Source organism: Dipteris shenzhenensis, chromosome 21 (genome assembly GCF_047967505.1).
Source record: "Dipteris shenzhenensis isolate YYH24624 ecotype China chromosome 21, Dip_SZ_1.0, whole genome shotgun sequence".
NCBI lineage: Eukaryota > Viridiplantae > Streptophyta > Polypodiopsida > Gleicheniales > Dipteridaceae > Dipteris > Dipteris shenzhenensis.
In genome coordinates this window covers 1,468,088-1,540,176 of record NC_141616.1, presented here as the reverse complement: position 1 = coordinate 1,540,176, position 72,089 = coordinate 1,468,088, and positions in this window count along the sequence as shown.

The following is a 72,089-nucleotide window of genomic DNA, read 5'->3' as shown; positions in this document are numbered from 1 at the left end:
GGTAGAGGGAGGCATCAGGATAAGCAGTGGACCCAGAAGCAGAGAGTTTAGCGTTGGGATCCATGGGAGAGGTGATGGGCCGACAGTTAGCCATGTGGAAAGTTTCGAGGAGCTCTTGAACATAGCGTTGCTGAGAGACAAAATACCCCCTCTTAGTCTGCCAAATCTCAAGACCCAAGAAAAAATGGAGAAGGCCCATATCCGTCATCTCAAATTCAGTTTGAAGAGCAACTTTAATGGCAAGGATATGATTGGTATGACTCCCGGTGAGGATTAAATCATCCACATAAAGAATGATGAAGGTATGAAGCTGTCCTTCATGAAAAAGATAAAGATTGGGATCAGCCAGAGAGCGAAGAAGTCCTTGGCGGCAGAAGAAGGTATCAATACGCTGATTCCAGGCCCGAGGAGCTTGCTTGAGACCGTAGAGAGCCTTGCGAAGGCGACAGACCATGAAAGGAGAACGAGAACGAGAATTAATGAAGCCGGGCGGCTGATCCACATATACCTCTTCATGAAGATCACCATTCAAAAATGCAGATTTGACGTCCATTTGAAAGATGGGCCACTGATGGTGGGCGGCAAGAGCGAGGATCGTGCGGATGGTGCTCATCCGGGCGGTAGGTGCAAAGGTCTCTCCATAGTCGATGCCGGGTCGTTGGGCATAGCCTTTAGCCACCAGCCGAGCTTTATACTTGTCGACAGAACCATCAGAGGCGTATTTTGTTTTGAAAATCCACCGGACACCAATGACGGAACGATGTGAGGGACGAGGGACAAGGTCCCAGGTGTGGTTCCGAAGAAGAGCATGAATTTCCGCTTCCATAGCCTGTTTCCAATGAGGCTGGGCCAAAGCCTGAGGAACGGTAGTGGGCTCACGAGTGGCGAGGATGCGAGACATAAGGGCATAATTGACATGAAGGGGATCAGAAGAGGATGGTGGGAGATGGCGATGAGAGCGACGAGGTCCATCATCAGGGGGTGGTTCGGAGTAGGGATCCTCAAGACCGGAGGAGCGGAGAGTATCAATGAGCCATCGCGGAACACGTACCGAGCGGGGTTCCAAAGGAGAAGCAGACGAGGGTGGAGCCGGAGAAGGAGGCGGAGGAGAGAGAATAGGAGGTGATGTACCGGGGGACGAGGCAGGTGGAGGGAGAGAGGGCTCCGGGGCATCGGACGGATCTCCAAGAACAGGAGGAGAGTCGGAGGATGTCGGAAGGACCTGCTCGTCGAAAAGAACATCCCTGCTCACGGAGATAATGCGGCGGCGAGGATCATAGAGGCGATAGCCATTAGAGACGGAGTTGTAGCCTACGAACAAGAGCTTGTGGGACTTAGGATCAAGCTTTCCACGATCAGATTTAGGAATATGAACATAAGCATCACAGCCAAATACCCGAAAATGGGAAACATCGGGCTTAGATCCATAGTAAGCCTGATAAGGGGTCATGCCTGGGACTGCTGATGTCGGAGAGCGGTTAAGAGTATGGATGGTGGTCATCATGGCCTCGGCCCAAAGAGACTGAGGGAGTTGACTGTGAGTGAGCATGGTCCGAGCCATTTCAACACCGGTACGATGTTTACGTTCAACCACACCATTATCAGAAGGGGTACCTGTGTTGGCAAATTCCCGTTTGACACCATGACTACTCAAGAACCGATCAAACTCGAGAGCACCACCTTTATCAGCACGAAGAATTTTGAGGGAGTGATTGGATTCTTTTTCCACCATGGCTAGCCAGGTCTGGAAACGACTGAAAGCCAGATCCTTGTGGGAAAGAAAATAGATCCAAGAGTAGCGACTGAAATCATCAACAAGGAGCATGTAGTACGAGGCTCCCCCAAGGGACATAATCTGCATAGGGCCACATAGGTCGAGGTGAACAAGACCAAGCGGAACAGTGGCACGGCGAGAGGCATGATGAGCGAACGGCTCGCGATGTTGTTTGCCCAATATGCAAGAGGGACAGAGACCTTGGCGAGTGCCGACGTTAGGGAGGCCGAGGACAAGCTGATCACGGAAAGCACGATGAAGAGCATCAATGTGTAAATGACCAAACCGATAATGCCAAAGGTCGCCAAGAGAGGTTCCTGTAAGGGAGGGAAGGGCAACAAGCTTGTAGATACCATTAGTAGAATGGCCGGTCCAAACCGGCTGTCCGGTGGCACGATCGCGGATGGTGACAGAGGCTGCCTCAAACTCAACTTTCATATTGTTTTGACAAATCTGATGAACCGAAAGGAGATGAAAGCCGAGAGACGGAACATAAAGAACACGAGAAGAGTGTTTACCCCCTTTGCCATCAGGAATAATATCAAGAGAGCCCTCTGAATGAACAGGAATAGAGTGCTTATCGCCGATGCAGACACGACCAGAATGAGGAGTGAGATCCTGGAGCAGTGAGGAGGAGGGGGTCATATGCCGAGAGGCCCCACTATCAACAATCCATTCACGAGCATCGGAGCTATGGAGAGCCAATGACTCTGCTGCAGGAAGGGGGACCGAATTCAAGAGCTCAAGGTGAACAAATGCAGGAGTAGGGGTAAGGGAAGCATCAGCCGCAGCGGCCAGAGGTGCGTCAGCTCGTTTGTGTTTGCGGTAGGGACAATTGCGCCAATAATGGCCAGGAGTGCCACAGTGATTGCAATTACCTTTGGGAGCAGGACGGTCACTGGAGGGATCTGAAGGAGATGAGTTATTGGCAGAGGACGGAGCATTCTTGGATCGTGATTTGGGACGATGGGCCACAAGAGCCTCAGAAGAACCATCAGAGGTTTTAGTGAACTGTTCCTCCTGATCCATCATCATGGGGACAAGTTCCTCCCAAGTGATGGTGCTGAGGCGGCCAGAGGTAATAAGAGAAGAATAGAATGCTGCATATCGACTGTTAGTAATAACATGAGATAAGAGAGTAATAGCCATATCTTCGGAGGAGATAGCCTTGCCTGCATGGAGGATGTCCTCATGCATGCTCTGCATTTTGTTGATGTGGTCCCGTATGGAAGGAGAAGTAGTTGGATCGAGGCGACGAAGCTGAACTTCCAAGGAAATACGTTTCATGGGAGTGACGCGAAGATACATGCCATCAAGAAATTCCCAAATAGCACGTGCAGAAGTAAGATGCTTGATATGATTGAGAACCCCTGGTTGACAATTGAGAAAGATGAACGAGCGTACACGAGCATTCAATTTATCCCAGATAAGAGAAGCATGTGGCTCCTCCTCAGGAGGGATCCCGGGATCAACAAACTCAGCAAGATCATAAGATTCCAATACAGACGCCATCTGAGTTTTCCAAAGAGAATAATTGGTCCCATCTAATTGCCGAGCATCTGGAAATGTAGGAAGAGTGGGAATACGTACAGGCTTATCAGACTCTTGAAAGAAACTGGACATAGGGGATACGCGAAGATCCGGAGTAGAATCCTTTGTTTCATCAGCCATAACTGAAAACAGGGAATGGACAGCAACAAGGGGCTGAAGAGAACGGGGCTGATGAAAAGATCAAGGTCTAGAACAGGGCCAATCGCAACAATCGAACCCAAAGATCAAGAGCCAATAAGTTCAGCTAGAAACCCCTGAATAAAGTCGTACGGGTGAAGATGGGAGCCGACCCGATGCGCGATGAAGGAAGGGGGGGAGAGGCTCTTGATGAAGCAGTAGGCTGCTATTGATAGCCCGGGGTACCGGGAAGAAAATATATATAGGTACCGGGAAGAAAATATATATAGGGAGGGGAGAAGAGAGCTCTGTAGTCAGTGGGAAGGAGAGTTGCTGACGAGGACAAACTTCTTCAACTTCATCAATATAGAAGTTCCCAGATCAGAGAGTAACCTGGTGCTCTGATACCATATTAAAATGGCAGCGGAAGATGCAAACAAACTGAAATTATAGAGCCACACAGAGAACACTAGAGATAACAAAATGTACCACCACTGATCTGCTGTAAATCAGCCCTTAAACCAGGGCAGCAACTGAGATACAAGATATCTTGAATAAGATAGAAAACAGGAGCTGCAGGAGAGGCTGAACTGAAGCAGAGAAGCCTGAAACGAAGAGGCAGGGGCCTGGAGTGAAGAGGCTAGAGGAGCCTGAACTGAGGAGGCAAGAGCCTAGAGAAGAGGAGGCTGAAGGAGCCTGGGTGAAGAGGCAGGAACCTTGGAACAAGGGAACTGTAGAGGCCTGGAGCGGGGAGGCAAGAGCCCTGAAGAGGCAAGATCTGCTGCGGGAGTGTGGGCAGCCAACTGAGCAGCTGAGAGGGGGCTCTGAGGGGATGGTCAGGAGCAGGCTGTATGCTGGAGCCTTGAGGAGCTGCAAGAAGTGATGGAGGAAATGAAGGGAAGGAGGCCCTTTTATAGGGCAGGCCAAGGGGGGAAGTCGGCCAGTTTGGCTGGACCGACCAGCCTGGTCGGTCAGGCCAACTGGGCCGACCAGCTGGTCGGCCAGCCTACCCCCTCTGGCCCCCCTTGCTGCATGGGGGCTGGTCGGCTGGCCACGCCTGGAGATGCTGAATCTCAACAGCAACTCTGGAAGTATGTATGCTGGCATAAATGTGGTTTCAACAAAGATACGTGAAACACATTGTGGATCTTGTAGGTTCAATGAAGCATAACGATTTTTGTGGAGACCTAAATGCACATAATCCCTTCCTTGAAAAGCAAGTATCTCCTACGTTCATTTACATACTTTTGCTTGGCTTTGGCATCTTGCATATTATTTTTAAGCCTCCATCCTCTCCACATCATCTCATCCTTGATGGTTTTTCACAACCGTGTCTCCAATTGAGGAAGTTAGACAGACTCATCTTGATAGAGAGATGCTTAGTGCTATTGTGGCAAATTTCACTTGAGTGCAACTCACATATCCCATGACCTTTGGGCGCCATGATACAAATGCCTAAGGTATTTCTCTACCCATTTGTTCGCCCTTTCAAACTGACCATCAGTTTCACGTGATATATGCAATACTAGGGGTGAGTAAGTACCCAATACTCTAAATAATTCCTGCTAGAAGCGACCCATAAATTTTGCATCCCTATCATTGACAATTTTGTGAGGGAATCCACGATGCTTAAACACGTGATTGATGAGCTACCAAGCAACCTGTGATTCTGAATATTGGGTCTTAGAGGTATGAAATGGGCTTGTTTGTCAACCAATCCATCACTATATAGATGATGTCCTATCAGATTGCAATTCCGTGATGAGATCATCGCGCTCTATGTCCATTGGAAGCTTGGAATGGCTAATGGCTGCAACAAACCAGCTGGTAGTTTGCTATCTACTTTGTTTTGCTAGCATGGCAAACATTTAGCAACATGTTTGACTACATCTCTCCATGGACTCGGGGGGGTCACTATATATAAACCCTCTATATCACGTGCGTTCAAGGCCTATATTTAAAATCCCTTATCTATAGATTTTTTCATTAATAAAATGTACCCCTTTTCTATACAAATCTGTAAATTTTTTCCAAAACTATTTTAAATAGTCCCTTATGTATATTTATTTCTGTAAATTTTAGGAATAAAAAATATCCTTCTGTTGAACTCACGTGATAAGGTTACATATGATGAGTGACCCCCCCGAGTCCATGGACCTTTCAAGAAAAAACTTTGCCTTATGACAAAAGATGAAGAGGGAGAGGAGAAGAGTGGAGATGAGGAGAGAGAACACAGCTAGAGAGCACACCACAAATGACTAACTGTACACTAGATTTAGTTGAAAAAATAGAATATATACAAACCCATTTAGGGTTAGGGTTAGGGGATCTAACCCTTTCCTTTATAGCACTCTATAAGGTTAGTGCTATGCACATATGATCACATGATGGTGCTATGCACATGTGATCACCTGATGTTGAGCATGAACTCTCAACACCTTCCCTCAAGATCAACATCATGAAGTAGGCCTTCCCTCAAGATGATGATTCTGGGGAATCGAAGAAACACTGAGCATTACATTCCATCACACCCCTTTAATGGGAATGTCCTTCCTCTGCGTCAAACCAAGAGCTAGTTGGTGTTTCTCAAATAGCTCTTTACCGAGTGGTTTGGTAAAGATGTCTGCAACATTCTCTTTGCTATCACAATGTTGCAGTGTGATGTCACCAAGTAACACTCTTTCTCTAATGAAGTGCTCTCTGACATCAATGTGCTTTATCCTAGAGTGATATACTAGATTCTTGGCCAATGCTTGAGCCGATTGATTATCACAGTATATTGTTGTTGGCTTTAACTCATCAAAGTAGTCTATTTTTGACAATAGTCTTCTAAGCCATATATTGGCTGTTTGTTTGACAACCATGATATAGCACCTTGACCAAGGAAAAATGCATATCCCTATGTCGATCTCCTGGTCTCATGATCTCCGGCATAGTCACTGTCACAGTATCCATGCAACCGTGGATGACTTCCTTTGTATTCTATCCCAAACTGTCTCGTACCTCTGATGTATCTCAAGACTCTTTTGGCTGCATTCCAATGAGACTATTTTGGACTTGCCATAAACTGTGCTAGTGAGCTTACTGAATAACAAATATCTGGCCGTGTGATTGTCATATATATAAGAGATTCGATGAGCTGCCTATAGTACCTGTCATTGGACTATAGGCTTTTCTGAATCTTTAGTAAGTTTCAACCTCTGTTCCATGGGAGTGGTTGCAATCTTGCAATCTACCATATGAAACTTCTTTAGGAGACTGTCAACATACTTGAGCTGACTCATGAATGTGCTATCTAAGTCTCTCCAGAACTCAATTCCAAGACTCTTAATAGTGCATAAGTCCAAGATCTTTCATGTCGAACTCTGCAGATAAGTCTTGTTTTAGTTTTCTGATGAAGCTATCCTTGCTTCCTGTCACAATCAGATCATCTACGTACAAAAGTGCAATAATAATGTCTTCTCCTGGAACTTTGTAGTAGAGAGTATGATCTGCATTGGATTTCATGTATCCCAGATTAGCAAAATACTTATCAATTCTATTGTACCAACTTCTGGGTGCTTGCTTTAAGCCATAGAGACTTTTCTTGAGATGGCAAACCTTATTCTCCTTTCCTGGTTCAACATAACCTGCTGGTTGTTGCATGTAGACTTCCTCGTCTAGGTAACCACTGAGAAATGCATTCTTGACATCGAGCTAGTACACATTCCATCTGCTGAGTGTCGCTAGTGACAATAAGAACCTTATGGAATCCATCTTTGCTACTGGAGCATAAGTCTCATCATAATCTTGACCATATTGCTGTGCAAATCCTTCTGCAACTAATCTGGCTTTGTATCTTTGAATACTTCCATCAGGATTGTACTTCACTTTGTATACCCATTTGTTTGCTATGGCCTTCTTTCCTGGTGGAAGGTCGCATAAATTCCAAGTATTATTCTTATACAAAGCATTTATTTCTTCATTCATAGCAGTTTGCCATTCTGGCTTGTCTATTGCATCTTCGAAGTACACTAGCTCTTCTGTAGCCATGATGGTAGTCATAAGAGCATAATTGGTGGTTTCCACATGAATTGCTTCACCTTTTTGAACATATGTCAATCTGGCTGGAGGTCTGCTTTCCCTAGTGGACCATATGAGCTGATGTGGCTCTGCTTGGGGTGTTGCTGGCAATTCTTGCTCTTCTTCATCAACCTGTTCTATAGATGACTGTGAAGTCGATGCTTCTATCTCTTGTGTAGGTGAGGTTTTCCATTTCGATTCCTCATTAAAGATTACATCTCTGGAGATAATGACCTTGTGGTTGATGGGATCATACAATTTGTATGCTTTGCTTTCTTCACTGTAGCCAACCATGATGCATTTGCATGACTTCGCATCTAATTTCCTGCGATGATCATCATGTATGTGGGCATATGCTATGCAACCAAATATGCGGAGATGCCCAATGTGTGGCTTGTGTCTAGTGAATGCTTCATAAGGAGTCATACCTTGTATGGGTTCGGTAGGAATCCGATTAAGCAAGTAGTTTGCTGTAGCTATTGCTTCTGCCCAATTCTCATTCGGAAGATGCTTCTCACTAAGCATTGCTCTAGCATTGTCTACTAAAGTCCCATTCTTTCTTTCAGCTCTTGCATTCTGTTGAGGAGTATCTGCACATGTGAATTGTCTTTGAATGCCATGACTTCTGCACATGTGAATTGTCTTTGAATGCCATGACTTCTGCAAAAGTTTATGAATGCTTAAGACATGTATTCACCTCCTCTATCTGATCTCATGACCTTGATCTTTCTGCCTCTCTGGTTTTCTACCATGGCTTTGAATTCTCGAAAACTAGAAAACACTTCAGATTTCTCTTTCAAAAAGTAGACCCAACAATATCTGCTGTAGTCGTTGATGAAAGTCAAGTAGTAAAGTGAACCATTGATGCTACGGGTCTGGGCATAAGCCCATACATCTGTATGTATCAAATCAAGAATACCTCGTGCACGAGAGGTACTTCTGCCAATGTTGGTTCGCTTTTGTTTACCGAAGCAGCATGCTTCACAAACTTTTCTAAGAAACCATAGCTTTGGAATCCCAATTGCCATATTCTGATTCCTGAGATCTAACAAGTACTTGAAGTTGACATGACCATATCTCTTGTGCCATTTTGCAAATAGTGGCATTTGTTGCGGTTGAGCTGACATGGCATGCTTATCTGGTACTGTAGCTAGCATTCTGTATAAGCATTATTCCTTGACACCTTTTGCTACTAGTTGACATCTTTTGGATTTTTGTCTCTGATAGTGCATTCATCACCGTCGAAGATGACTCTATAATTGTGTTCCGTCATTTGACCTATTGGACAAGAGGTTCTTGCTGAGCTTCGGAACATAGAGCACATCTTTCACCAATCCTTTCGTACCGGTGAAATTATTCATAGGGATAACACCTGTCCCTTGAATTGGATTCGGTGTATTGTCTGTTGTGTAGATGACATTTTTCTGACCTTCTAATGGCTTCATTTCTGTGAACCATTCCTGATGATTTGTCATGTGAGATGATGCACCGTTGTCGATATACCAAGGATCCTATTCCACTTGGTCGACTTGATAGGCAGAAATTCTCTTTGGGATTGAAATCAGTGTCTGAGTATAGTGCATCAGTCTGATACATTTCCTCGCTTGCAAGAAACATATTTCCATGTTCATTTGCAAAGTGATTGTGACTAGAATGTCCACCACGATGATTTCCTCTGCCTCAAAAATTCCCTCGATTACTGCTGGATTGACCACCTTGGTCGTCTTGCTTCTTGCGGCAATCTCTTTCATAGTGTCCAAACTTGTGACCGTAGTTGCACTGAATGTTTGACACATTGGTGTATGCATTCCCTTGTCCTTGAAATCTTCCTCGATTGGAATGATTTCCTCTTTGCTAATTCTGATGCTACTGAGGATGATGCTGATGCTGATTTTGTTGATGACTTTGTTTGCTTATGATGACCACTTTTATGATATGATCTGCCTCTGCCTCTACTTCTGTCTGAAGCTATGAATGCCTGATCATTAGAATGACCTTTACGTGCTTGGATGGCTTGAGTCCTGAGTTCTTCACCAAGTAGGTTCTTCTAGTGTGAGAATTTGCCGTTGGACGGCAATACTCTCGACTAAATTCTCGTATCCCTCTCCTAGTCCATTCATACTGACTTGAACCATTTCTGCAGGGTTCATAGTCTCTCCTGCTGCTGCAAGTTGATTGTTGTAGCCTTTTATGCGGAGTACATAAGCATGATCGGTTTTGCTGCTGTTGCGGAAACTCTAGTTGATCTGGTTTCTCAAGGTGAGAATCTTGGATATGTTCTTGGACTCGTAGAGAGTTGCAAACATATCCCATGCTTCTTTTGATGTCTTGATTGTGTTGAGTTGTCCTAGCATGACATCTTGCACATTCTGCCTAATCAGATGATAGGCATACTTGTCTTTCTTATCCCATTCTGCCTGAGCTCGAGCAATGGCAGGATCTGCTATTGGTGCAAAAACTGTTTATGTAGTTGTAGATCCCGTTGTAGATCCCATTGCTGGTGCTGTGACAATAGGTGGAGTAGAGCTACTGGTGGCTGGATCGTCCAATGGTCTAGGTGTAGACCCATCAACATACTCCCATTTGTCCTAAAGTACAAGAATGGTCTCCATTTGGTATTTCCATGTACTGTAATTGGAGTTGTCTAACTTAGCAGATGCCTCTAGATTGAGGTTGCTAGTTGTAGACATGGTGCAAGAAATGTACTCAAAAGTGTCGTGAAAGTCTTTGTATGAATCAACTGCAAATACATTGACTATGCCGAGTGAAATCTCTGAACTGTCGGTGAAGATAGAACTACAATATATAAAATCCGATCTGTATTACAAGGCTTGTGGCAATGATGTCGGGAATAGCCAAGAGGCTTTACAAGGCTGAAACGATGTGCACGATGCCGTGAGATAGCCGATTAGGCTTTACAATGGTGGCATCTGCAGAGAGTAAGGTACTTGGAGGGACCAACATGGCTATGACATGGAGCTAGTTATCAGGAGTAGATGGTGATGTATTCAGAAGCAAGATCTGGCTTGGAAGAGGATGATCTGACACAACAGACATGGCATGGTATTCCAAAGGAAAGTTGCCTACAAGGAGGGGTCTTGGGCGAGGTATATGAGCAGGTTAAAGGGCTTGCAAGATGGCCTGGTAGCAGCATAGGTGTTGCAGGGAAGGGAGGGGCTGTAGTGGGCAATACCCTGCCCTTATTGTAACATGCAATAGCCACATATCACTTCGGGCTCAGGTAAACCTTCCACAATAGTGAAGGTGTCCTACCACCAATCATGCGTCCGTACATGCTCACGAAACCACTGAATCCTGAGGATCATGTCGCACCCCATCAAAAGAGTCAAAATAAAATCCCGCGTAAACATGGCCTTGTGAACTGAAAAATTGAAATGGATGGCCTTATATGTGATGTGTGTGCGCAAGCCGGGCGTGAACCCATCCACTGCAAGCTCGTGAGGCACCAAGGTGCACCCCATTATCTTAGCAAGCTGAGGGGAGATGGCATCTTCTGAACTCCCCATATCGAATAGGACAATAAACTGATGCCCGTTAGCTATGCCGTACGATCCAATGAGCACCTTCTTTTGATCTGAGAAATCGCCCTCCTTCTTACCTTGAAAGACCACCGTGGGAATGGCATTCAAAGTAGGGACAGACAACATTCGTTAGCTGAGGATGGAGGCAAGGCTAGAAGTGCCAATACATTGGTGCCACATGAAGTAGGCGCTTTCGCAACATTCTCGGCAAGCCACTTCGAACAATCCTTCTTGCCATGCCCAGCAATGCGGTGGTAATGAAAGCAGCGATGTTCTTGGTGGGACCACTTCTACTCGTTGGGCTGTAGATAGCCTCCCATAATGCCTGCTTTAGCTTTCTCATCCGAAGTCATCTTGGACTTGGACTCCTTTTAACCAGAAGCCTGGTCGTCTTTCTTTTGGAACTAGTTGTCTTTCTTCTGATCCTTCATGCCATGCCCAATGATGTGGTGGCAATGAAAGCAGTGATGTTCTTGGTGGTACCGCTTTTGCTCGTCGAGCTGTAGATAGTAGCCTCCTGTAATGCCGCTTTAACCTTCTCATCCAGAGTCATCTTGGACTTGGACTCCTTCTTTTGACCAGAAGCCTAGCCGTCTTTCTTTTGGAAATGGTTGTCCTTTTGATGATCCTCATCTACTATGTTGTTTGACTGCTGTGGGGCTTTTGATTCTTTCTGGACCTGCTTGGGCTGTCTCCCATTCAGCATCATCTCCTGATTCTGTGCGAGAGTCAGCACCCGCTCGTAATCAGGCAGGTTGAAGTTTTGAATGGTATAACGGATGTTGGTGTCCAATCCTCGAATGAATTACTTATCTTGGCACTCTCTGTCACGCCCAACTGCTACACTAGCGTGATGACCTACTGTATGTCAACACAGGCAAACCATTCTGGGAGAGACGATAGAACTCATCCTCCGGGCTAGGCATATATCGGGGTGGGAGAAAATGGGCTTTGAGGTCGGCCACAAACGTTGCCCAAATGAAATTCGTCTTCAATGTTGTTGGGTTAGTATGCTTACTAGCCCAATGTTGCCACCAAGGTCACCGCCTCACCAGTAAGATGAGGGGCTATGAGGTGGACTTTATCTTGCTCATCTTGAATCCACGCTAACGGAAAATGAGCTACAAACTAATGAATAAATTGCAAAATTGCGGAATGGTCACACTTACCATCATACTTAACAAAACTGGGAGTGAACCGAGTGAGTGGTGTTACCTTTGTTGATGACGAAGCTGTGGCAGTGATGGTTGCTACACTCAAACTTGCCTGCATATAGCGGCTAACATCTGTTTGTGCTAGAGAAGCATCGCCTCTCGGTCTAGCTTTTTTTTTCCTCTCTGCCTGGGCGAGCTCTACGCGTCATAGTGCCTCCTCATTTTTTTGTTCCTCACGCATCAACAAGAGAAGTTTTTCAAAATCTGTGGTTCCTCTTTCTTCTAGTGGCTGTTCTGCTTCTTTTTCCTCCATACATTTTTTTGTCTGGTACAGCTGTCTTCTGCTTTCTTCTAGCTGGGATGAATATTCTTCGAGTTGTTATAGGACTCGAAGGTTCGCCATCACTTCTTGATCATTTGGTAGAAGCATATCTTGTTGGTAGTCTTTCTCCTCTTCAAATTCTTCAAGGTTGACTCCTTTCCCTGACCCTTCCATGGTGCTTGATTGTGTGTCCTTTCTAGATCTCAACACAACCATACACTCACAGTAGTCAATGGACCGAAGCTCTGATACCAATGTAACATGCAACAGTAATCTGATTGTGTAATTCACAGGAAGACCTTCTTTAAACCTTTAGGAGGAATTAGCATTGTACACCATAGAGAGAGACAGGAGATGACGGTAGAGAGAGAGTAGAGTTAACAACCGATTGGGCCCTTGTACCCACTGATGGCCCCCTCCCCCAATCAGGGAAGAATTTGCTTTATACTTGGAGAACTGAAAAATACAAAGAACACTCTCCGAGAGAGCACGAAAACACGCTTCTAAAAAGCTCATTGTGCACACAAAAACACGCTTCTAAAAAGCTCACTGTGCACACGAAAATGTGCTTCTAAAAAGCTCACTGTGCACACGTATTGGTAGACCTGAGAGGCAACGTCGACCAATACCAAGACCTTGATGTTGTCCACACTGACGATGTAGGACACTTCTACAAGACAAGGGAGAGGCTTGTACTATCCACCAGAATGCAGGGTTATTGTGTGAGTGAGAGAGTGAAAGCTAGGAGTGATAGATCCTATAAGAGAGTTGAGAGATGACTAAATAAAGAGCTGAGAATGAGCTATGTAAAACTGTAAAAGATAATTGAAAAGAGCTATTGAAACAGACCCCAAACCTGACTTTGTTCTCTATCCTGACTCCCCATCTGATGTGCTGCATGAATACCTTCCCAGAGGGCTAAACTAATGCCAAAGGCTGAGGCTGGTCAAAGGGCCACTGGGGTGAGTGTCAGGCTATTCAGAGGGGGCTGAGGAGGAGCTGTAGGAGGCTGAAGTGCTAGGAGAGCTGAATGAGGAAAGAGGGCCTGGAGGCCCCCTATTTATAGGGCTTTTGGGGCTAGTGGTCTGCCCCATAAAGGTAGCCCTAGGTCCCATAAATGGTAGCCCTAGGCCCCATAAATGCAACCCTAGGCCCCATAAAGGCAGCACTAGGCCCCATAAAATAGCACTAGGGAGGGGTGAAGGGTAGCCTATAAAGGCAGCCCTTCCCCTGCCATTCTCCTCACTTGTTCTAGCCCTGAGGGGGCCCAGAAGGGCTCCTATCCTAGCTAGGTTGAACCTAAACCTAAGACAGAAACACTACCCTACAGTTCTCCAGTGGGTACTAGTGAACAAGGACTGATCTTCCGACTTGACCTAAGGCTAAGAGACCGACTTACATAGCTTGTGCCTGATTGTCCTTGGACAAGGGTTCACAAAGGGGTCACACTATATGACAAAATATCCTATTAGGGAACTATTACACACTTGTCCATGTAGCCAGTGTGTCACTTTGCACCCAAGTGCAAGGGTGCATGTGACACTTATATAGGGCCAGGAAGTTGGTCAGCCACATAGACTAGCCCATAGCCCCATGCATAGAGGGGAGTGGGAGGAGGCTGGCACACAAAGCAAGGGGGCTGGGCCCCCACTTAAAGGCAGGGGGCACACAGCCCAAGACAAGCTACCCATAGTGCCAAATAAAGGGCATGTGGGGCCGATTTTAGGGGCAGATGGAGTCAGCCACTTCATGGGGCCCTTTGGGCCAATAAGAGGAGGCACTTGGGCCTAACATTATCCAACAATTCAACAAAAGCAAGAGCAGACAGGAGCAGCTAGAAGCCACCCGCAGCTCTAATACCATCTACGTCCTCATAGGATCTAACCCTATCGAAACCATGGTCAACAACACTAGAATCATGTGCAAGCAACTTGCCACCCAACCACATTAATTCGGACTTGATCAGATCCATTGAGCCTAGACTAGAGAGCCTCGTGGAAATTGCTAGCCCCGCAAGCTGCACTGGTAGCTCCTAGCTCTACTCCCTTCCTGCAACTATGGCCCTGGCACTCCTTTTATAGCCTTAGGGAAGAGTATTCACGAAGAAAAGCAAAGGAAAGCACACACGCACCAAGAAAAGCAAGAGAGCAATCTTGTTGAACCCTACAGATAGCACTCTAGCCTGTTATCTGCCTGGCTGTCCACATGACACGTGCTCACAGTGCTAATCAGTCACTTTTGCAGCCATATGCCCAAATTTTTGGGGGTAAATTTGTGCATTTGGCTCATTGGTAAGCAGCCAATTTAGCGTTCACACTTACAACACATTGTTGCCAATTTTACCTGACATTTGTAGATTTGCAATCAAATTTTTGGACAACAAGCTCATTGCAATGATAGCCTTTGCAGAGCACTTGTCTTTTTGGGGATTTTTGCAATGGCAAGCAATGATTTGGTTAGAATGCCTTCAATTAGAGGACAAGGCACCAACCATCCCATGTAGTCATACATGGTGCACCACTTGTTGGCTGCCAACAATTTTTGGGGTATTGTTGAAGGAACAAAGGCCTGACCTACCTCTCAGATACAAGCATTAGTTGCCACCACCACCACTTCTAGTGGTGCTGATACTGCTTCTAGTTCATCTACATTGCTGCTATAGCCCCTTCCATGCATGATGGAATTGGAGGGATGAACAAGCACATGCCTTGATTGCCTTGTCATGCAAGAGGTTCATATATCCCCATATTCGGTCCTACAAGACACCAAAGACTGCATAAGATACATTCATCAATCTTTATCAGATGTGAAAGGAGGCCAATGCTGCTTTTTTGCACAGATAGTTGGACAATCTTAAGATGGAAGGAGGGGACAACATGGATGCATTCCACAAAAATCAAGGGCTTTAGAGAGAAGTTCATCAATGTTGATGAGGTTGTACCATGCCCTCAGGTGGTTTCCACAACATTGGGTGGAGTACATGATTCTTGTCAAGGCTTTGCTACAATGTTGAGGTTAGTAACCCTAACCACTACACGATCAACTTGATTCCTTACTCTTGTAGGAAGTGATAGGGTTGTCTCCATTAATTACTTTGCCATGGATCATTAAGGCAAGGAAAGGAAAGCAAGAATTTTAGCAAGCCTAAACCTACTTTGCATACCTCATCTTCTTCTAGCCCAACTGATGGGAAGAATAAAAACATTGCAAGTATTGTAGGAAGTCTTAGACATGACATCTCACAAGCATTCGTTTGGGCTCCCAACTCAGCCCTAGCCTATCCAAGCCTCTCCCTAAAACACTATATTAGAGAATTTGGGAAAATCCCAATTCCCACGAAATAAAATATAGTCACTTCAAAAGTAAAATTTGATGTTTTTTATTGAAACATTAGCTCCATTAAGGACCCAAGTTTCAATTATGTTGGGGGAGACTAGACCATGCACAATACTTTCCCAATTCCTAGAACCCAAGCAAAAAGCTTTCGTATGTTGCTATGGCAAAAGGCCTTAACAGATGTGAACATGGCTCCATGGCCAAAACATTTGTTGATTTGCTAGTGAAAGAAAGATGTTTGTTGTTCCATATGCATCAAAACCACAAACAAAAGCCAATTTATAGATGTTGCATTAGGAAGATTCATTGGAGTAAATTAAATTGCAGTATTGATATATGCAATAGGATTGTTATAGATCTTTGACATCCATCATATAAATGTGGTCTTCAAAAACAAAATTAAACTTGCAACAACTGTGAATTTTTATTTGGTATATTAGATGTATCAAATTAATGTCAAATGCATATGTTTCTATGTTGATAAATTGTAGTATTGACATATGCAATAGGATTATGGTAGACCTTTGACATCCATAATATAAATGTAGTGTTCAAAAACACCATTTCATCACAATAGAGCTCATGAAACTCAGAGACATGGTCTTGATAAAAACCTTTTTTTAAATTGCTTTCTTGTACTAAATATAATCAAAACCATTGACACATAGCCAATTTTGCACCACATCGTTTAACATAATCATTAACAATTCCATACTAGTATTCATACTCACAAAGTAGTTTATCCCCGAAGGAGATATCCTTTATGGTTTGCACAGTAATGTAGCCATGGGCACTCAAATTTCCTTGTGACTTTTGAGCCCAAGGTGGTAGTTTAGGGATGTATACAAATATAACATTTGTTCTTTCTTTATAATACATTGAGCTATTTATATATCCAGCAATGTTTCCATACAATACATCTCGCACAATACATTTCACATCTATCAATGGCTCAATGAATGGATCTTCTCCTTGCGAAAATCTTGAGGAGAGATCTCCAAGTATCATAATCATACTTTGACCATTATATGCCATCAAATCTTGTTTCTTCTACTAGACTAAAAGGAATTGGAAAACTTCAACAAAGATGTTTCAGCTTACCATCTCCATCCAAGTCGGTATTCTTCCTTCTCCCTGGTTTTGCAAGATCAGGATTCCCTATATTTTCCTTTTGTTACCAACATCTTTTGTTGCTCCTCGAGATTTTTACGCTTCTCCTCGGTCATGTGTCCAGAGGATCCAGAATCAGATTTACATTGATCTTTCGAATGCCTTATCAACAAACCCATGGAGCCAGTCAATCACAAAAAACTAGTTTAGAACAAGAGGCACATAAATAACCAACATGAAAAGTATACCTCTCTAGCATTAATGCCTCCTCCTGCACACACTTTCCACTACTCATCCCTATCCACCATGGACAATGCTTTCTCTCCCACTCTGAAAGCCTTATAGTTCCTTTTGCAGTCATGTCCTCATGAAAGACTTTATGTGTGTACATGCAATATGTGGGAGGATTGAGCACTGTCCATGCCTTGCAAATAGATGGAATGGTCTGCATCTTTTTTGTTTCCAGCAAATGAAGAATAAACCTATTCAAAACCCAGGCAATTGAAAGAATAAGAAAACTATGAAATAGAAATTCAAGAATTAGGCAATGAAAGATGAATGCTTACCTAAAAACAACTCTTCTACTTGCATTCACAAGGTCAACCTGTTTTGTAGGCACGGTAGCCATAGACATGAAGGATGCAAAAGGCTCATACAAATCACTCCAATGTCTTGCCACAATATCCTCAAAATATTCGCATAGTGTAGGATGCTCTGGCAACTCCAAAGGAGAAACACCAACAAAGGAAGCCTGATCCTGTGACAACAATCTATGACACTCTTCAAGAACCTGGTCCATAAAAACTTCCTTTGCAAGCCACCCAATGAAGGCATGGTCACTTGTTGGCATTCCATAACTATTTTTCATATTCAAATCAGACCCAAGTAAAGATAATAATGAAAGCTGCCTAGCCTTGCTGCAAGAAGCAATGGCCACTTGATACAACTTGTCTCGTGTAATTTTAGCGGTTGTGTCTTCATATGGCAAGGACCATAATTTGTGAAACCAATCTTTGCCATGTGCAAGATTTATTATTGACAAAATCTGTGAAAACCACACAAAAGAAATTTAGCGTGACATTTGAAAGCAGTGCATAGTAATACTAGACAAAGGGAAAAGCACAAACTCACCATGTGCACCTTTCTCCTGTATGTTTGAGTGACTGTTCTTTTAATCCCAGCTTTTTTATACATTCTAGGAGGCAGCTTCTTTATCCATTCCAGGAGGCAGCTTCTTTATCCATTCCAGGAGGCAGCTTCTTACAAGCTGCTTCATCTTTATCCATTCCAGGAGGCAGCTTCTTACAAGCTGATTTAAAATCAGATTTCTAGTCATCTTTATCCATTCCAGGAGGCAGCTTCTTACAAGCTGCTTCAAAATCAGATTTCCACTTGCCCTACAAAATCAAGTATGCAGCAAAGCTATAATTCAAATATATAGAGGAAGTGATGAAGTAAAAGCAGAAGGAAAGAAAGCATGAGGTAGAAAGTATAAGAACTCAGAGCATAAACCATGCGACCAAGAATAGCCTGTGTGAGGGGATACCAAACCCTTCTTCCTTGACCAATCTCCTTTTGCCATACAACCTTAATATTTTTCTTTTCTTCTTCTGTGAAATCCTCTAGTAATACTTGTGCATCACAACTAACAAGTGTACTTGTATGATACAAGTAATCTTTAAGATTTGTTGTGACAATTGCCTCCTCATTCAATCTGGACAATGGACTCTATTTTAGCATTAAAGTTGAAAATAGAAATATGTTCTTGAAACAACTAGTGGAAGAAAGAAAGATGATACTCACAAGTTAAACCTTTGTAAAGCTGCAATCAACCTCAACTCATTGTCAAGCTCTGGAGATATAATATGTGCATGAATCCTAATATGCCTTGCCTTGTTATTAACAAAGACCTCCCCAATGCTCTCCATCCATGAGGCAGTTCGATGGTTTCCCTCCCACACATATAACATCTTGCAGGACAGGAATTCCCATGCAGGAGTCTGTTGAAGCTCACGCTCAAACTCATCATTCACATCATGCCAATGCTAATCCCATGAAGCTCTTATCTCATCATCCACCTCTTTGGTTGTCCCATCAGACATCCCAACTGAAATAATAAAGGACCCCTTTGTGGGGACATATCCCTCCATCTCAAATGCTCTCATGAGAATGGAGAGGTCATTCCTAAGTTGTCTCACCTTAGGGTTGATAAGTAATCTGCACAAAGGGATACGGGGAGGTACCATTCCTCTATTGATAGTTATGTACTCAAGAAAATCACTTCCAACATTACTATCCATTGATTCAGGGACAAATTCATCACCTTCCGTATCATCCTTAGCCTTTCCACTATCCTTCTTGCTAACATACTCTTTCTCCACCGACATCTCTTCAACCTCCTCTGCATTTGGAGATTTGGCTTATGTGTCAGCAGATGTGGGGGATGGTGTTGTTGGTGCTTGCTTTTTCTTTTTGCAATCTTTTTCTTCTTACCACCAGCCTGTCCACCTATTGGAGATTTTCTCTTTCCTGACTTAGTCATGACTTCTAGGATACACAAAAGAAAATTGGATATTAGATCTCAGCCACCATTCATTTTTTATTGTACTTTGAGGAAAAGCAAGCCATTGCAAGAACAATGAATCAAAGAATGCAACTGACCAAAAGAGAAATACCTGGTGATCTTGGACCTTGGGCTGATACCACAAACAATTCAGTTTCCAATATTCCAACCAACACTCTGCAAAGAGAGATCCAAGAAAGTCAAGAACATGTATTGACATAGGAGCATAAGAACATGAAAGAGTAACCATATTGTGAGAAAAAACTAATGCACAATCCCCCTATTCCACCCAAATTGAAATTACAAAAGGAGAAATTCCTAAGGAGCTAGGACCTCTGTCCCATTCCCCCCAAAAATTTGAATGTTCAATATCATATCCAAAATGACAACTTGTATATAGTGATTGAAGTAAAGTAAGGAGTAACTATTGACATAGCAACTAGAGAATTATGAAAGTAAAGAGTTTACAGTTGGAGCATTTGAAGCAATTGGAAGTTACAACAGTCTACATCTAGTTGCAGATGTCTACAAAAGAATATACTTGCACATATCCATGTGGCTGATACACCAAGAATGATATACCAAGAATGACCATTCAAGTGATCTTCAACATGCTTGGATGTTAGAGATACAAGGTCTCTCCCATATCATAATGAAGTCTTTCCCCCTATTTCACTAGCGGAATAGGGTGGGAAGGGCATCAAGGATGCATAGTGTTTGCATATCAAAGTGCTATGCAGGAAGCAAGAACACTAAAATGGTGTTCCTTTCCCCTCTTCTACTAGCAAAATAGGGAAAGGAGACCATCAACTTGAAGCCCGATCGGACATTATCAGTTGCACTAGCCAGATGTGATGTAGCCTCCAAGTGATATAGTTTGCCTCTCCCCCTATTCCGCCAGCGGAATATGGTAGGGAGGCCATAAACTTGCAGCTTCCAGTGACACCTCTGACCAACAACTGACTAAGCACCTCCATCGATAACTACCCACTGACAAGCAAGACGTCCTTCAACGTCCTTGAAGGAGGCAAGTGGCACTAATGCAAATCCCCTATTCCGCTAGCAGAATAGGGGGAGAGAGAGACTCACAAGGTCAACTTTCTTTTATTTTTTGTCCACTAAAAGCAGAACCCCGCAGAGGCCATGGGATCTCTATAGAGAAAGGTGATTATACAGAGGGGAATAGACGACAGATAGAGGAACCAAACCAACAAAAGTAGAAGCTTCTTCACCTTTCTAAACTTTTGATGTAGCCTGCAAATGATCGAACGACTTCTCTGATGTCTTTAGGGGTGAACTCTACGAACTACAATGCATGGGCTATGATCAATCCTTGTGACTTTTGTGTCTCCACACTTTCAAGAAACCTTATCCAGAGCCAAGTTTTGAAAAGCTAGCAAAGATAATTAGTCAAGCTTGTGGAGCACTTCCCCTTTCATTAGAGGTGCTTGGTCATCATCTTCGGAGGGCAAAGAGAAAGGAAATGTGGGAAGAAGCAATCACTAACCTAAGGAGCAATGTCCTCTTAATGTCTCTCTCCCCCTATTCCGCCAGTGGAATAGGGGGGATAGAAGCTTGAAAGAAGCCAAGAGGCATCCTTAGCGAGCTGCCTTCTTCTAGATCGAGGAGGCAAGAGGCATCCCTAGCGAGTCACCTTCTTCTAGATCGAGGAGTTTTCTATGAGAGAGTTTTCGAATCCATCAACCTCCTCCAATTGATTGAGAGTAGCAGAAGGATTTTAACTATGTCTACCAAGCTTCTCTACTAGTCCACAGACGCTGTGATCTCTCCTGCATTTTGGACTTTGCTGAACATTACCGACGTTCAATTCACAAGTATTCCTCTCACCAAGGGCCTTCCTACTATTGATAGCCCTACTCCCGTTCTTCTCACGGTCTGTCGGTCTTAAGCCCCTCATCTATGAGCCTGCATACCTTCAGGCCTTTGTCATCGTGCATAACTATATCTGCCTCGGTCTTAGCTACTAATTGTATAAAAAAAGGATGGGTCCCAAACTAGGAATGAATTTCAAAGCAACCAACAAAAATAATGATAGTGCCTTGAAAGTCACACTTTATGGTCAAAGCTAGACAAAATGGACAACATAGCCAAGTTGGATTTGGCCATTAAAAGAATGGGATGTCAAAGTTTGGCCTTTTTTGGGAGATCTAAACTTTTTCTTTGGATTTTTTAGAATGCCATGGTCACCTAATCTTTTACCCCAAACCCAAATTTTGGCCTTTAAAGTTTTCCTTTTGAAAAAAATATTACAATAATCTAGCAACAAATCATAAAGAAATGAAGATATTTGATTATGCAAATTATGTAATGATGCATCGGTTTAGCAAATTTGCAATTCTAAAGAATCACATCACAAAATGGTTTGGTCCTTGCAAAGGATCTTGGAATCTGGTGTAGACTTGTTTTGATACTGAAGATAATTTATAGCCAATAAAAACAAAATATGTTGATCTTTGTAACAAGCATCCATAGGCTTGGAAGTTGGTCATTGACAAAGGGTCATTGTGGATTGTCCAAGCTGTAAATGCATTGAATATATCTTATTATTCATTATGTAAAGATTAACTCACTAGGTGCATGAAAGTTTCCACACTCTCATAGGTCCATGGGTGTGTACTATTAAAAATATGTCTACTATGGTTGGTATTATAGATTTAAAGAAAACTTGGATCATTATAAAAACTTTATTATTGCTACTAAGATTTATTTGTTTCTCTCTCTCTCTCTCTCTCTCTCTCTCTCTCTCTCTCTCTCTCTTTGAGCCCTTCCCTTCCACTTAAACTCTCCCATAAATTGCAAATTATAGTCTTCTTTATGAGTCCTCTTAACAACTTAATGTGACTACAATGTAATAATACTATGTAGGCTTGCCACTTAAATGCCTTGACATATGCATTCGACATTCTATCCATTTGAATATTTGTGCATTGCATTATGAAAATTTGCTTTTTGGGCTCACAATTTTAGAAACACACCAATTCAATTTGAATGCCATACCTAACATGAAGTTGCAAATTTACTTCTCACGAATTTTCTTTGTAAAATTATCATGCAATGAATCTAAGAACAATGTGGCAATCCTTCTACAATGTTATGAATTCTGAAACACAAATGGCTATGCTTGACTATAATCATATTATATATAGTTTGTTGCAATGATATTGTATATAGTTTATTGCATCGATCATCTTTGTCACACTCTACGGGGAGCATTCATCTTTATTGGACCTTGCAACTCTATGAGGAGCTTCTTACCTCACCGCACTATGGGGAGCTTCATACCTCTTCATCTATGGCGATCATTCATTCTCCTTACTCCTTCAGATATTGGATCTCCCTATCAGATGCCTCCCTAGTCACTTCCCTCCTGATTTGGCCTAGTCGTAGCAAACTGCTGGTCTCACGCTTCTCCATCATTCATAATGTGATGCCAAAAATTGATATATTTTATTTGGCATTGGTATTGTTTTTCTCTATGTTTGATAAGAGTGTGAGTATCAAGTGATAGCCTAGCGGCTCTCACTTATTTCTATTTTTTAAGATACTATATGGGATTGAGAGGATGAGTGGAATGGATAATTGTAAATACCATGTGTATGGATGATAAATACCTTGGTATGGGGTGAGAGTTATTTGTGTACATGGGACATTATGGGGTTTTTAGAAAATAGGAAGAGTGAGTCATATATAGAGGTGGGTCTCCTGTCCATGTGTTCCAATAATGTAGGAGAGATCACATGGCAAGCATGTGGAAGGCATGTGGAGGAGTGTGGAATCAAGAGGAATCCTTCTAAAATTCCTATGTGGAATAAGGAGGATGTGGACATTTGGAAAAGAGAGGGTCCCTATGAGCTCCATGTGGGAAGACCCTTGACTCTCCTAATATTTTAAGGGTCATGAGCATCTTTTGATGGGATGCATGTCAAGAGTAGCCAAAAAGTACATGGATGATGACATATGGGCTTATGTGATTGATGGGGAAAGGAATCTATAGGCAACAATTGTAAATGGGTGAAGGAGGGTGACAAAATCTCTATAAAAGGAGCCCTCCTATTACTTGTTCAACATCTCTTCCATGGTGACCATTGATCCTCATGCTACCATAGCTCTAGTCTTTTCAAGCCTCTTCCATGAGCCCTCTCTCTCTCTCTCTTGTAGATATCCTCTTATGTAGACTCTTGAGTCCATATCTCTCTAGTTTATTATCTTTCGATGAGTAGTCTTGGAGATCCCACTCCCTCTCGTATGTATGAAACCTCTTCTTCTCCCTTGTGTTTGTAGTATTTTGAGTTGCATTTGAGTGGAGTCTCACTCTATTGGTAATGAAGTTCACTTCAGGTTCTCCCTCTTGCATGTCTCTCCCCTTTTTCTATTGCTCTCTCTTCCAAAGTCTTCAAAAGTGCTATCTATTCGGCTTCTCATTGCACATACATGGTTTATCCATTTCCCGAGCCACTAAGGGAGCTCTTCCTTCCCTCCTAGGCAACCTCAGTGGGACTTGGATCGATGATGAAGTCTGAGCATGGAGGGAGTATTCTCCAAGGATGGCATCAATAGAAGGAGTAGGTGTTTTTCATGACGGTTTGGATCCCTGTCAGTATTTTGCTCATAACGTTTTGCTCAATTCTTTGATTTTAATGAAACTTATATTAGTGCAAATTTCTCTTTAATGCACATCATCCTATGTATTCATTTTGTGTATCAGATGTCAGACCAAAAATCTATGACTCTCTATGTGTGACTATTTATTTTCAAGACAATTTTTACCCCCTTCTAGTAAAACGTCCATAACTTTTCATCTGCTTCTTTGTTTCTTACAAAACTTATATTACGCAAAGACTATTTCAAGGAGAATCTCTATATGTGATTGAATCTGTCATATTATGTATTTGTTAGAAGTTATAGTCCTCTGTGTCTAACAACAGTTTGCAAAGGGTTTTTGAGTTACTTGTAGAGGCATCTATGTTTGTAGAAGTATGACCTGATTTGCAATCTTTTTTTTAAATTATGAAATAATTATGCTTTGCTGAGTCAAACCACGTAGGCCAATTCTGTGGTTTTGAAGCTCCCATTGCAAAGCAATGCTAGAATCAACCGAGACCACACACTATGGCCTACATGTTCCTCAACAACAAAGCAATATGCATAGTACTATGATCTTAATTTCGAAGATACATTGAGCTTTGTTATGTTTAAAAAAGAATGAAATGATTTACAATGCTTTTTTATTATTATGACATACTTTAGATTATTCTTTGTTATGCATGCACATTCATGTACACATGCATTACTTTGGCATTCACGTTACCTGGGATTCCACGTAGGCCTGGACATCACGCCGGCTCAGCAGTTCTTGCCGGTCCTAGCCTCCATACGACGGAAGCTTGCTTTCTGGAGCACGGCTCGGCTTTCCTTGGCAGGCAAGGTCCTTGTGGTCAACCAAGTCCTTGCCACTGCTTCGTATGTGGCCTCTTGCTGGTGTTTCTCGACATGATGTGTAGCCCAGCTGAGGAGATTGGTGCAGAACTTCCTATGGTCTGGTTCAGACGGTTCCGGCACCACCAGAGCCAAGGTCGCCTGGCAGACGATCATTCTCCCCCAGACAGAGAGCGGCCTCGGCATCATAGATCCAGAACTGTAGAGTCAGGCACTTCTTGGCAAGTTAGTCATCCGCGGTCTGACCCCAGGAGGGCAGACGTGGAAGCTCTTGCTACAGTATGGCCTCAGCGCGTGTACCCCCCAGAGAGGGGGTGTTTGGTAGCCTTCTATCCGATGGATCTTCACTTCTGCCCCTTTGACTCAGCCCCATTCCTCCTTCCTCCGTAGCCTCGTATCAGTCTAGAGGAAGTTGCGACACAGCCTCTCCCAGGTTTCCCCTAACTGCCGAGAGGAGATAGACAAACAGCCCCGAACTTCCTTGGTATTGTGGTTGAGGTTTTGCCAAGTGACATGATCTAGGAAATTGTAGAGGGATTTCAAACAAGGATGGGACATGAGTTTTTTTTTTTTTTTGGAGAGCAAGAAAAGATTTTAATTATAAAGGAAATTCACATAAGTGCAGCTAAAGCACCGATGACAGACTACTTTTCTTTAAGCGTTCTCTGCAGCAATCTTTCTTTGATTGCTTGCGACTTGCTAGATAGATCAGGATGTATATTTGGCATATACTGAGATCTTCAGTTTGATGTATTTTCTAGCGCCTCTTTTCTAAGGTGACTATTCTTGTAATATAATCAATCAAAGCTCACTAAAAAAAATGTGTGTGTGTGTGTGTGTGAGAGAGAGAGAGAGAGAGAGAGAGAGAGAGAGAGGTGCACACATAGAGGAAAAAAGGTTGTCTAATTATACCTCAAAAATCAATTGATTCCATTCTTCTTGCATATGATTCAATGATCTTTCTAATGAATATTCCTTACTTGCATGTTCACTTATATCCTCTAGCTTAGCCAAGTGTTATCCCCCTAATTACCTCGAGCTGTATACTGACCCTTTCAGCCTCTTACCCCACCCAAAGGAAAAAATCCTCAAGAACCGTCCACACTGAACTATTCTTCATATATCATGCTAATGGGTTGTTGTGTTCATCCCTCATGTAGGTCCATCCATGGTGTACTCTTTTTCTTTCTCCTACCATGGATTTCAAATTAATGGTCCTTCTCATCTACCTAACCAACCACTACCCTTGCAAAGTCTAGTGGCATCACAAACTCCTACTTTGATCCTGCGCTTATTACCTCCCTAAATGTCAAACCTTTTGCAGGTTCCAATTGTCGATCTAAACATGGATTCACAAGAATACTTCCTTCCTGATGTGGACATAGTGAAGTTGAGTAATTACAACTTCCTCCACAACCCTTCTCTACTACCTCTGCCATTCCAATATTCAATGTCACCAATCCAGATGTGCCAGAAACAAGCCAAACGAGTTCGAAATCCAAAGGTAGAGCATCCAAGATAGAAAAGGAGAGTGATGGGGATGGAAAAAAGTTTTGGTTTATAGATGCTGTTGACATATTATGTCTCTGCAAGGCTACTTTTGATCAACGTCAAAAGGAGGGTGGTCTCATGCAAAAGTTAAAGACCCATGAGGAGCAATGGCAATGAATTGCAAGAGATTGTGGTGAGAAAGGCCTACAGGTGACCTGGGAACAAGCACATGACAAGTTCTCTAAACTATGGTGGGAAGGAAAAGAGACGGCGCTTCCTTCGCGACTGGGACCACAGGGAGTTGTTCTTCCAGCACTCTACTCAGAGTCTTCAGTGGCATTATGCCCCTCCACCGTGGCTGTTTGTCCACTCTCCGATGATTATGCCCTGAGAGGCTTGTATTTAGCATTTTGACTCCTCAGGCTGAATCCGTTTTGTGATTGCAGCCCGCTGGCCTTTAGGCCTTCTTGTACTCTCGCTTTCAAGTAATATAACTAGCACTACTTTTTGCGCAAAAACCCCCTGAATCTGATCCCACTGACCCTTGAGCGTGTGAACGATCGTGCTCCAAATGTCTGCTAGGGTCTCAGTATCAATGGGTTAGAGATTACGAAGCGAACATCCTTCTAGGAAGTCATCTATTGGTCCTTAACTCTGAAGCAACATACTATGGAGGGGATGAAATTCTCAAGGTTCTCCAAGCAGCATTGGGACATCATGCATCCTTATTCAAGAGGGACACTTTTGATGGTGGTATGCATTTTGTCTTCTTGCTATAGTAGGTAGCCACATTTTCTTTAATCCAATTCTAAGCCATTATATTCTTTGGAAACTGTATACTGTAGACACAAACACAAAATGGACACCTATCCTATGAATCATACATGAATTTCAAGTAGGCAACAACCACTTGAACACAATCACAAGGACATAATTTCTGATAGAAGCTGCAGCAGGAAGGACAATTCACTGTTCACAAGGGCTCACCATGGATGCAGTAGCCTTCGATCTCGCAGGAATCAAAACCCATGGGCTAGTCTACACAACATTGTCAAGAGCGCAAAGCCCTGATAACCTATACTTCAGCTCAAGGCTGGAAATGAAGCACATAAAAACAGACAAGATGGTACTGGAAGAAATTACAAGACTACAAACTAAAAGCAGCTGGTCATTTGACCAAGCAGACAACAACCACGGTGCCACAAACAAAGAAACACTACAAAGCCTCAACACACACTCGTTGTATGAGGTTTCACAATCATCTTTAAGTGATGCAGGCTTGGGTCTTTTCAACCTCTATAAGATTTCCAAGGGAGCTTCTTTGTTTCCTTACATAGGATGCGACACGAAACACTCGCGGGACCTACAAATCCTTGAAAAACATAGCAACACTCTTCGAAAATATGCACAAGCTCTCAAAACTCACAAACAGAAGAGACAGAACAAGCATGCTAGGTACAATCTCCCCCCATAGGTGTGGTGCTCCCCTTCCACCTCCTATGTATTTATGTAGCTTTTTCTAACTTTAGTTTATACACTTAGCCAAGCCACTAATAGTCCAAAATTCAAAGATGTACTTAAGCTTTTGTAATATCAAAATTAGGCATAAGCCTTATTCATCCCCACATCACTGGAGTTGTGCCTATGTGCCCAAAATATGGCAGATCATGCTTGCCAGATGCCATCGCTCGATCAATTACTCTTCCCTGGTTCACACGATTAATAGTAATGAAATATTTCAAGCATAAGATAACCTTGGAATTAATCACCACAATCAATCAACCTTTCAGTATTATAGCAACGCAAAATCAATAAATCATAAATGAATGGTGCACACATGCGACACATACCATCTCATGGTGCACCAGATGCTACACATGAATAAAATCATACGGATGGTGCACATATGCTACACATACCATCATCATGTAAGTGGTGCACACAATGCTACACACTCATATAGCCCGCAGCCGTATATCCAGCCATGTAGGAGCACACATGCATCACTACGGAACAATGAGCACACATGCATCAACTGCGTGACGAAAAATGCTGGATCTCACTAAACTAAATACTAAAGGATTAAATTAATGGGATAATTCCAATTCTCATAACATCCCTCTTGCTTGAAATCGCAATTGCCCTCAATTGTGGGACAAAAAAGTAGTCAATAAATCAGGGTACTGGCAAAAATACCGCTTGGACATCCACTTAGCATCCTCAACAAGGTGGTTCTTAAATGTAAGAAGATAAATAGGATACGAGTTTCCATGTCTCGTTTGAGTGATTTGTTGATCAATGATCTAGTCTGGCTCTAAGAGGTGGGTCTCTCTTTGAAGCAATGGTGCATTGTCTAAAATAGGTCGAACTGGTGGGTCTCCATGGAAAGGTTTCAGGAGGTGCACATGAAAAGAATTATGAATTTTCCAATCGGGTGGTAATTTGAGCCGATAGGCATTGTCATTAATGCACTTCAAAACTTTAAAGGGACCATAGGATTTAGAGGCAAACTTAACTATAGGGTGTGTCTCAATACTCTTAAGTCTATGCTTCTCAATACGTAACATAACTAGGTCACCTTCAGCAAATACAACTTTCTTTCTACCCTTGTTTGCATGTGCAGTATACACAGCTTGAGCATGCTTGATATTCTTTTTGATAGTAGCCAAAATGCTAGATAAATCTTCAGTAAATCGATCAGCAGCCTCTACTTGGTGCTTAAGGCGAGTCAATGGAGTAGGAATGGCCTTTCCATAGACAATTTAGAATGGAGATTTGCCTGTAGCAGAGTGCTTAGTGTTATTGTAGGCAAATTGTAATATGTGTATAAATTTGTCCCATTTGCCTAGCTGACCAGACACGTAAACACGTAACATGTCACAAATAGTATTTTGTGTGACCTCGGTTTGGCCATTAGACTCGAGATGAAAAGCAGTGGAAAAATCTAACTTCGTACTAAGATTGTCAAAGAGTGCGGTCCAAAAGTTACTACAAAATTTACTATCCCGATTTGACACGATTACTTTTGGAAGGCCATGGTGTATAAAGATGTGCTTGATAAACAAATAAGCATCCTGAACTGCGGTCAAGGTCTTCTTACAAGGAATAAAGTAAGCTTGCTTGCTAAATCTATCAATGATAGTCCAAATCATATCAAAACCTGAGCTAGTTGTAGGAAATCCAGTAATAAAGTCCATAGAAATCTGCTCCCATGGGCCATCGGGAATTGGTAAAGGCATAAGTAAACCTTGATATTTGCCCTTGTAGCTCTTGACTTTTTGACAAATAAGACATTGTGCAACAAAAGTTGCAACATCAACTTTAAGCTTAGGCCAGAAAAAAATCTTGAATTATAGTCTGATACATAGCAGCGACACCTCTATGTCCCATGTAGTGTGGCTAATGTACCTCTTCTAGTACCAAGCGTCGAAATGGTGCAGTGACACACAAGTGCTTTTTGTAGAATAGATAGTCATTATGAATGGAATATGAGCCATAGGGGTGCTATTAGCTGGCTTAATCTTATGCCAAATTTCTGAAAAGTCTCGATCAATAGGATAGTCCACCTTCATAGGCTCAAAAGGGTCTCCCTCGATGACTGAGATATTATTTACGCTAGGTCGATGGCTCAGTGCATCAGCAACTACATTGTCTTTGCCTGGTTGATATTGGATCATCAATTTAAAGCTGTCAATAAAGGCAGCCCATTTAATGTGTCGATCTGAGATCACTGGCTGAGTAAGGAGATGTCTAAGACTCTGGTGATCAGTCTTAATGAGTAACTCGGAACCCATAAGATAGTGTTTCTAGAGTTTAAGGGCATGCACCACAGTGGCTAATTCTTTATCATACGTGGAATAGTTTAGCTCTGCTAGTTTTAATTTACATGACTCGAATGCAATTGGATGGTTATCTTGAATGAGCACAGCCCCAAAACCATGTCCACTAGCATCAGTAACCATGATAAAGAACGGTCTCGTAAAGTCCGGCATGGTTAAAACTGGTGTGTGTGTCATTGCACCCTTAAGTCATTGAAAAGCTAAAGTGTCCTACTCACCCCAAGAGAAAGCACGAGTCTTACACAATAGTTTGGTCAATGGATGTGCCTTGTGTGCAAATTTCTAACAAATCTATGATAGAAACTACATAGAGCTAGAAAAGATCATAACTCATGGATATCTTTAGGCTGTGGCCAATTTACTATTAGTTCTATCTTCTTGGGATCTACTCAAATGCCTTCAGCTGAAACAATGTGTCCAAAAGAAGATAAAGAAGAGCCTATAGAACCACAATGGCAACGCCATTCCCGAAGTGGGTAAAGCAGCTTTTGGATGGCAGAGAACCTCTAGCCATTGAGGAGGAACCATCCGAACACCACCGGTCCAAGAGATTAGAGAAGTAAAGAAGGGTGCAGGAACACTTGGTCAAAATTGCTTTGATGATAAAAGTGATCCGTGCTGACGAACCCAAGTGTCTTGAAGAGGCATAGGACGATGATAGGTGGATGGAGGCTATGTAGTCAGAGTATGGCTCCATAATGAAGAACAACACTTGGGACCTTGTGGATCGACCACCAAAATGCAAGGTAATCGGAACCAAGTGGGTGTACAAGACTAAGTACAAGTCCGATGGCACATTGGATAAGTACAAGGCTCGGCTCGTGGCAAAAGGATTTACACAAGTACATGGTTTTGATTATCAAGATACTTTTGCTCCCACAGCTCGACTAACCACAATTTGCACTGTTTTGGCTTTAGCTGCCCAGGGAAGTTAGCCCGTACTTTAGATGGATGTGAAATCCACCTTTTTGAATGGAGATCTCAAGGAGGAGGTATGCGTGGAACTATCACCAGGTTTTGAGATCCCCGATTTAGAAGGCAAAGTCTGCAAACTGAAGAAGGCATTTTACGGGCTAAAACAGGCCCCACGAGCGTGGTACCAGCGAATTGATGCCTACTTTCTGCAAAACGGGTTTAGGAGGAGCCCATCTGATGTAAATTTGTATATCTTCAGAGAAGGAGGCAGGTGTATGATCGTGGTCCTTTATGTGGATGACCTTGTCATAACAGGGAACCATGAAGAGAAGATCTCGCAGACGAAGCATTTGCTAGGAAGAGAGTTTGAAATGACAGACCTCGAACTGATGCATTTCTGTTTGGGGATTGAAGTTTGGCAGGAGCAAAAACAGATCTTCATTTCACAGCTGAAGTATGCTGGAGAGATACTGAAGGCATTTGGCATGGTTGAGTGCAAGACAATTGGTACCCCTATGGAGGTTGACGCGAAGCTCTCAAACGAGGATTCATCACTACTGGTGGACGAAGCAAAGTACATAAGGCTTTTGGGCAGCTTGATTTACCTATGCAACACACGGCCGGACATCAGTTTTGCGACTGGTGTACTGAGCAAATTTTCCAATAAGCCCCGGGAGAACCATTGGAGGGCAGGGATGCGGGTGCCTAAATACATCAAAGGCACGCTTGATTATGGCATCACCTATGCCAAGGGCAACATCTTGACCGGATTCTATGACTCAGATTGGGCAGGAGACGTGGACAACAGGAGATCAGTGATAGGGTACTGTTTCTTACTTGGATCTGGAGTTGTGTCATGGGTCAGCAAAAAGCAACCCACAGTTGCTCTTTCTTCTACCGAGGCCGAGTACAAATCTGCATGATTTGCTTCTTGCGAGGCAGTGTCGTTGAGGAGGATTTTGGGGGACATGGGTGCAGTGCAGAACAAGCCTACGCAGTTATCATGTGACAATCAGAGTTGGATGGCGATTGCAAAGAACCCGGTGTTCCACGCTCGTACAAAACACATTGAGATTCAATATCACTTTGTACATGAGTTCATCATGGATGGAGAGGTCGACTTGGTGTACTGTCCGACTACAAAGAATGCTGTGGACATTTTACGAAGGCTCTTAGAATAGACTTGCTGGAGAGGCATCTTCATCGACTTGGCATTGGGCCAAAAAAGTAAGTTCACTTGCGGGTGGACATTGAGGGGAGGTGTTAGATATCAATGCTCCACTCTTGTGTAACTACATGGGAACCAACTAACTCTACTTGTAAGCCCCCCATATGAGGAGAAGGCATTTAAGTAGCTCGGTTATCCGGTAGGTCCTAGTTTGGACACCAGATGGGGGCCATGTGTGGCCTGATGGCTGGAAAGCTTCAGATAGAGTTGGCACACTGCCAACTAGGCTACATGCAAGTGCGGGAAGGCATCCCTTGACTGACCGCACTGAGGGTAGATGGAGCATTTCTCGGGGCAGCCCACTCTCGGGTTGTGGGGCTTGTTTGGAGCCTCAGATGATCCCGAATGGCTCTGGGCCGAATAGGGACTGTAGGTTAGTTGCTCTGTTTTGCGCACCGGTTCCATCGTATGGTCGGTGGCCTATTTCAAGACCAACCCTCAGTCGACCGTTTTGGGCGGATTGGGTCGGTCACCAATTGAGCCTAACCGACTACGACTGGTGGCTATTTAAGAGCAAGCCCATGAAGCCCATTTTATCACTGGCTATAGCAACCCTAATTCCTTATCATCCAGCCTCCGTCTTCTATTGTTTCTAGCATGCCATCGAAGCTTCTTTCACAGGAGCGCACGGTTGGGAGGTAGCACCATCTATTGTATCAGTTCTACAATAATCACATTTTTTATTCTCCACACAATCTTTTTTTCTCTCTTGCGTACGAGATCCTGTTATCTGTTGAGCATAGACGTTGTATTATTTTCTTACAAGTCCACCGATTTGAACTCCATTACTTTATTAGATATGCTCACATGTCTTTGATAAAGCATAACCCCTTGTCCTCTAAGAACACTCTATCAATTAACAAATTGATGGTTTCAATGGCTTGTTGTAAAGCCACAGTATTTTCATTTATTGTAGTAGTTAGTCTTTCTTGATTAACAGGACATTTTGTAGCCAAGAAAATATTTGCTACTAGGACATCACTTGATGAGATTGGATGCCTATTCTCTACCCTATTAGCATGCTCAAGAGTAAGATCATAATTAGTGAAGACATTCACTTTTCCAAACAATTGAGAAGAAGGAAAATCAATACAGTTTCCATTATCTATCTGCTATCCTAAACATGTGATCCAAATGCTGTATGCTCTAACGTTTCTTGTTTGGATACACTTGGTACCTTTTTTTGTTTAGATACACGGTACTTTTTCTCTCAACATGTACAACTCCTTTTGTAGTTCTTGCACCTATTGTTGCTGAAATACAAATTTCCGGAGGTTCTCCTCCTCTGCTCCAAATGGCTTATTCTACAAACGCATAAGCTTAGCTTCAACCTTCTTCCATAAACTATGCATATACATTTGATCATGGCTTTCATTTTGGATAGTTTTGCATTGCTAATAAAGCATCATCTTCTTCAACCATGTTAATATGTTCTAATGTCTAAACTGTCATTACTCCATCTTGCAAATATACTTATCTATGCCACAATTTGAGCACTATACGGAGAGAGTTCATCTAATTGACTGCAAATTTTCCTTTTCATTTCTACTAACCAAGTGGTAATCTAAAACTCCATATTGAGTCTACTAAATTTTATCTTTTAGAAGCATATTCCTCCATCTCCTATTTTTGTCCTTGTAGTTGTTGTAAATTTACTTTATGTTCTTGTACCATGGCATCTAGTTTTTGTTGCATGTTAGATTTCTCTACCCCATTAGCTGCTGGCATTTTTGCTTTAGAGAATTTTTATTCTACGAACTCTTAAGATCGATTAGATGCTGCTAAATGATCTTCTCTCTATTGACCTATGAACCTTTTAAGAAAATAAATAGCTTTTACTCTTTTATGGCTTCAAATAGTAACACATCATTATTAGTGTTTGTTTGAAAGATTGACTCTATTGGAACTATTTTCTCCTCCGGTATTCCTATCTTCCCATCTTCTTATGGTGTAAAAATTTATTGAATTTCCTAAGGTGCAAGTCATGATTCTTTGTATTGCATCATGTCAATTTTATTTCTACCTCTAGCATTGGGATTTCAATCAAGGAAATACATTCCTTGAAATTTCACTTTTCTACTCATTTGGAGGTGCTACTTTCTGTTCTTTTATAAGATTTTGTGCTCCTTGATTTTTTGAGTCTGATTTTACTATTTGTTTTGGTCAGGTTCGGATCCTTTTGACTCCCTATTGACATATTAGCATAGATGCCACCTCTCTGTACTTAACATGGCTAATGTAATAGACTCCTCTAAATAGCCACACTCCTTTAATGCATTCATAGGGTCTTGTTCATTGTTATTTTCTATTTCTTCTTTTGTATCTTATATTGTAAGCCCAACTCATGAATTTTACTTTTCGCCTCATATGATGATGAAGGAAGATGATTATTCCATGGAAGAATCTTATATTTTAAAAGATAAAGGAGCTCATTAAAGCTAGTCTGTGACCATCCATGCACCACCTTTAAATCGTAGAGTAAAAGAGTAGTTGACAATGAGCTCACTTCGGATCCATCAAAAAGTGGCTTCTTTGCCTCGCCCATTAAATCCTCAAATTTGAATATGTTATCAACCTCTTTCTCTAAATTTTCATCACCATAGCATGTATCCATTCTTTTTGAGTGCATGGATGCGTCCTCACAAACTTTGAATGTATCTCGAAGCATACCCTCAATTGCTATATCCTTATCTAGTCTATTGGTAACATTTGTATGCTGCATATACGTGAAACAAGTCCTTAGCCTTCAAAATGTAAAGAAAAAACTAATTTGAATAGACACACATGTATATAAGCCAAATAAACCTAACATACCTTCTCGTTTCCATCAACTACACTATTTTTCCATGCCCCTCTCTTTAGTAAATGCTCTTGAATTCTTGCATAACTTAAATTCGAGTATCCATGACATGCCTTGCAAGGACAATGACATACATTAGGAAAGAAGGAAACTCATTTTGGGGCCCTCTAAGAAATTCACTATTTACCTATTTTTGTTGCACTCAAAATATGGAAAATGCTATAAAATACAGATATTTACTGCAAAAATGTCAGTCTAGTATGCAGGCTTCACATTAAATGCATATATAAGATCCTTGATTTTCTGCATAGAATTTGGTGATTTTGACATCGCCAACGTGTCTGGAGTGGGCCAAAACACCCAAATCGACCTTGGAGACACCAAAAACCGACGCCCGGAGCCAACTGGCCAAATCGCGTTTTTGTGCAAATCCCTTATTTCAGGCATCTTTGCCCTTTTTCAGGCCTCCAAGCATCGGTTTTGGTGTCTCCAAGGTCGATTTGGGGGTTTTGGCCTACTCCGGACGTGTTGGCAATGTCAGAATCATAAAATTCTACGCAAAAATCATATTTTAAAGATCATGAATATCAGACATAATAAAAGAAAAAGATATTGAATATGACTTATTTCATATCTTTACATGGTTTTTGGTATTTTTACAATGTTACATTGGCCCTCTTTTGATTGGTTGAGAGCCTATTTTTCTAAACCCTAAAAGGCTCCAAAATGAGCTCCCTTTTTTCCTATTGCTGTAACACCTGTTTGGTGCATGTATTCTCTACATTCTACTAAAAGCACTTTAATTACATCTACTTTATCTTCCAATTCTTTTTGTGACAACATTGTCCAACTCTTATCTGAGATGTCCATAATATACTCAAGATCAATATGTGAAGTTTTATAACAAAAAGATAGATGTAACCTAATGAGATCTAATTAACATTGAAATGCATAGTGTAATACAATCATGAAAAAATCCTCTAAATACAAAAGCTTAAGTGGTTAACACACTTCAAATTCCAAATCAAAGTACATAGTCTTAAAGTTAAATAAACTCATAAAATGTGGAAAGTTCTTCTCTAGGCTTTATGTCTTCATGAGCAATTGTGTCAATAAAACCTACATGTCCATCATCTCTCCAAGATGGACATGTAAGATTATAAACCCAGACTACATTCATTAGGCTATCATCGTAGAGGGAGCAATTAATATACCCTACTACATTTCCATCAAGAGCATCATCCACAATGTAAGTGTTTTCTTCCTCCTCTACTACATAAGTATGCATTTGAGGATTATATAAACATAATTGTTTCCATAATTCATGGTCATATCTTGCTCCTATGTTACGAGAATTGGAATTATCCCATTAATTTAATCCTTTAGTATTTAGTTTAGTGAGATCCAGCATTTTTTGTCATGCAGTTGATGCATGTGTGCTCGTTGTTCTGTAGTACATGTGTGCTCCTACATGGCTGGATATACGACTGCGGGCTGTATGAGTGTGTAGCATTGTGTGCACCGCTTATGCGATGATGGTATGTGTAGCATGTGTGCACCATCCGTATGATTTTATTCATGTGTAGCATCTGGTGGACCATGAGATGGTATGTGTCGCATGTGTGCACCATTCATCTGTGATTTATTGATTTCACGTGCTATAATACTGAAAGATTGACTAATTGTGGTGATTAATTCCAAGGTTATCTTATGCTTGAAATATTTCATTAGTATTGATCGTGTGAATCCAAGGGAAGAGTAATTGATCGGGCGATGGCATCTGGCAAGCATGATCTGCCATATTTTGGGCACGTAGGCACAACTCCAGTGATGCGGGGATAAATAAGGCTTATGCCTAATTTTTGATATTACAAAAGCTTATGTACATATTTGAATTTTGGAATATTAGTGGCTTGGCTAAGTGTATAAACTAAAGTTAGAAAAAGTTTTATTTTAAGAAAAAGCCAGCTATTCTAGAAGGTGGATGGGCTTTTTGTAAAAGGGTGCATGGAGGAAAGCACAGGGGCTTTTGTATGATTTTTGCTCGGAAGCTTTTTGAGAAATATACATAAATACATAGGAGGTGGAAGGAGAGCACCACACCGATGGGGGGAGATTGTACCTAGCATGCTTGTTCTATCTCTTTCGTTTGTGAGTTTTGAGAGCTTGTGCATATTTTCGAAGTGTTGCTATGCTTTTCAAGGATTTGCAGGTCCCACGAGTGTTTCCCATCACAGTGGTATCAGGGCCAAGGTTTCGTCGTCCATAGCATGGGAAGCACACGCACCATGCATCCTCGAACAAGAAATCGCAGCATGCATCAGATTATAGACACTGCGTACAAGAGCATAATGAAGTCGAAGCAGTAGAAGCGAATAGCACAGAATGGCTCACAAGCAAGAAAACATGAGGCGAAGAAAAAAAAATCACAACAAAAGAAGTCGACCGTACATAGACAGGTCGAAGTCTGTGAACGCACACCCACACCTTAGCGACCAAGGCATAGTCCTTGGCATACTTGGCACCAAAGGTGTTGTTGGCTCCATGCGAGGAAGCCTTGGGAGATTGCTCTTAAAAACTTCCCAGGAGGTCCCCCATCCGGGTATTGTTCTAGCTCAAGTCTGCTTAACAATTGGTGACTATCCACTAGATCGAATCACTTTGTTGCTCTATTCTTTGAAGTTCCTAGTCATAAAGATATCCTTCAAGGCAAAAGTGCAAACAAGGGAGCAACCCAATGGGTTTTGGAAGAGGAGAATATCAAAAGCAAGTGTTCACAAGAGCAGGAGGCAGTCTATAAGTGCTATCGGACACGAGCTTTGCTTTGTACCTTGCAACATGGATTCACTTGTTGGAATCGTGTGAGTTCGAGAGCCCACAGAGACACTATTCGACAAATAGCCACTTTCAAGGCTTGGAAACCGAACTGAGATAAGTCTTGTGTTTGTGTGTATTTCCTTTCATAGTGATTTCTTCTTTGCACCGTGCACATACTTAACTATGTCTGGAAGCCGTATTCCATCAGAGATAGGTTATCCTGAAGATCTACATCATGATGAGCATGTGGAAAATGATCATCATCGATCAAGAAGAAGTTCAACACTGATGACACTTACTGAGGAAGAATGGCAAGAATGCTATCAGCATGAGAAGCAACAACATCAAGAGATCGAAGATGCTCTACGCCAAGTGATGACAACTTGGAAGCCACCTATATCGATTGAGGATGAGGAACCTATGCATGCATCAGATTCACTGGATGCGTGGAAACATCATGCACGGGACCTTGAGCAGGAACTTAAGTACATGCGCAACATGTGCGACATGCATAAAGCCAATAAAGAACACACAAATCAAGTGTTAAAAGAGATGACTAAAGTCACAAAGAAGCGTATGAAGGACAAAGATGATGAAAAAAGTGAAAGCAGCAAATCATCAGACACTAGTGATAGTGAGCATGGAAGAAGCAAGATGAGACATCAAAGGAAGAAGAAGCGACATGTGAAGACTTCACTACGATGACATCATGACACTACTCCTTCACATGAGTCTAGCAATGAAGACAACATGGGAAAGGCCATCTTGAAAGCACTCAAGCTTCGTGATAGGAAGAAATCTGGTAAGATTAATCACAAAACTTTTTCTTTTCCAAAATATGATGGTAAAAGAGATGGACAAGCTTTACTTGCATGGATTAGTTCTTTCAATCAATACTTTTTGGGAGAACGGTACGAAGAGATCGAGAACGTAAAACTTGCTGCAAGTCACATGACAAGTAATGCACAATTATGGTGGAGTGTGGTTGCCAAAAGTACTCATGTTCCAAAGACATGGGAAACATTCAAAGATAAAATCAAGAAGCACTTCCTACCTACATAGTTTGAAGAGGATACTTGCATGCAATGGTGAAGATTGAGGCAGTTGGATAATGAGAGTGTGGACGCATACACCGAGAAATATCTTTCCTCTCTGCTTCAATTGCAAACCATTGAGAAAGTGTCCTGAAAGGAGCAATGTCGTACCTTTGTTGAGGGTTTACGCCCTACTATTCGTGTTGATGTACGTATGCTTCGACCGTCTACAACTTCTGATGCTATGGATTTGGCATTAGAGTCCGAAAGAAAGCAGAGAAGAAGCTTTGCTACTCGCACCCCTTGAGCAAAGAAGCGTACTGCATACTTCAAGCAGGAGGGTGTAAGTGCTAAAGTTGGTAGATATAATGGTAAGTCTAATTGGAAACCTACTAAGTCACGTATTAATCGAAGAACCAAAGAACTTGTCACATGTTATGAATGCAAAGAGAAGGGACACTACTCTTATGAATGTCCAAAGAATCCATTTGCTACACACAAGACAGGTACCGAAGCAAAGAATGCTATCAACAACAACGAAGGCAATGGAGGGAGAACCAATGGACGTACCAATGGTAATAGCCAGTGCAACAACTCCACACGGACCAACTACATTGATGATGGATCCCATGATAAGTCTTTCAAGCAAGAGGGCGAGGATGAGGACGACACTGAAGATGCCAACTACACCCCTTCAGGTAAGTGTTATTTAGGTAAAAGTGCATCTTATTTTTGTACTTCTTTGTTACATACGACTGCACTATTGCACGAAAAAGAACATAGTGTCTTATGTGATGATGGAAGCGCCCATGATTTCATTTCACAACATTTAGTTGAAAAGTTAGGGCTCGCAACCATCAAAACAAAATATACATTCAAATCAGCTTTTCAAGGATCGAATTATAATTGTTTGCAAATGGTTAAGGATCTTGAGGTGACTTTAGGGCCATTAATTGAGAGCCATGATTTCTTAGTCACTCCTTTGCGTGAGCAAGATCTCATTCTAGGGATGCCTTGGCATGTCAATCATAATGCCAAACCTGATTATCTTGAACACACCATTATTGTGACTCAAGGCACTAAGACTATGACTCTAGAATGCGACAAGAATCTTCCCTCTTGGCCTATATTCTCACATACCCAAGCTAAAAGAGCTTTGCGCAAGCGTGAGAAGACATATCTGGTTATGGTCAATAAGATTGAGGCTAGTCATGAGACTAAGAAAACTAAGTAACAGCCTTTGGATCCTTTTCTAGCTTCTTATAATGACTACTTTATGGAAGACTTACCCCCTGGCCTACCTCAATCTAGACCTGAGGATCATAAGATTGACCTTATTCCTGGTAGCACACCACTGTGTAAATCACCATATAGACACAATCCTATTGAGCAGCAAGAGATTCAATCCCAAATAGAAGATCTTTTGGCTAGAGGCCTAATTCGACCTAGTAGCTCACCATTTGGGGCACCCATTCTTCTTGTCAAGAAGAAAAATGGAACTTTTTAAATGTGCATCAATTATCGTGCCTTAAATAAAATCACAGTGAAAAATTGATATCCCATTCCTTGATGATCTACTCGACAAGTTGAAAGGATCCACAATCTTTAGCAAGATCGATCTTAAGTCAGGATATCATCAAGTGAGAGTGATCGAGCTTGATATTTTCAAGACTGCTTTTAGAACCCATACTGGTCACTATGAATTTCTTATTATGCGTTTTGGATTGACCAATGCACCTGCCACATTTAGTCAAATGATGAATCGTATCTTCCTACCCTATCAAGACTTTGTGGTAGTTTTCTTTGATGATATCATGATTTATAGCAAGAGTTAAGAGGAACATGAGAAACACTTGGATCTTGTTTTCTCTCTCTTACGTGAGAACCAACTATATGCCAACTCGGAGAAAAGTTCTTTTTTCCAACCTAAAATTGAATATCCTCCAAAGCACCATTGGGGGGGTTCGGTCTGCTATTGGTGGCAGTACTGTATGGATATCTTGGTCCTGTTTGTTTGGGAAGGAAGCATCCTCCTCCAATTGATGCGGCTGTTCTGAGAAGACCACATCACGACTTACAATTACCTTCTTAGTAACAGGGTTATAGAGACGGTAACCCTTCGCCTCTTCACTGTAGCCCAAGAAAATACACTTCCAGCTCTTCGGTTCCCATTTGGTCCTGGTAGCATCAGGGACATGCACAAAACAGTCACATCCAAAAACTCTGAAATGTGTAGCTGAAGGTTTCTTACTAGAAAAGGCTTGCAGTGGAGTCATCCCATTCATAGCCTTCATGTAGCTACGATTCATGATGTAAATTGCAGTGTTACATGCTTCAACCCAGAAAGTCTTTGGCAAATCTTTCCCTTTCATCATACTCCGGCCCATTTTGTAGATGATGTGCATCTTGCATTCTGCTACTCCATTTTGCTGTGATGTATGTGGTGGGGGTTTCTGCCTCTTGATTCTGTGACTTTTGCAGTAACTTTCGAATTCAGTTGATGTGAACTCCCTACCTCTGTCTGATCTCAACTTCTTCACCTTCCTCCCCATTTCTTTCTCGACCATTACGTGCCATTCCTTGAACCTACTAAAGCCTTGTCTTTAGTCTTCAGGAAGTATATCCATATCCTTCTACTGTAGTCATTGATCAGCATCATGAAGTAGTAGTAACCACCCAAAGCTTCTGTCTCCATCTTTCCGTAGAGGTCCGTGTGAACGAGCTCTAGAGGAGCCTTTGCCATGCTGGCCTCTTTAGGAAAGGGATGCCGATGCTGATTGCCCATCATGCAAGCTTCACATACATCGGGTAGATCTGAAATTTCTGGTAGGTCTGCAATCATTCCACTTTTATGCATCTCCTTCAAAGAGCTATGGTTTAGATGACCAAACCTCTCATGCGTGTGCTAGAAGGTTCTAGTGACTCATCAGTTAGGTATGTTAGGTTGGTGTGATGTGTGAGTGATCATAGGAGGTGACTGATTGAGATAATCATGGAGATGATTGTGGATCTAAGATCTACCAACATGGAGGCAGTTGCCTATATATGTAACACTCTTTGAACAAATATTTACATTGTGCCTCATTTCTTTCTCTATGAATTCACAGAGCATCAATATATTATATTAGAAGACGTGCATGAAGAACCGAGTGACCCATCTAGCCATCAGGAGGAGGACAATACGAGTGATAGTAATGTAGAGTAGTAGACCTCCTTCTCTCTTTAGAATACACATGAGAATGTCTCTTTTAGAGACAAATTTGTGTAAGAATACTATTTTTGCGAGGATTTTTGTATATAAACACTCTTTTGGATACATATGTAATGTATTTTATGGAGATATATGATAATGTAAGATGAATTCTTAAGTAAATCGTCTTTTCATAGTTTTAATCAATTGAACTTGAGTTTTAAAGCTTTTTTCGCTTCTTACCCACTCTTGTGTTTGTGTTTACTTTGTTATTTGTGTCTGTGTTTGTCCAATCCCCCCAAATTAAACATGTCAGCACATCGCACGTCGAGAGAGCATAGACCCCATGATCATTAAACCCCTCGTAGGAGGAGACATCATGGGCTGTACTATCCAGAGGACTTCGATTCCACTTAGCCGACTCCTCAGGGGCCTACCCCCGTGACTACCCTTGGATGGAATCCCCATGGGCCAACTCCTTAGGGGCCTACCCCTGTGACTACCCCTCGGGGAACTCCTTTGCTAGCAACCCCTGGATTTGTTAGGAGTCCTAATGAGTTTGTCACATTCATGAGCAATGCAGAGGAAGCACACACTTCTTGTATAGGACTCTAAGCCCATAGGCATACACACACACACACACATCAATTTGCCCGTCCTCTCTCTCTTGTCCCTCAGGACCTCAGCTATCCCTCTCTTGCACCCCTAGGGGGTATACCAGGGACGTCAATTCCTTTACCTACCCGATGAGCATCCCCTGTAGCCCCTTTCAAGGCGTCATCACTTGGGCATACCCATCGTATGTCTAGAAAGAGTAGTAACGATCGAGGCACTGAAAGCTGAGAGTTCGTAAATGTTGTTGCGACGTGTACCTTTACCAATGACCTTCCCTTGAAGATCCAAAATCTGTGCACCATTCTTATCGAATTGAACTTTGAGGTCCCGATCCGTGATCGCGAAAACGGACAACAAGTTCCTCTTGATATCTGGCACATAAAGAACATCGGGGACAACTGTTTTACAACTCCATCTGGCTTGAGAGCAATCGTACCTTTTCCTTTTGCTGGACATTTTGCATCGTTGCCGATTGCTACTAGGATGTCATTCCCTACCGGCTGTAGAGAGGTATACCAATCCTTCCAACTGGTCATGTGGCGTGATGCACCACTCTCAATGATCCACGGTTCATCCATAGGTACATGAAATGCCTTCGTGCAAATCTCCTCAATTATGACAAATAGTTCTACTAGTACTGCCTGCGCGCTATTGTTGGACTCTTTCTTTACTCCGTTCTTCTCATCTGCAATCTTCTTTCGGCACTCATTCTACTTGTGCCATGCCTTCTTGCAATAGAAGCACTTGATCTTCTTCTTTCTCTTTTTATCATCAGAAGAAGATGGGTTACTAGAGTCCTTACCCTTACCTTTCTTTGATCTGGTCCAGAAAGCCGAATCTTCTCCAGTCCTCATCTTTTGATGCATCTCCTCCTCCAGAAGCATCGCGCTGAAATCCTCAAAGTTGAGGGGCAGATTTCTGTTCTGGTATTCAGTGCCATAACAAGACTGTCGTACTTTGGTGGGAGAATCCGTATGCACCTTCGTGCTAGATTCTCGCTGCTGATGGTGATGCCAATCACAGTCATCTGATTGTGCAGATTCTTCACACTGGTGATGAACTCCTCTACCACTTCAGACTCAGTCAACTTCTCGTTCACGAGTTGAGGCTCCAGATTCTGAATCCATGTCTGATTCGTGGTCTCATACTGACTTTTCAAGACTGTCCATGCCTCCTCCACTGTGGTGACATGTTGAATTAACGCCATGACGGAATCACTAACACTGCAGACAATAGAACACAGTGCATCTGCCTTGTCCATGCGAGAATCTCATCCGCAATTGGTACTATATGTTGTTATGCATTGGCTCAATCCGGTCTCGCAACCGGCCTCATGTCCACCCCAGTTTACCGCCCCTTCATCCAATTGCGATCGATTCTTCGGGAGAGAATCGATCGAATAACCTACTCACCCGAGTACGGTACCAGAATTTGACTCTGCTGAGGCGGAGTAGCATATACAGCTGGGGGGTTGTCGCACCCGGAGCAGTAGAACAGACTCCGGAAGAGGGGGTTGACCCGTTTCCGGACCTATGAACCCCCGGGATCCGGCACATCTTTTCACCTGCGAGTAGGAAGAATTTCCCAATGCTTATTCATTCTCAGTAGTAGTGTCCCAAAGCTCGTATGCACTGAGGATGGTCTTCATCTTGAACTTCCAGAGTGGATAGTTAGAGCCGTCCAACTTTTCACTTTTGCCGAACAGTGGGATTCGCAGTCTTGTGGGCTAGGCCATCTCTTACAATCTGCTCACAAACAGAAAACACACTACCAAATCTTCTTGCTAGAGTCCAGGCTCTGATACCATGTAAGAAAATAATACAATGTCTATGCTCAACAGATAATAGGATCTCATACGCAAGAGAGAAAGCAAGATAGTATGGAGAATCAAAAATTTAATTACTGTAGAACCGATACAATAGATGGCACTGCCTCCCAACTATGCGCTCCTATGAAAGAAGCTTCGATGGCATGCTGGAAATAGTAGAAGACGGAGGCTGGATGCTAAGGAATCAGGGTTGCTATAGCCAGTGATAAAATGGGCTTCACGAGCTTGCTCTTATATAGCCACCAGTCGTAGTTGATTAGGCTCAATTGGGTGACCGACCGAGTCCACCCAAAACGGTCGACTAGGGGTCGGTCTCGAAATGGGCCACCGACCATACGATAGAACCAATGCACAAAACAGAGCAACTAACCTACATTTACTGTTCGGCCCAAAGCCATCCGGGATCATCTGAGGCTCCAAACGGGCCCCGAAACTCGAGAGTGGGCTGCCTCGGGAAATGCTCCATCTACCCTCAGTGCGGTTAGTCAAGGGATGCCTTCCCACACTTGCATGTAGCCTAGTTGGCGGTGTGCCAACTCTATCTGAAGCCATCCAACCATCAGGCCACACATGGCCCCCATCTGGTGTCCAAACCAAGACCTATTGGATAACCGAGCTACTCAAATGCCTTCTTCTCATATGGGGGGAGAGTTAGTTGGTTCCCGCATAGTTACACGAGAGTGGAGCATTGATATCTAACTGGACTATGAGTCCTCGGAGGTGGAGAATGGGGATATTACTATGGAAAATATTCAGAATACTAATGATATAGGACATATGGAGGAACAATGGAGCAACCCATTGATGATTCTTATCTGAATACTAAGACAATTGGTCAGTGGTCTATTCTACTACTGTGACTTATTTATCCCTCACTATGTTTTGAAACACGATAATTTTTGTAGTTCCAACTATGCTTTTCAGCTAGAAAGTATGTCTGAAATACAAAGTTTACAGTTCCCTTTTGATTCAAGGGAACCCAATTTCTTCCTCATATTTCACTAAATGCTTTTTAGTAGATAGCTATGTCTAGGTGTATTTTAAATCTTGGCATTGCACCAAGCTCTTCACTCTATATTCCAGTATAGTCTTGGATTGATGAGATGCTGCATCAAAAAGAGGGTCTACTAGAATTCCTAAGTTACAATCAATGCTTGATGGTGGGACAAGGTTAGGAATTTATTCCGAATTCCTATCCACCAGGTGTGCCAGTGATAACACATGAAAAATCTAATGTATATTTTAATACTAAATACTTGAGTATATCATAATTTATCTTGTGAGGTGTGAAGAGCTACCTATCATAGGGTGTGCCTTTTAGTTTTAACTCCTATATTTTCATGCAAGCAATTGTTTTGAGGGAAGTGTCTTGATTCCTCAGAGTGGTGGAGGGAGAGACCGAGCTTCCTTGCATCAAAAAAGTTCCCTATGTGGTCTCTTAACATTAAGGTCGAGGGAGCACCCATTCAGTGAAGAGGTTTCTGCCACCCTCCACACATCCATAATCAATGGTTCCAAGGGTCCTTTGCATATAGTTTGATTCTTGGAAGAGTAGTCGATTGCTGGGGGTCTCTGTGCACTATTCCACACTCACCTTGGCTGATGCCAATGCTACCATTAGAAGGAAGTAGGGAGACTGTAGAGTAGCAGAGGTGGTAGAGGGAGACAGAGTACATAGGTGATGTCATGCAGTAGAAAACATCTATGTAAAGGTGCTACCCCACCATTTCCAAATCCAAAAACAAGCATGTCACCCCCGTAGGTCACCATAACATGAGGGAGAGTGTAAGGGTTAGCTCAAGGCTCACCCAACCTTGAAAGTAGCATAGAACTCAATATGGGACATTTCAAGAGGTTGCTACGTACATATAAATAAATAAATATACTAGAACATGCCATTTCCTTTGTGAGGCATACGGGAACATGTCCATTATTTTATGAGGTATTAACCTCAACCATCTTGGTAGCAAGCCTTACCTGCGCTACCCATTTAGAGTCTTAAGAAGTAAATCTCTAGCATTCAAGTTAACTCGTCATCCCCTAGGTAACAATTTTTCTCAAGCACAGATCGAGAGTGTTGGGGGACCTATACAGAGATGTATATTGCTTTATTCGCAACAATGAGTGGATCATGGATGAGCTAGAGAACCCGCTACATTTTGTTATGTGCATTTTGAGAGAAATATATGAACAAACAATGAGGTTAGATGACCTAAGCACCTCACGGCATTCAAACAATCTTGGGTACTTCAAAACATTGTAGGAGATGACTCCCACATGACGACGGAGCTCACAGCATGGAGTGGCCACTCACAAGCAATTCTATCAGCATGGACAAATGTAAAGATGTAACAAAAAGGGAAAACTAAATAATAAAGGAACTGTGAGCTACCTTTTGACGTGATGCATCCATTGTACAGCTTAGGGGGACTTGGCCCAGCCTCTTCTCCTGTCCCATGAGGTAAGGTTGCCCTAGGTAGGTAATGTGGGAGTTGGCTTGCTCCCTAAGCTACTCCTATGTTTGAATGAGTCACCAGCCAGTGGTGGCGGCAGAGGGGAAAAATAAAAAGACACAGGGTAGCTTTGTGTAAGAGTGGATCATTCTAAGTCAGCTGACTGAGCAATAGAGGTAGATAGCCAAAAGATACGACCTAATCATGCCTCTACCATTGTCTAGGAGGGCTCATAGTGCTCCCAAAGCACTTAGCTTGTTCCAAAGAGCTCAGATGTTGCATGGAGAGGGAAGCAATGTTGTTCCATGCTCCCTTCCATGTTCTCCTCGACTCGATGGCAATCTTTGGTGCATTACCTTCCACAGGGGAATAGATATTAAAGTTGCCAAAGTCACAAGCACGACATACTATGTGCATGAGAGTGTTACGACCTACGAAGTTGACTAGTGAGACTTTGTATCAACAAAACGAGAGGCATATGCTTGTGTTCAGGCGAGGGCTTCCATGTGCTCTCGAGAGCACTCAACTCTTGCATATGTTTTGATGCTAGAATAGAAAGAGAGGGAATGGTAGAGTAGTGTGAAGATGTGCGGCTTGAATATGATCCATGGTCTTCTTGGGCATAAGGATCAATGTTGGTCTAACTCCCAAAATGTCAAGGTTGCAGTGAGGCCCAACTTCAAGCTTGTCTATCACCTAACAGTTTTCCCACTAGGTCCTCGAGCCATGCAATGGATCCCTTATAGTGTGAGGACGAAAATCACCAACCTTCTTTCAAATATGTTCATAGACAAAATTTATCTATTAATCATGCCCTTGCCACCACGATCTCATATAGGCCTAAAAGTTATTTTACTTTTGTTTTTGGGTCCTTATCATCTTGGACCATGGGCTTTTATTTGTGCCCGTTCTCTTAACTATGGAGTTACTCCTACATATCATTTCCAAGAGGCTATCATCGAGGTATGTGGCCTTCCGTTGCACTTAAATGCTTCATGGAAACAAGTTCGAGCCTTTGTCACAAGCACGTAATAGGTGAAAATAGGCAAATCATGCCTTTGTTGAAAATAAGCTCAAGGGATTCTAGGTGAAAATAGGCGGTTGTAACCATTAAAAAGCATCACATAGGCCATTTTTTGACCACTTAAGGGTCCCATAGGCACGCACTCTGTCACAAACTGGCTTAGGTGATTATTGAATACGTCTACACAGAGGCATGACAGCATGGGTTTAGTTCAATACCTTCAAAATAGTAAAAAAGGGAAAATCGCTACTTTTAAGCTTAATGCAGCGACTCAAGGCCGTGACTCTATAATGCTAGTCATTGCTTTAACCTTATCACCGCAACTCCATAATGCCAATTGCTAGTTTAACCTTAATGCCATGACTCCATAATGCTAATCATTGCAATGACAGTAATGCCACAACTCTTGCTATATTAATGCCAGTCGATGCTTTATTAATGCTAGTTGTTGCCGCTTTAACACTAACGCCCAGTCGTTGCTTTAACCTTAACATTAACATTACCCATCATGCTAATAACACCACCCGTAGCTTTATTATCACCACCTGCTACTTTATTAATGCCAGTGCTATACCATAGGTCCTAACAACCTTAGGGGCCTCCTACCATTCGTTTCATCGGGGGTGCTACTCCACTGATTGGGTATAAAATATGAAAAGGTTCCTTGCCAAGTGTCCCTTGCATAATAAACCATTAATAAATTAATTCCATTCCATTTAAAATTGGCTCCCCCTCTATGTGTGTTGATAATAATATGGGATCCTATGCACCTTGGTTTTATCTCAAAGCCATCGATCAGGTTTGATCCATTGAAAGGTCCCCTAGCAAGTGTTCATATCTAGTGATTCCATCCATGTTCACTTATGTCTATTAATTCCCTCTTATAAGGAGATCCTACCGCCACATAAGGGGCCCATCATATTTCATTTCCTAAAAGGGTGGGCCAAGTTTGACCATGTGTCTCCTGGAGGGTTTACTAAATAAGTAGATGACTATCCTTGTCCCCCTCACAAGGGATCTCCTTGTCCTATGTGTGTGTGTGTGTGTGTGTGAAAAGGTGTAAAATAAGTAACTTGACTTAAGTATTGGAATGGTAAAGAGTTTTAATGCTTAGAAGTTGTAACTACAATACCAACCGCAAAGTTGGATATAGAAAGAATGTAAGAGACACTGAGAGAGAGAAATACACAATGTGATGTTCTTGTAGTAGCTTATCTAATGATGAATAAAATTTTGACTGTTATCTATTCTGTGCATTATGTTTCCTTTACTATTTTTTTGAGTATAATGTTGTATTCATTTCTTTCTTTCCCTTTGAGCAATGAGAGAAAGAAGAGTATTCTATTCTGTAGTGATAATATCTTGACTATCTTGTAAATCTCAATTCTTTCCTTCAACAATGCATAGTTAGTTTAGTTCTCTATTTTCCAAACCCCCAAAGAATGGAGTTTTGTATTCCATTAACAAAGGCAGTCCTTCAAGTCCGAACACCCATCAACCTGTCTGGTAATCAAAGATAATTATTGGTGGCTTATGGGTGACAATGTGGTCATCCCTATACCACATCCAGGATGATAGAGCAGAAATTCCAATTTGGTAGATGAGATCACCTTAGTCCGATGTTTTCAAAAGGTGCTGGGCTTTGACAATCCTGAATGAGTCCCGAATTAGGAATTGAGTACACTAATGTTCTTGGCATGGCAATGCATATACAAAAGAATGAATGTCAGCAAATAGCCAAGATGACAACCCCATATCTCAACGTACGTGTTTTTAACTCCAACTTCGAGGACAACAAGAGCAACAACAACAAGATGAAGTAAAATCTAGTGCTGAAATGGCACTAACACATTCATTAAGCCAAGAAGGCGTGATCCAAATGGTGACACAGGAAGAAATCGAGGTTGATAGCCCAGAGGATGTATCAAGGGGAGATCCTATGATTTCAAGAATTCTTGGAGTAAACCAAGCTAATCCAACCAAAATCAATCGAAGATTATAATTTGATCTCCTTCAAAAAAATGAAGGGGATATTGATGAATTGCTATGGCACCAAATCTTTGAAAGCTTGAATACTTGGGGACAAGGTAGCATTAGATTTTGAACAAGTAGTAGAAGACATAGTTGTAGATAGCAATGATAGAGGACGAAGATTTTGAAGCAAAAGAAGAATACTTAGATGAAGACTCCAAAACAAGAGAACAAAACTCAAACAAAAGATCTGAAGAAAAAGAACTAGTTAAAAAAAAAATATCCAAAGCAAAAGAAGTAGTTTAGGACAAAAGATCCAAAGATAGAGAAACAAATTTAGATGAAAGATCCAAGGAAGGAAGGAAGTTAAATTCGAACACAGAATTCGACCAAGAGGAAGAGAATCAAGCCTTTCATAATTTACCAAATAGTCCAAAGTGTTTGAATACAAATTCACCACCATCATCACCTGCAAGTCCACCACCACATAGGCCAAATACACTAGTCCACCTAATGGCACACCCACATGTAGCAAGTTTGAAATGTAAATTTTCAGAGTTTCATGGTAAAGATAAAGAAGATCCAGACAATCATGTTGTGCAATTTGAAACTCGGTGATGAGCTAGGAGTTTCAACACCTTAATTAGGGATCCATAAAAAATTGCAACAGTTCATGAATACACTACTTGGAAAAGCTATGCGATGGTTTAGCTCATATGGAGTGGGAAATTTTGCCACTTATAATGAGTTAAAGATAGTTTTTGGAGAGGATTCAAAAAGAGAAAACTCCCAGTTATGCCAGAAGAAAGCTAAGGCAATTGAAACAAAAGAAAGTATCTATAGAAGAATACGCCCAACAATTTTTGAACCTTAATGTATGATTGGATGTAGCAGAAAAACTGACCATTGTAACAATGGTGGAATATTTTTGCAAGGGACTAAAACCAAGAATTTGTAGTTCCGTTGGCGGTCTCATACTGCCAGCAAGTGCAAATGGGTTCAAACCCTTGTTGATGTAGCCAAAAGAGCTAAGAGATGCATAGCAACAATTAAGAAGAAAAAGAACAAAACTAAGGTGGAATCCAAAGAAGTTTCAGATGTATTGGACAGTGAATCCAACTCCGAATCCAACTTGAGCAGTAATGAGCCTGAAAGTGATTCAAAAATTGAATCAAAGAAGAAAAGGAAGAAAAGAAGATGAAGAAAGAAAAGCAAAAGTCAAAAAAGACTCCTTCAACCTCTAATTTGGAGAAATTTGTGAATCAAAAGTTGCAAACTTTGGGGGTGAATCAAAACCGACCACAATTGCAATATGATATCAGCAGCAAGAGTCATCTAACTGTAGCATGCTGGTACAACCCTAACTCTTGCAACAATCCACAGCAAGAGTCACGGAGAACTCCAGCAATGGGTGCCAATGCAGTAGCCATTGGAGCAAATGCAGCAGTTGTTGTGCAATAGTAGCAGCAGGAACAAAGACCTCAACAACAACAATAAAAAATAAATTGGGGACATCAAAGGAACTAGAACCAACAAAATAATTGGAATTAAGAACAATTAGGACAATGTAGCTATTGCCTAGGAATGGATGGTCACTGTCCGGGACCCACTTGTGCCTTGTGGGTGAAAGGAAGCTCGGTCTCTCCCTCCACTAGCATTTTGATTTGTGAGAGTCACTACTACAAAACTAGGTAGAAATGGCAGCCCAAAAGTGACATTTCTACATTATTAAATGGCGCTTTCTTGCTGCCATTTCCACATGTGTCATTTTTTGGAAATGGCAACCAGAAGTGCCATATATATTTGTCATTTTTATGTCTGAAATGACAACCAAAAGTGCCATATATTTTTTCATTCTTACATATGAAATGGCAACTAAAAGTGCCATATAGTTTTGCCATTTCCACAAATGAAATGGCAACCAAAAGTGCCATATATTTTTGCCATTTCCACATACGAAATGGCAACCAAAAGTGCCATATATTTTGCCATTCTTACATATGAAATGGAAACTAAATATGCCATAGTGCCATATAATTTTGACATTTCCACAAACAAAATGGCAACCAAAAGTGCCATATATATTTGCCATTTCTAATGTATGAAATGGCACTACATTTGAGATCAACTAGTGCCATATATATTTGCCATTTCCAATGTATGAAATGGAACTACATTTGAGATCAACTATGAAAGAATGGCAAAAGGTGACATAAAAGTAATGTTTGAAATGGCAAAAGGTGGAAATAAAATTATCGCTTATTATATTTGAAATGGCAAAAGATGACATAAAATTTGCAAGTTTTCATGTTGAAAGTTGAAATAGAGTGACATCCAAAATGCGAAATGGAATCACAATTCCATTTCCTATTTTGTAACAACAGCTTTCAAAATGGGCAAAAAAAGTTGCCTTCCACTAGCTTTTAAAATGGGCAAAAAAGTTACATGACATTGGGATCTTAAATCACTAAAATTTTAGACTGGATACTTGGTATCCATGAATTAAATCTATTGTCTAAGTGTGAAAGATTAATCAAAAGTATTAAGTGCATCAGTACTCATAGTACATAGTGTGAAGAAGTCATCTAAAATTCTAATTTATAACACATGCATTTTACTTGATAACAAATATTATTCAAACGCATTTTACTTGATAACAAATATTATTCATTACTTGATTGAGAAATAAAAAAATACAATTTGTACATATCAAAATAACATATAAAATTATAAAGACATTACATGAAGAGTTTTCCAAGAAACATTCAAGCCTACGGCTTGACCCAATGTCAGAATCTCATCATTTGCTTTAAATATACAAGCATCCTTAATGATTTCATCATCAACTCGAACTGCTACACTAACTCCTATTGGTATAGTATGAACTCTAAATGAAGGATACAAACTAATTATTGTCCCTATTCCAACTATGTCTTTTGAGTCCTTATGTAAAATCTTTACTCGTTGTCCCCTTTGAAAAGCATCAACCTACAAAGATACATTCAAGAGATCATTAGTGGAATATTTGCTTAAAATATCCCAAAAAATTTATGGTCATTGCAATACTAATCAAGAAAAATATGTAATTTTTACTTACTCGAAAAACATGTATGTCATTTGTTTGTGCTGTTGTCTTTTCTACTCCAATTTTTGATCCATGAACCTTTTTAAAATAAATTAAACATGATAATTAATAATTCTTCATGTGAATGCCTTCTACTCTACTCAAAGATCCATTAACCTTTTGAAAACAAAAGCTACCAAACGTGTGTGTGTGTGTGTGTGTGTGTGTGTGTGTGTGTGTGAGAGAGAGAGAGAGACAGAGAGAGAGAGAGAGAGAGAGAGCAAATCATCTTTCATATGAAAATCATCATGAAAATAGACATGAATTTACCAAAGGTAGAGTAGAAATGCTTTTCCTCAAATCATTAAGTTGCTCTTGCAACAAGGAATCCATAGCCTTATCCTTTTCATGAAGCTTTCTTTGCAACTCAACAGACTTCTCATGTATCACTTGGTCTAAACCGCCAATTACAAATTTCTTTTTGCCACGATGAGTCTTTTTAGTAGGTACAACCAGCCTTTGGCCAGAAATGTTATTATCCCCATTGTCCTTTGGATTAGGATCCTACACAATCAAAAACATGAAATATATCAAACTAATATTATCTTTAATTTATTAACAATTTCCATTCATTAAACAAAGAGAACATGAAGTACCTCTATTGAATCAACACCATTGCTCTCTTTAGACAATGCATAGTCAGATAGTATTCCTCTTCCTTTCATCCTATATCCTTTTGATGTATGAGCTTTTAAAAACATCTCTTTATATGAAGGAGACCTTTGAAGTTGAGAAATTTAGATGTTTAAAATATTTGTCATACATGTGGATTTATCCAAGAGTACTACTATAAAAACATGAACTATGAAAATAAATAAAAGTATTAAGCTTACAAGTTCTTGTTTCATTCCAACATAACCCTTTCAACCTATATTCATAATGCTTTCTTGGACCTTTCTATTTCTCTTATTCCTTTCACTAGATCTATGAAAACAATGTCAAAGTGTAGTTAAGTTAAATAGAATAAAGAAAGAACATATGATACTTGCAATAAAATTTGTGTGTTACATAAGACAAATGGCATCCTCTAGCAATTGCAGTAGGGATAGGGTGTCTCCTAGTAGCGATGGTGGTGACAAGAGAAGTGGCGGTGATAAAGATAGGGTGGGAGCTCACCTCACCAAAGTAACCCCTCTCCACTCCATTGGGCTAGAGTCACTGAATCATGAGGACAACAGTAAAATAGATTTCATCATGCAAGATCTTGATAGGACCAAAGAAAATGCTAAAGATGGTATGAAGTCAGGTTTTACATTCCATGTGGAAGGATGTGACATGCAAAACACTAGTGGGGCTACTTTCAGAGAAATACTGAGCTCTCTCAAAACTGCCACCGACAACCGACCGTCGTCTTATGGAAAGAAAATAGTAGAAAAGTCCAAAAGTGTTGTTTTTGCAGCTCCAAAACAAGATAGACAAACCAATGGAGCAAGACAAAATCCAGTGCAGTAGGCGCAAGCAAGGGTAGGACATGCAGAGAGGCTCCTATGCGGGAGCAGTTCAAGGTGGAGGTGAAGCCTCTTCAAAACACCTCAAGCACCAAAATAGACAGCGTGGGAACAACTCTCCCCACAGGCCAAGCGCATCTTCGGTGATCCCTCCACCTCAGGACTAGATAAGCTCAGTAGCTCAAATAGAAGTGCTTTCAAAGGTAAGCTTCCAATAGTAAAGATGGAATGCTTAATGAAATGACAAAATGGTTGTGTTCTTGTGTAGTAGTTGGGTATATCCACGGACCGTGCCCACCTGCAATGTTTCTTGAAGGATGGTGGATAAGGAACTTCTAGTTACGAAAAGGTTTGAATGTCACGAGCATTCATTTTTTAAGAAACGGATTTATCATCTTTATCTTTGAAAAAGTAGAAATGGTGACGAAAGTAGTTCAGAAAGGAACATGGATGATTAGAAATTAACCTTTATCAGTCCAGGTCTTGGAGACTTCCTTCAATCTCGACTCACCTCCACCCACTAAGGCGCCCATCTGGGTAGAGTTCCTAGACCTACCCCTTTCTCTCTTCCCACAGCTGGAGGCACTTTGCTTGCCCCTTGGCTAATTTCTAGGTGTAGAAACCAAAAAGGTTCATAAGCCCAAGAGGAAACCCTCTAGCCTGTGTGCTGAGGGACCTTTCCATAGACCCCCCCAACGACATTCAACTACTTGATGGAGACGAGGGGGAGCTGATACAAAAAGTCTTCTATAAAAATGTCCCAAACTCCTGCTTTCTCTATGGGCTAGGTGGACATTTCATCAAAGACTGTCCTTCCCAAATCAACTGGGGTAAAGAGAAGCAACCAGAGAAGCTATCAGAGAAGAGCAAGTAGGCAAAGGCAAGGGCCAAGACAAGGGTTGAGGAACCTATCCCTCTGCCGCAAGAAGAGGAGGCTAACCAGACCAAAGAGGATAGAGCTACTCTAGAGAAGGTAGATAAATAGAGAGCAGAAGAAAGAAATAGTGAAGAAAATATGGAAGAGAGCTCAGAGGAAGAGGAATTTGTTCTAGACATGCAAAACTTCAAAGCTCAATTAGAGCAAGCTGAATTCAAATCCATCTCCTAGGATGATCAGCCGTTCATCGTAGTGAAGGGGAAAAGAGCCACATAACTTGAAAGAAAGATGAATAGCGCCCAACTAGACAATCTGACCAAGAAATGTTTAGCAAAAAGGGAAAAGAGAAGGCTACCTAGAGGATTTGCCCTTTCACCTCAAATGAGCCCAGTCACTTTCAAGAAGTTGAGGAACAAAAGCTCCACTCAATGACGAGCCAAAAAAATTTCACATGTTTGTTAGTTAATGTGTAGGGGTTAACAAATGACTTGAAGCCCCTGGTCTTTAAGAGATGGATGAGAATAAACAAGTTGTACCCCGACTTCTTAGCTCTACAAGAAGTCAAAGATGGAGGTAAGCTCGGCTAGCAATTAAAATAGATCAATGACAATAGGACTTGGTTCACAATGGACCATGAGGAGGGGAGAGGAGGAGTAGCCATAGGGATAGCTAAACACCTGGCACTTGGAGTAGGAAGAGTCCTTCAAAATTTTGGCAAATTTGGGGCAGGAGTGGAATTTTGCCACCCAAATCTCTCTTGTCAAATCTTCTCATTGTAAACCTTGAATGTGGCTAGAGACACAGCTTTGTTGTTGGAATCCATCCTTCTGAATGATAATGTGCTTCTTCTCAAAGACTATAACATGGTTGAGAGTAGAGGTGACAGATGGGAAGGGATAGGCAATGTTATAAGAGGCTATGAGTTAAATACGTGGTCGAATTTCAAAGATAGGGCTGAGCTCTTGGACATATCATGTGATACTTCCTTCACTTGGACAAACAATCAGGTGGGGTCCCTCCACGAGAAAGGGCGGCTTGACAGAGCTTACTGCTCTAAGAGAATTGTGGAGGAGATGCTGTGCATTAAGTGCAGAGCGATTGGCACCCTTCCCTTTTTGGATTATAAGCCTATCTCCTTAGTTTTGGAAAAGGAAGAGAGGAGAATTGGCCGATCGTGGTTCAAAGCCAATCGATTTTTTTTCCAACTTCCTTACATCAGGGACAAGATTGATAAAATTTGGATAAATGCCTTTGGGGGAACAGCCAATGCTACTGACAAGTACATCAGAGCAATGGAGAGGACTAAAACCTTCTTGCAAGCAATCAAGTGGAGAGCAGATAAAGCTAGATCGTTGAGAATTCATAAGCTTGAAGAACAGCTGACTCTCCTAGAAAGCGACCACCACACGGGGACATGATCAACTGAGGTCAGTCAGAGAAAAACTCAGGGCAAAAGCGGAAATAGCAGCCAACCAAGCCAAAATCTACACTAGAGAATGGTGGGCGAAGAGCAGACAAGGCTAACGAAGAGATGTTTAAAAGTATGAAGAAAAAACACGCCCAAGAATCCCTTTATTCTCTTCTAGTTGGCGATAGGAACATCCAAGATCCGGAGGAGATCCTCGAGGTAATCATAGTGCATTTCAAGTAGTTGCTTGGTGAAGAGGAGATCATCACGACAGAAAAGGCCATAGCATGGAAAGTGTTCTAGATCAAGAGAAAGAAGAGTCTCAGTGTTTGACAGCATTTATCTGGATAGAGATCTATCTCTAGAAAAGTTAAAAGGGGCAATAGATCGAATGGGGAAGGGAAAGACTCCAAGAAAAGATGGACTTCCTAGAGAGTTCTACCAAGTCTTTTGGGAATCAGTAGGTCCTTGCCTCATGCTGCTCTGGCAAGATTCCAAAGAAAAGGGGTTCCTAGACCCATGGATCAACGTAGGCATGATTAAACTGATCCCTCAAGGTGGCCCAAAAGAAGAATTGAAAAACTAGAGACTGTTGACTATGTTGAACAACAGCTACAAAATCTTCGCAAAGGCACTAGCTATTAGACTCAAGACCAAGATGCAATGCTCGATCAGGGAAGAGCAAAAGGGATTTATTCAAGGAAGGCACGTCTTGGAAGCCATTCTCACTTTGTGGGAAGGTCTTGAATTGGCGGAGGAGATGCAGTAGGATGTCTGCTTTTCTCAAAATTGATTTTAACAAGGCGTACGACAGAATGGAGTGGGGTTTCATTCTATCTTCCCTTAAAGACATGGGAGTGGGACTCGGCTTTGTGTCTTACATAAAAATTTTGCTTTGTCAAGCCGGAAGCAAAGTTGAAGTAAATGGCAAAACAACTCAACCCTTCGAGTTTAAAAGATCCATCAGACAAGGCTACCCATTGGCCCCTCTGCTCTTCGCCATAGCTACGAACGCCCTAGGTTGGCTCATCAAAAATGAAGTAGATAAGGGCACAGTGAAAGGTATCCAGTTGGAAGGGGACAAATAGATTCTATGTCAGCAATTCACAGATGACACAAATCTAATGCCTCACAACAATGAAGAGTCTGTTCAGGGCACAATCAAATGTCTAAACACCTTTTTCACAGCTTCGAGTTCCAAGATTAATCATGAGAAAACAGGGATCTATGGCACACTGAGCCCTCCCCCCCTCTTCCTATCTAATAAGGGGTGTAAAGAAATCAGAAATGGAGAAGTCTTCACACACTTGGGAATACCTATGGGATTCGAGTGCACAATGTAGCATAGATGGGACTAGGTCTTAGATAGAGTCAAAAGTAAGATGAACAGATGGCAGGGACTTCAACCGACCCTGGCAAGAAGAAAATTCATCCTAAAACACTTCATTTACCCCTCCATTATTTACTATATCTCCTGCTGGTGGTTCCCGACTAAGAAGTTCCCGAGACAGATCAATAGCTTGTTCAAAACCTTTCTATGGGGAAGAGATGAAGTTAATAATAAGGTCCCTAAAGTGAATTAGCAAGCCTGCACCAAACCAAAAGATATAGGTGGGCTAGGAATAGTAGATGTGGAAAAATCAGCGGTAAGATTTATGGCCCAATGGATAATAAAAGCAGTGCAAAACCTGGACAAAATTTGGGCTTACTTAATCCTTAGAAATATAAGTAAGGTAAAGATTAATAGGTGTAAGCATTGGAAGCATCTCCTGGTTGGTTCTGCTCTATACAAGAAAGAAAACTGCTTAGCTAAGGGCTCAGACTTTTGGAAAGGTATGTGGACAGCTTGGGAGTCTCTGAGACCCTACATGATTTGGAAAGGGTTCTCAAGAAAACGAGCACCTTCAGAGCCAATGACTCAATCTGGTTTTTAGTCATCTGGGATGCCACCCTGCTCAGGGATGACAAAATCAAAAGTTCCTTGAGACTCAACAAGAAAGGGTTATGGGTCTGGGGTGACATGTGGGATAGAGAGCAAAGGAAATGGATAGAAAATGACTGATTAAAGCTTAGATTTAATTTGAATAGACTCGACCTAGAAATGATAGCTGTGAGACAAAACGTGTGGGATAGAGACTCGATTCCTTGGATGGGGGGAAGATCACCTCCGACGACCAAAGAATTTAGGTGGGCAGGTCAAACTGATTTTTTCCCGGTCCCCATCTTTGTTGAAGGGTAGGAAGATCTTCTAGCCCAATTGAACAGAAAATGGCTGAGAACAGACACAGAAAGAGTGTGGGCTAAGAGGTTCGAAAGAATGTGGGACAAGGAAAGAGGCCTGCCTCTTATGGCTCATTATGCACAAGGGTGTCTGGACAGCCAAGCGAGCACTAATAATTGGTCAAGGTGATAGCTACTACCAAAGGTGTATCAGAGTGTAGAAAGATATCCCCCATCTGTTCCTAAACTGCAGGTCTTTTAGAGATGTTTGGGATGCGGTTCACAAATAGTTTGGTTTTCTTTCGATAAATTACGCTTACTTACTGCTGGGTGACAGGCCAACAAGATCCCCGAAAAACTGGAATATTATGCACAGCTCCATTCTTTGGGCTCTATGGGCTCAAAGATGTGCTAAGGTCTTTGGTAATGTCATTATCTATACTAAAAAAATTGTAACGAATGTATGTTTGAAAATAAGAAAGAGGAGCAAATTGTGAAAAAATTTCACGCTTGCAGCAGCAAATTCAAGAGTGCTGCAAAAAAGATGAGCTTATCACAAAGAAGGAGACTGCTCTATTGGCACACTTGCAGAAACAGGCCAGAAAAAAAGAGATCCCTATGACCGCCACCACATGAAGGGTCCCTCCCCACAGCCAGGCATCGTCGACGGCTAAATCCCCAGTGCTGTACTACCACATTCCCTTGGGTCAACTATTCCCTACCTCCCTTGTGACCCAGACGCCCACTGCCTCCCTTGCAACTTAGACTCTCACTGCCTCCCCTTCAACGACTCTTCCCACCATCACGGTTCCCCAACATGCTTCTACGTCTTTTGTTACACCCTCTCCACCACCACCCCCTCCAGTGGTTGTTTACAAGAGGCTAGTGGCACGGAACGACCCAGCCGATGTCTCGGTCAAAGTTTGCAATGAAGATACTCCTTTCGACTTCAAGCCTCTAGAATGCAGACCTTGAACCAGAATTCGTAAGTTGTGCCCCCACCCTCACATTCCCGGCACGATCGTTCTATGAGTGGTTGCCCATCTGGTGCCAAAGGAAGAGCCACAGGAGGCGCCAACTCTCTTTGTTCATCTCTGCTACTTCTGGATTGTCTGTTGAAAAGATGGTGTCTGGTATAGGCTCTGATACTGAGCAGATCTATTGGAATTCTATTGGTATTTTTTGACTATTGTAAATACAGTTGACTCCATATTAATATAAACCCGCATTAAAAAAATAAAAATAAAAAATAAAACTTGTGTGTGTGTACCTTGAATTCCTTTGAATTTACCAAAGTCTTTATTCTTTTCCATACATCATCTGGTAACCATGTTGGTTTTTGTGCATCATCTCCATCTCTCAAGTAAACACCATAAGCCTAGCATCAAATCATAACAAACAATAATTAATAAAAGCTCAACAAAATCAATCTTAAAGTAAATACTTATTTAATGGGAGATTTAAAAAATTGACATGCAGCCTGTTTGTTCACTCTGAATGCCTTTGAGACTAGTTTTCTAGCATTTGTCACACTGATATTACATTTATACCAACCCTGCAAATACAATTAAATATACACAAAAGTATTCATCAATATGAAAGACTTTTTAAAATACTAAACATTTAAAAGTAAGACAATTGAAAGATATCAGGAAAAAGTCAAGTCTTACATCAACATATCTTCTCACTAACTCCTTTTGAATGATCGGAACAACTTTAATTGATTGCAATGAGAGATCCATATGCCTATGAATGGCTTGAGTTATTGCTTGAGCATATGAAACTTTGTGTATTCCATAAGGAACTTGTTCCTCATTCACATCCACCTTAATATGATTTCCCGACTTAATAAATTTTGCTTTCTTGGCCTCTCTAGATGCCCTTCTAAGATATCTTTCTCTTTCTATCATTGCATCATCCTTTAATATTTGTCCTTTTTTTGTTACCGGTGATGTAAATTCTTCATCATGGAACATTATTTGGAAAAATTTCTAGAAAAAAGTAATAGCAAAAATAAGAAGAATAAGTCACACAAAGATATGTCAAGATATTGAAATTAATCAAAATGAATCCAAATAATAACACAAATAAAGAAAGTATGGAATGTAAAACACCTAATATATCATTATTCTATGAATTATTAAGTTGATGTTGACAATGATAGCCATCCATGGTATGTCATTGGTCATTCTCATATCTTGATGATGATGATGAGTGGGCTATCAAAGAAGAAAGCGTCTCTTTATCTTGAATAAATCTAGATCTTCTTCTAGTTATCTTACTATATTTTCCTAAAATTTTTAGTATCCTTTCAGCCCAAACATTTGCCAAATGGCGAGCAACATTATCCATGACTATAGTCTCTATTCATCTAAAAGTTATTTATTAAGCATACCTCTCTCTCTCTCTCTCTCTCTCTCTCTCTCTCCATATGCACATACATATATATAGATGAATTCCATATGATGTAACTTTGAAAAGTTTCAAAAAAGTCTCAACTAACATAATTGATTGATCCTAATCAATTATGTTATGATCATCGCCATTATCTTCAATATTCACCAAGTCTATATAATATTTCCCAAAACTATCACGTATCATTTCAAGCCAAACATTAGTCAAATACATGAATCTTGAAACATAACTTCAGCCTCCTCTTCAAATATCCTATTAGAAGATCATAATAACAATTATATAATTGCATAATATATTAAAGAACATGATTGGATGTTCAACCTGCTTAATGCAATTGCCTTTTCCATTTCATGATGATTTTGCTATTTTTCAAGCCACAAAGATGGGCTTGATGTCTTGTCAATTCATCAAGTACGATCTCCACTCCATTCCTCATTGCAAAAAATTTCATGCTCCTCTACATCCCATACTCCTTTGCATGATCCATCAAACTCATTGATATACTACTTCCTTTTAGCCTTGCCTTATTTTTCACATAGCCTTTCAAAGTCCTCATATTTCTCTCAAAAGGATACATCCATCTGATACTGATAGATCCACAAACTCTCAACCCCTCAACTACATGAATGAGTAAGTGTGTCATAATGTCAAGGAAGGAAGGAGGAAATACCTTTTCCATTAAATATAAAACATATATGGCTTCTTCATATAATACATCCCATTGTGTTATGTCCAAAGCTCTTGCAAATATTCTTTGAAACACAAGACTTAGTCTCATAATAGTGGAGCAAACAAAATCAAGCAAAGAATCTCTTATTGTGCTAGTGGCAGTATCTATTGAAGGAAAATATGATAGTCGTGTGTTTTCATTCCTTGTAGCTTTTTGCTAAGAACATTGCCTTTTTGAAACATCCTTGTCAAGTTGGTGGTCTTGCTGAGCCTCATCCCTAAGCATTGAGTTGCACCTCCTTTTCAAATAAGAAACTATTGAGATATCGAGCTCCACTCGTGATATGCCAGGATGACCGTTGTGCATTTATGTCACTGACTTGTTAGTTGCAGATGCGGTTGGTACACTGCCCATGAATAATAGCTGGATGACAGTTATCCTTATGTACTCTAGTTTGTGGCTCAGTTAGTATGCCACCTTAGTTAGCTGAGTTTGGTTTGAGACCCACATATAGGGTTCTTCTATTTCTTTGTACTAGAGTTCTTTTGGCTTTCACAACTAAGAAGAGGAAAACTGTTTTCAGCCTCCACCTTTGTGTGTATTCCCCCATTGTGTATGTGAGAAAGCCGCAAGTGAGACTCCTTCCTTCTCTCCCACTATCTTCACATGGTATCAGTCGTGGTAAGGAGCTCAAGAAAGCAAACCAAGTTCATGGTGTCCTGGTAAGAGGACCAGTGTTGCTTTCCTTTTTCGAGTTTGGGAGCAAATCTCTGCAGGTAGCACAGCCAGAAAGTGCAAGAGTGCATTGTCTCAGATTGAGACGCCCTTTGCGGTGTGGTGAGAGGGCAGTATATGCTGCGGGGCAGGGCAAAGTCCTAGGTGACTTTATTTTTCTAATTCGAGGCCATTTTGAGGCCCGTTTTGGAGGCAGAAGTTCTCCGCAAGCACTAAGAAAAAGGCCCTGTTTTTGCTGTGCAACCATTGCTCTACAGGTCAGTGAATTATTGCCGCAAAAATTGCATGGTATGCCTGTGTGCAGAGATATTGGGAGTTACAGAATCATCCTTATTGCCTGTTCATGCAAAATCGTCACTAGGAAGTGACTGTGTGGTCAAATACCACTTTCGTCAGTTTTGCGAATTTGCCCTTATGAGGTAGAAGCTATGTTTTTTGTAGTGACAGAATATTTTGCAATGTTCTATAATGGCGTCTGATTCTCTTTCACAGATTGTCACTGAAAAGCTTGACAGAACAACTTCCAAGCATGGAAGTTTAGACTGACGAATTTCCTTATGGGAAAAGGCTATTGGGAGTTTATAACAGGAAATGAAGAAGAACCAGTTCTTCCTAATGTTCCCAATCAATAGGAAATGCAGGCATTTAAAGGATGGCATGAGAGAGCCAGAAAAGTTATGTACTGGCTGTCTATTAGTATTTCAGATTCTATGATTGTGCATATTCAGGATGCAAGTATGCCAAAGGAGGCATGGGATACTTTGGCAAAAATGTACAGCACAAATACGCAAGCCAAGAAAATGCAGCTCAAGCAGGAGTTGCACAATGTGCAGAGAGAAAATATGAGCATCAATGGCTACCACATGAAGGTGAAGAAAATTGCAGATGCACTTGCTTCCATTGGGTCACCAGTGGAAGATGATGATTTAGTTTCTGTGACCTTGAATGGTCTAGGAAAGGATTATGCACAGTTCCAGACATCCATTTCCGTCCGTGAAAAATTTCCTGATTTTGAGGAGTTGTTTGCTCTTCTGATTTCTGAAGAGTAAAGAAATGGTGGTGCATCTTCTTTAGGAGGAACTTCAAAAGAAACTGTCTTCTACTTAAATGCTGGAAGAGGTAGAGGAAGAGGTAGAGCAGGCCGATCTGGAGGCCGTGGTAGAAATCAGAATATGCAGCAAACTCAAGAAAACCAGTCCTATGGAGGAGGACGTGGTAACTCTAGAGGCAGGGGGAGCCAACGAGGTCATGGTGGATTGCAAAGAGGCCAAAATGCAAACAACAATGTTGAATGCTACTACTGTGGTAAAATGGGTCATATGGCTAAAGACTGCTATAAAAAGCAGAATGACATCATGAATGGAAAATTGCAGCAAGGGAATTATGCATCTTCTAGTAGATGGGGTGATGACAAAAATGAGCATCTGTTTATGGTGCAACACATGACCAATTCTGTGACAAGTGCAAAAGAAAGCAATGATATGTGGTATGTTGACTCAAACCACATGATAGGTCATGTAGAATGGATGCAGGATGTAAGGAAAATGGAAAGACTAGGATTTGTGGATACTGGTGATGATATTGTACATCCTATTGTGCAGATTGGTAAAATTCCTTTGTCTATGCAGGATGGGAAAAAGAAATACCTGTCTAATGTATTTCATGTCTCGAATATCACCAAGAACCTGGTTTCTATTGGTCAAATGGTTGAGCAGGGCTTGTAGGTCAAATTTAATCCTCATGGATGCTTTGTTGAGGATATGAAAAATAACGGTCGCTTGATAGCAAAAGGAAAGAAGAAGGTCAGGATGTTTACGTTGGATGTGGACATGCCTAAGTTGAGTGCAGCAATGTTTGCACATGGGACCGGTGTAGTTGCAGATATTGATATCTGGCATAAACACATTGGTCATGTTAATGTACAATGACTGAAATCAATGCAGGCCCAAAATATTATTGCAGGATTGCCTAAATTCAAGGTTACAAAAATGCATAAGGTATGTGAAGCCTGTCAATTTGGAAAACAGGCAAGGAAACCATTTCCTAGACATGTTTAAGAGAGTAAGAAGCCATTGGAATTAATCCACTATGATGTGTGGACTACTAAAGCTGCATCTATTGGAGGCTGTCATTATTTTGTCACTTTTATTAATGACTACAGCAGAAAAGTTTGGGTGTATTTTATGAAAAAGAAAAGTGAAGTGTTTGGGCATTTCAAAGCTTTTAAAGCTATGGTTGAAAAAGAAACAGGCTTGCAAATAAAATGCCTAAGGTCAGATGGAGGGGGAGAGTACCTCTCAAATGAGTTTGCAAGGTTCCTTCAGGAGCATGGGATAAAGCAACAATATTCATGCAGTCATATCCCACAGCAAAATGGACTTGTAGAAAGGAAAAATAGGCATATTGGAGAGGTATCTCAGGCCATGCTAAATGAAAAAGACCTACTAGATTATTATTGGGCTGAAGCAGTTGCTACAGCAGTTTACATAATGAACAGGACTCCCACCGCAGCAATACATGGCATGACGCCAGAGGAGATGTATACTGGTAGGAAACCAGATATTTCTCATTTGAAAATTTTTGGTTGCATTGCCTATGTTCATGTGCCAGATGAGTTGAGGTCCAAGTTGGATACAAAAGTTGAGAAGTGCATCTTTATTGGTTATTCTATGCACAGCAGAAAGGGTATAGATGCTATAACCCTTCTACTCGTAAGTTTACAGTGAGCAGAGATGTTTTTTATGAGATGAGCAGCTGGTATAAATCGGTAAATGTGATTGATGATGTAGATGCACAAAATGGTAATGCTGCACAGATTTCACAACAGCAATCACAAAATATTAGTGGACCTGCAGTGTCCTCTAGCAGTGGTTCACATACTTCACCATGGACAGGCAGATTGAGATTCGGAGAATTTGCTCAAAGCAATGTAGATAGTGGTATGCAAGTATCACGAAAAGGAAAAGAGAAGGTAGATCAGCCCATGTTTGATGTGAATGCAGGTCACTCTTATGTGGATGGTGAATCCAGTGGCTCAGAACAGAGCATTGATGATGAGTTGGGTATTCCTTCTGTTGTTACACCTGGAGTAAGGAAGACCAGGGATGTTTTGAGAGCACCTGGAAGTGAGCCTATTTTGCGCAGGTCTACCAGAGCTAGGTATCGTGTGGATAGGCTGAAATATGATGGATTTACAGCCATTCACTATGCCTATATGGTCAAAGTGATACAGGAACCAGAACCCACTTCTTTTGAGCAAGCCATGAGAAAAGAAAAATGGGAGAAAGCCATGGATGAAGAAATAGATGCCTTGGAAGCAAATGCTACATGGGAATTGGTGCCTTTGCCTAAAGACAAGAATGCAATTGGTTGTAAGTGGGTTTATAAGGTGAAGCACAATGCAGATGGTTCTGTGAACAGATACAAGGCAAGATTAGTTGTCAAGGGGTATGCACAGACATATGGCATTGATTATGAAGAAACATTCAATCCGGTTGCAAGGACGACAACCGTAAGAGCGATGATTGCTATGGCTGCATCAAAGGGATGGTCTTTACATTAGATGGATGTAAAGAATGCCTTCTTGCATGGTGATTTGCAAGAAGAGGTCTTTATGGAGTAGCCACCAAGTTATGTTCATGCTGTTCATCCTGAGTTTATTTGCAGGTTGAAGAAAGCCTTGTATGGCTTGAAGCAAGCACCTAGAGCATGGTCTGACAAGATAGGATAGTATCTTGTCACTATTGGCTTTCAGATTTCCAAGGCAAATTTCTCACTTTATGTGAGAAAAACAAAGAAAGGCATTATGCTGCTTGTCATTTATGTTGATGATTTGATCATCACAGGTGATAGTGATGAAGATATCCTTCATGTGAAAATGCTATTGAAGCACAAGTTTGAGATGAAGGATTTGGGAGAGCTGCGTTATTTCTTGGGCATTGAGGTGATTAGATCACCAAGTGGGATACGGCTCTTGTAGAGGCAGTATGGATTGGACATGCTGTCCAAATATGGGATGACAGGCTGTAAGCCTATTTCAGTTTCTTTGGAGTAGAATGTGAAGCTGAGCGTAGATGCAGGTGAGCTTCTGGAAGACCCTACTATGTACAGACGCATAGTAGGAAGTTTGATTTATATGACTTACCAGGCCAGATTTGAGCTATGCTGTTGGATTGGTAAGTCAGTTTATGCAAGCTCCAAGGAAACCGCATTTGGATGCGGCTAGACGCATACTCAGGTATGTGAAGTCCACATTGCAATATGAACTATTTTATGAGACTAGGGTTCAGATATAGTTGCATGGATACACTGATGTTGATTGGGTTGGTAGTATTTCCGATAGACAATCTACCAGTGGATATGTGTTCTCTTTTGGGAGTGCTGCAGTCACTTGGACCAGCAAGAAACAGCCTACAGTTGCCTTGTCGAGCACAGAGGTTGAGTACAGGGGTGCAGCAATGGCTGCATGTGAGGTAGCTTGGTTGCATAAGCTACTTTATGATATGCATCAGTCTACAAATGGGCTAGTTGTCATTTATTGTGATAACATGAGTAGTATACACTTGGCAAATAACCCAGTCTATCATGCTAGAACAAAGCACATTGAGGTGCATTATCACTATGTGCAGGAGAAGGTTTTACTAGGTCTTATTGATCTAGTTTATGTCAGCACAGAGGATCAAGTAGCTGACATATTCACGAAGGCATTGGGCGTAGAGAAGCTGCGCAAGTTCAGAGACCTACTTGGTGTGTAGGAATTAGGATTGAGCTCGAGGGGGAGTGTTGAGATATCGAGCTCCACTCATGATATGCCAGGGTGACCGTTGTGCATTTATGTCACCGACTTGTTAGCTACAGATGCGGTTGGTACACCGCCCATGAATAATAGCCAGATGACAGCTATCCTTATGTACTCTAGTTCGTGGCTCAATTAGTATGCCACCTTAGTTAGCTGAGTTTGGTTTGAGACCCACATATAGGGTTCTTCTATTTCTTTGTACTAGAGTTCTTTTGGCTTTCACAACTAAGAAGAGGAAAATTGTTTTCAGCCTCCATCTTTGTGTGTATTCCCCCATTGTGTATGTGAGAAAGCTACAAGTGAGACTCCTTCCTTCTCTCCCACTATCTTTACAGAAACATCAGTTATGGACAACCTAAGGTATGTGCTACAGAAGCAGCTCCCCTACCTCCTCCTTCTATGTTGCAAGAAATAGCAGCATTTTTCACCTCTGCATCAAAGCTCTCATACCTCTTGTATTGCAAGTAACAACACTCGAATCCTCCCTCTCTGTCTGACCTCTTATACCTCCTCCTTCATCATAAGAAAAAGTAGCAATTTCCACATTCTAAGCTCCTCTCTCTCTCTCTCTCTCTCTCTCTCTCTCTCTCTCTCTCTCTCTCTCTCTCTCTCTCTCTCTCTCTCTCTCTCTCTCTCTCTCATACCTTCTATATCCCACTCAGATACCATGGATGGAGTAGAAGAGCCTCATACGTAGATAATTACAGGAGTACTCAGTAAGGTAGGGATTGTGGGGCAAGATGAGGGAAGCCAAGAATGCAGAAAGATGCAAGAATGCAGGGACATTGCTAACTCACACTTTCCTTTCAAATAATTGAAAGGCAAGTTATAAGGGAGTGGGAAAAAGAGAGGGGGAAAAGTAGAGGGAAAAGTTAAAAAAATAAATTGAAGATGGAGGAAACAATAGCAGAGGAAATTAGAAAAGCCAAGACTATGCAAATGCTTATAGTTTATCTGGGATAAGCACTTGTCTTGTTTTGGGAAGAAGACACGTTTTGATACCATGCAACAATTTCTCTATGACCCATGCATTTCAAGGTATGTGACGGAGAAATCTACAAAAGAATGGCTTTGAAAGTGCAATTCCCAAGAATCCAAAATCTGGGGATGAACTATTTGTGAAGAGAATCTTATTGAGTTATTTAGTGAGTGCATTGTCCACAAGCAATGCAGTTTCCATGAACCAAGCCTCTAGATTATGGATATACATCCTAGAAATCTATTTGAAGTGCAAAATATTATTTTTTGTGATACTTACAACACTAAAGTGCCTTTGGATCTATGCAAATGACAATGCCCTTCAGCAGGTTGGATTGTGCAATAAAGGAGTTGGTGGTTAGCATATGGACTGAGCATTCTCGTGTTTCACCAAACAAGAAATACATTTGTCGTTAGTGTATTGGTAGAAAAGAATACATTTAGCATCCGACCCATTTTCTCAACAACACACAAGCAAGTTGTGACAACCCACCACTAATTGCACATGCAAAAAATGACATATTCATGTACCTTTCATCACATTTTCATGTGCTTTCCATCTTAGAGGATGCGCTTCATGTGCTCTGTTTAAGCTTTCATTTTGTCCTTTAATTAGACCAAAAGTTCTTTAGAGCAAAGTGGATGTGTTTTTAAAAAGACTAGATGTACTTAATAGCAGAAACAAGTGTTGCATGTGCTTTGTAAAATCAACCATAGCATGTTTGAAGTAGTGTTGTAATGTCCTTTAAAGCACAAAGGTTGTGCTATTTGTGATTTGTGTCTCATGAAGTAGTTAGGTGCTCTTAAGCACAAAGGATGTGATGCACTGCTCTGTGCTTCAAATCACATGAAGTAGCAAGTCCTGTGTACTTTAAAGCATAGAGATGCACTGCATGTGCTTTGTAATGGCCTATATCATATTTGAAGCACTGCTTTAATGTCCTTCTAACACAACAACTATGCTATTTGTGATCTATGTGTCTCATGATGTAGCTAGGTGCTTTTAAGTACAAAGGATGTGATGGATTACTTCATGCTTCAAAGCACATACTATAGCACATGCCATGTGCAGTAAAGCAGAGAGATCTATTGCATGTTTTTTGTAATCAGCTATATCATATTTGAAGTAGTGTTGTAATCTCCTGCAAAGCACAAAAACTATGATATTTGTGATGTGTGCACGTCTCATTATGTAGGTAGGTGCTTTTAAGAACAAAGTGAGTGATGCACTGTTTCATACTTCAAAGCACATAGTGCAGCACATCCTATGTGCTTTAAAGCACAGAGATGTGCTACATGTGCTTTATAATTTCCCATATCATATTTGAAGTAGTTTTGTAATGTCCTTCAAAGCACAAAACTGTGCTTTGTGATGTTATGTGTTGTTTCCTCATTTATTTTTGTTTTGGAATGGTGAACGGTCTAGGTGTATGTTTTCATGATTTGTGTTGTGTAGCTCTTGATTTCAATAATGCAATAGTTGATTTGGATATTAATTGCATATGAGTTCCCTTTCTTCTCAAAATCATGGTCCAAAATTGATTTTTGTATAATTCAACTCTTTTAATGTCTTGCTTGGATTAATTAGATTTGAATTCATCAATTGACTATGGAATTTTTTCGAGTACTATATTGGAGAAGGATTGCTTAAAATTTTTTAATTTAGCAATATTGCATACATATCTTAATTTGGAATCACTTGTATATGGGACTTTTTTTTTCATGTTATAATATATTAGTTGATTTAGTAGACAATTTACAAAATTTTAAATAAATTTTTGAGATTGTAATTAAAGAAATATCAAATCATAATTACTACAAATGCAAACTTAAATATTATAATAATCAAAGAAAGGGAAACGTGAAGTCATTATATTCTTGTTTAATATCATTTAGAAGCTAACTTTTACAACAAATCATCTATATCATCATCCTCATGCTCATCTTTTGTGTCTTCTCCCACTTGGAGCTTTTCTTATGCTTTCTCACAAGCACTCCATAGTATTTTGACCTTTCTTGCAAGAAAAAGCTTGCGAAAAAAAACTCATCTTCAATGAGGGTGTTTGTGCATTCATCAATGGAGAAGCAATTCTCGAGACATTCACACTTGACATTGTGATTGTATTGCTACAGATCCAATACTTATCTCAGTATATTTATCCTCGAGACATTCACACTTGATGTTTTCATTGTATTGCACATCCAATATTAATCTCAATATATTTATCCTCGAGACATTCACACTTGACGTTGTCATTGTATTGCATATCCAATATTTGTCTCAATATATTCATGTATCTACTATGTTATCCTCCATCAAATTGCATAAACGATTGCTATCTTTTTGTATCTCTACTATTTTATCATGCATAAGATTTGCATCAAATACTAGCACATTGGCTTTTAAATTGGACCTAACACCTCTCCTCTTTCTTGTGAGCATTATTTCCGATGTCCTTTATAAAATAAAAAATGAAGTTCCTTTACAAATTATTTGTGTCTTTGGAATTGATTTGACTCCACATCACCATTGAAATAGAATTTATACATCTCCAAACTATTTGTGTCTTTGGCATTGATTTAACCCCACATCATCCTTGAAGTAGAGTTTATATGCCTCCCAAAACTCTTGGTGTCTTTGGAATCAACCTAACCCCACATCATCGTTTGATTCCACATCATCATTGAAATAGAGTTTATAGATCTCTTAAAACTATTGGTGTCTTTGGTATTGATTTAACCCCACATCATCATTGAAGTAGAGTTTATATACCTCCCAAAACTATTGGTGTCTTTGGAATTGACCTAACTCCACATCATCATTGAAGTAGAGTTTATAAACTGCTACAAATAATCCACTTAAGGAGCCTTCTATTATATTTCCATTGGGACCAATCTAAAGCAAAACTTATAATGTCTCCAAAAATAGAATATAACATAAATGATCAAATATATATAACATAAATTATCAATTATAGACAATACTCTAAGAAGAATCTGTCACTTTTCGCTAAAATTACCGAAATATCAAGTATCAAATTTTAGATTTGCTACCCCAAGACACTGTTTGAAAAATCTATCGCACTCAAATATGTTATAACTCCAACACCAAGGTTGTAAGCTTCTAAAACTAAGTCCAATCGCACTCCCTAGAATGAAGCAAAATTCTCAATATCTGTGCAAGTGCAAGGAGGCTTGCACAATCAAAGCCAACCTAAGACCA